The 72089-nt window shown below is 32.5% G+C and overlaps 5 protein-coding genes and 3 long non-coding RNA genes across 12 annotated transcripts; 6 read left to right on the top strand and 2 right to left on the bottom strand.

Annotated features, from left to right (window-relative positions):
* The first annotated feature begins 15184 nt into the window (after positions 1-15184).
* LOC145936041 (uncharacterized) lies at positions 15185-16753 on the top strand. The gene is made up of 4 exons (XR_014425318.1): positions 15185-15686; positions 15774-15910; positions 16054-16220; positions 16304-16753. It is a non-coding gene; the product is annotated as an uncharacterized LOC145936041 (long non-coding RNA).
* Positions 16754-23426: 6673 nt separating this feature from the next.
* LOC145936112 (uncharacterized) lies at positions 23427-24458 on the bottom strand. Its single transcript, XM_083038007.1, has 4 exons — positions 24447-24458; positions 24149-24358; positions 23786-24034; positions 23427-23462 (listed from the first exon to the last, which is right to left on the bottom strand). Exons 1-4 carry the CDS (start codon positions 24450-24452, stop codon positions 23427-23429), a joined length of 501 nt encoding a protein of 166 aa, XP_082894133.1. The 5' UTR covers positions 24453-24458.
* Positions 24459-24559: 101 nt separating this feature from the next.
* LOC145936151 (uncharacterized) lies at positions 24560-45635 on the bottom strand. Its single transcript, XR_014425332.1, has 3 exons — positions 45227-45635; positions 43152-43266; positions 24560-24607 (listed from the first exon to the last, which is right to left on the bottom strand). It is a non-coding gene; the product is annotated as an uncharacterized LOC145936151 (long non-coding RNA).
* Positions 28645-36169, top strand: LOC145936337 (luciferin 4-monooxygenase-like). Of its 2 annotated transcripts, none has more exons than XM_083038438.1 (8): positions 28645-28797; positions 29298-29455; positions 29585-29792; positions 30175-30662; positions 31366-31467; positions 31739-32010; positions 34742-35888; positions 36140-36169. In XM_083038438.1, exons 3-4 carry the CDS (start codon positions 29624-29626, stop codon positions 30549-30551), a joined length of 546 nt encoding a protein of 181 aa, XP_082894564.1. In that variant the 5' UTR covers positions 28645-28797; positions 29298-29455; positions 29585-29623; the 3' UTR covers positions 30552-30662; positions 31366-31467; positions 31739-32010; positions 34742-35888; positions 36140-36169. The 2 variants fall into 2 exon arrangements, with proteins under 2 accessions (XP_082894564.1, XP_082894563.1); XM_083038437.1 differs by having other exon boundaries at positions 28646-28797; positions 29298-29448.
* On the top strand, positions 36581-37428 carry LOC145936338 (uncharacterized). Of its 2 annotated transcripts, XM_083038439.1 has the most exons (4): positions 36581-36718; positions 36812-36979; positions 37056-37252; positions 37349-37428. In XM_083038439.1, the coding sequence occupies exons 1-4, from the start codon at positions 36666-36668 to the stop codon at positions 37360-37362; spliced, it is 432 nt and encodes a 143-aa protein (XP_082894565.1). In that variant the 5' UTR covers positions 36581-36665; the 3' UTR covers positions 37363-37428. The 2 variants fall into 2 exon arrangements, with proteins under 2 accessions (XP_082894565.1, XP_082894566.1); XM_083038440.1 differs by lacking the exon at positions 37349-37428 and having other exon boundaries at positions 37109-37214.
* On the top strand, positions 40527-70369 carry LOC145936152 (uncharacterized). Its single transcript, XR_014425333.1, has 3 exons — positions 40527-40755; positions 69286-69926; positions 70115-70369. It is a non-coding gene; the product is annotated as an uncharacterized LOC145936152 (long non-coding RNA).
* On the top strand, positions 46147-51359 carry LOC145936150 (uncharacterized). Of its 3 annotated transcripts, XM_083038053.1 has the most exons (6): positions 46147-46474; positions 49216-49362; positions 49697-49877; positions 49957-50391; positions 50502-50627; positions 50760-51107. In XM_083038053.1, the coding sequence occupies exons 1-6, from the start codon at positions 46454-46456 to the stop codon at positions 50921-50923; spliced, it is 1074 nt and encodes a 357-aa protein (XP_082894179.1). In that variant the 5' UTR covers positions 46147-46453; the 3' UTR covers positions 50924-51107. The 3 variants fall into 3 exon arrangements, with proteins under 3 accessions (XP_082894179.1, XP_082894177.1, XP_082894178.1); XM_083038052.1 differs by lacking the exon at positions 46147-46474 and having other exon boundaries at positions 48951-49362; positions 50760-51359; XM_083038051.1 differs by lacking the exons at positions 49957-50391; positions 50502-50627; positions 50760-51107 and having other exon boundaries at positions 47259-49362; positions 49697-49835.
* On the top strand, positions 51936-53486 carry LOC145935985 (uncharacterized). The gene is made up of 5 exons (XM_083037830.1): positions 51936-51965; positions 52283-52328; positions 52410-52642; positions 52787-52955; positions 53254-53486. Exons 1-5 carry the CDS (start codon positions 51936-51938, stop codon positions 53349-53351), a joined length of 576 nt encoding a protein of 191 aa, XP_082893956.1. The 3' UTR covers positions 53352-53486.
* Positions 70370-72089: the final 1720 nt, after the last annotated feature.

Genomic DNA, 72089 nt, shown 5'->3' with positions numbered 1-72089 from the left:
TGTGTGTGTGTGTGTGTGTGTGTGTGTGTGTGTGTGTGTGTGTGTGTGTGTGTGTGTGTGTGTGTGTGTGTGTGTGTGTGTGTGTGTGTGTGTGTGTGTGTGTGTGTGAATTTAAAAAGAATATAAATGTATATAAATGTATATAAATGTGAATATATAAATGTGAATATAAAATGGATATAAAATTATAATATAAAATGGATATGAGTATATAAATGAATGTATATAAATGTGAATATAAATGAATATATAAATGAATATATGAGTATATAAAATTTTAAGGATCGCGAGAGCGCTTAGAAGAGATAGCGCGAGGCGTTTTATGAGAGAGCGAGAGATTGGGAAGGGGAACGCGATTCATTTATCACATTTATAATTCTATTATTAATTTCTTCGACTATCATTACTTGCTCGTCACTATCACTATCGATAATAATGTCTCTATCCATGTCTTATACACACTTTAACTTTCTTCTGTACTATACGAATGTTAAAGACTTTTTGACGCGGAGACAGACCCACTCTCCATTCGGAAGACCGGGTACATTCCATAGCATCGATCGAACGCAGATAAAAATCACACATTTTCTCTTTTATTCTACATATTCGGTAATGAAGGCATGGGTCGTCGAGTGATTCAATCGTACGCTGAAGAAGTAATGCAACACGGTCTTTTACCGCGAAAACACATGTCCCACGATCCCTTCAGATGGATGAGGGGGGGGGGGGAGGTACCGCGAGGGCGGCCGAATGTCGGCAAAATTATCGCAAAAGAATTCTTCCTAAACAGTGAGGAAGAAACGCCGCTGCCTTAAGGGCAGGGGCGGGGGAGGGGCGGAAGTACCCCCAAAGCGCGTCGCCTTATGGGGGCGGGGAGGGAAGGAACCGCGAGGGCGGCCGAATATCGGCGCTCACTTTGCGGTGTTTTGTTTATAATAACATGTTAGATAATTCAAAGTAATAAAATACGCTGTTTTGTTTATGAAAAACAATACGCGATAAGCGTCTCCCGCACAGCGATAAGCGCCCCCGCCCCGCGTGACGTCATCCCCCTCGCCATGGAGAAACCCCCCCCCCCCGCGTGACGTCATACCCCCTCGCCGTGGAGACCGTCCCCCCGCCCCCCTCGGAGCCCAATGGGTTAGAACTCTCCTTGTATTCCTACTATCACGTAAAACATTCGCGTGATTCTGTATCACAATACAGACTTCGTTAATTTAATGAAAGAATTTATTGTTAATAAGCAAGAAGGCAGGATAATTATTAATTAAAATTATTATTGTGTAAGACCATTGATCATTAATTAAGCAAACTTATAGGTAAAATATATTTTTCTTATTGTAAAAAGGCAATAAAACATGTCAAAGTTCTAATAAAATTTACATTTAATACACATTAACGCGCACAATGAGCTTTATAAGAAAATAAATGTCATAATTGCAACCAAAATAAGAAAAATCGAAATCAGTTTGATAATTTTTGTAAGCAATTTAAAAAAAAATTTTTTTTAATAAAAAAGGTATTCTTATTTTAAAACCATTTTAAAAACCATTGAGTCAAAGTGCTGTGCGATAATTGGATTTGAAGAAAAGCACTCTATGCATCTCATTCAAGTGTGTCTGCCTCATAAAATGTACCTTAAGTTTCATTTTTTAAAATTTTGACCAAAAAGCGGCCGTAACGAGAAAAATTATGTAAATGGTTACGTGTTTTGTAAATAGATAAACACTTTTAATAGTGACATCACTTTCATCCCTCATAATGTATTGCGCGTAAAAAAAGGATACGATCTGAATGCTAAATGCGTGCTTTTATATTTTCATAGTTTTTTAAGAAAGGAAGATTCAATTATTCTAGATAGATGTTTATTTGAAAAATTAAGTTAATGCGATAAGCAAAAAAACGATATAACAGATAAAAATTTACAAATAAACAATTACACATAATCACGGGACTTTTACGTAAAACGTAATAAAAATACTTTTATGTAAAACAAACTTACTTTATTTATTAGCAAGATGCTAGAAGCATATTTAGAGCAATTATTTTTCTAATTTAATAAAAATAAAAATTGTATTAATGCATGCAATGTAAATAAGGTTATGATCGACAAAGTAAAGAAAAATTTAATAAATAAATAAATTTGCGTGCGTGCGTGCGTGTGTGTGTGCGTGTGTGTGTGCGTGTGTGTGTGCGTGTGTGTGTGCGTGTGCGTGTGTGTGTGCGTGTGCGTGTGCGTGTGTGTGTGTGTGTGTGTGTGTGTGTGTGTGTGTGTGTGTGTGTGTGTGTGTGTGTGTGTGTGTGTGTGTGTGTGTGTGTGTGTGTGTGTGTGTGTGTGTGTGTGTGTGTGTGTGTGTGTGTGTGTGTGTGTGTGTGTGTGTGTGTGTGTGTGACTACAATGTCACGCGTCAATCACAATTATCTTTTTGATATTCATGAAAGTTACGTCTCGACCTATCGGCGAACAAAGTAAAGGACCTCCCATAATTCTGCTCGTTAATTACTATGCCATTTCGTTTGTTATATATTTAACGTTAAAATAGAATACAAATTAATATAACCTAACCAAACCTAATCTATTTCTAATCAATAGATGTGTTCTTTTTAATTGAAATGGCTTACTCCACATTGAAAGGAAAAAGATAGACTCTAAACTAGTGCAGCCAGTTCAGCTATAAAAAATAGATCTTCTAGTGCATTTTAACACAAGTAATTGAACATTATAGACTTTCCGTAACTACAATGAATCTTAGTCTCCGTAGCAAAATAGATCATTATTTATAGCGGGAACCGATGGAAGGCTAATCACGCTTGTTTGTCCGCGGAAGTCACTCGGAGTCATAGGCAGACATATGTATAATTTTACAGTTTAATTGTTATATAATTATAATTGTTATATATTTAACCCAGACTTACTGTTATAACTTACTTTGCGATTTGTACTTGTTCTTCAATGATTTATTTTATCAGACCAAAATTTTTATACGTTTTGGACTAATATTTCTTGTTATAAAATTGACATTTTCTATTTTCTATTTTCTTTTTATATATTTTTATATTTTTTATATATTTTAATAAATGCTGAAAATGGTCCAAAAATAGAACCAAAATATTCATAATAAAATGTAATTTTTACAAAAAAATATACTTACTTGCGTATCAATTATTACGGCAGGCTCTTAATTAATTAGCACATTTTTACTCGATTGTTTTATTTTATTATTGTTATTATATTAATTAATATTATAAAATTAGAATTAATTTTCGTGCTTGGCTCTATTGGTCGTTTTAAAAAATCATATTTATTTATTTATTAAATACTGAGAGCCGATAAAAATATTTCTTAAATTTATTAATTAATATTGTAAAATATTATATTTCGTAAGTATACTAACAATAAAAGTAAAAACGATAAGATAATTGATTACATTATAAAGTTATAAAAAAATATATATTATGTATATCCTTCATGTAAAGTTTAATTATAATTTAAATTTTTTTAAGATTGTACGTTTTATGCAATAAAGCAAGATATTTTCAGTGATACTTTGAATATTATGCATTTTAAAAAATTTATTATTCTACAACTTTGTTAATGATAAAATAGCACTGCTTATATATAGATATAGTGTGATATTCAAAAGTTTATTAAAACATTTTTTTGTTTCAATTTTAGATGGCCTTCTGCAAAAAAACTTTATGAAGCCAAAAAGAAATATAAACAAAATGAGCAGGAAGAATCTGAAATAAATGAACAGAAGAATAAAGAAAATTTAAGTTTTATAAACATAGGACTTACATGTGCGAAACGTTTAAAAAATTTTGTGTTACACTTAATCAATAAACATTATTATTCTATCAATGGTACAATAGATAATTTAATAGGTTTTAAAAAAGTATTTAATTTTAAATGTATAAATACAATAGATCGTATAACTGGTAATCCTCTAGTCTCTAGTTAATGCTTTCTGCACTGATGAAATTAAAATCTGGTTGACCCCATCTCCACGGTAGGATTTAATATAAATTATAATGCTACGAATATCATAGACTAATACACTTTTGCACAATTAATATGTAATTTTTTTAGAAAAAGTTATTGCCATTTAACAAGAAGATATTGCGTTACAAAAATGTTTCACTATCTGAGGCAACGTTCGGTAGAGAAAAAGTGGATTAGATTTAAACAACAACCTCACAGGAAACAGCTTATAGAACGGATCGCTACTATTGTGGCTCAATGGATTCAACCTGAGAAGGACGCATTTTACTCGTGCATAAATGCATCACTAGATACTATCGCACAAAAAGTATTAAATTGCCTCAGAGAAACACATCCCGATCATTCAATATTCTCGATGCCCGCCGAAAGTTTTTCCTATTGGGAAAACAACAATATTTACGATAATATTTGGAACGAAGCGGAAGGAATCCAGATTCTAGATACACTCCGGGAATATATGTTTGACAAATTAAACTTTCAATTAAAGGAATCGGAAGTCAAAAGATTGGAACACAGTTGCATAGATAATGTAAGTTATTATAGATTATAATACATAATAATGTCCAATTATGCTGTAAATATATTGACATTATTGATATATTGATATGTATTTGTTATATCTCAAAAATACTCTTTCTCTCTCTTTCTCTAATTAATTTTCTAATTTTCTAATTAATTTTTGTAATTTCCAAAACAGGTCTTAGAAAATAAATATGGTCATGAAATAATTTTGTTAATAATATATCACAGTGTAGCCAGAAGACTTGGTTTACGGTGCGATATAAGAAAATATCACGGACGTACGTGTATATTTTGGAAACCAAACTAGTAAGTATAAAAATAATAAGATTTGGAATTATCTGTGTTAAATTTTTCGTTATATTTTTATTCTTTTCATACATACATACACATACACACACGCATAACTTTTCATTGTTTATAGTACTACAGACAGCTTAGAGAATGTAAGGTGTTTTAACATATATGTGTCGACAAATAATCCGTTTGCGACTGTCTTTCATATCAAGAAACACTGTGACACAGAACCTTCTGTAATTACAGCAAACGAGGTTGGTAATTATTTATATATGATTTATATTGTTATTTTAATACTTATTAATTAATACATTTGTAATCTTAACACAAATACAAGTCATTAAATTACACTTTATATAAGAAGAAAGAGTATAGAAAGAGTATAGTAGAAAGAATATATTTCTCACTTTTTCTTTTTCAATCGTAGCTTTATTCACATGTTTATAATCCTTTTTATCTTTCAGTTACTGCTAGAGATCCTAAGAATATTTGAGATTCATCCCCATTATAATAATTCTTTGATGATTGTACCAGATGAAGTAATACGTTATAGAAAATTATATAATAAATTATATATAATGCGTGGCCAAAGGGTATATATTAGTACTATACTATACTACATATTAATATATAATATTAACAATATAAGTTATTTCTGAGTTTTCACTTTCATAACATATACAATTATATACGAATTATAATTATCTATAATTTTAGCTATAATTTAACTTGATAATAAAAAAGCTCATTTAGAAATTACTTAAAAAGAAATATTATTTAAAGTTTAATATTACACTTTCCAGAGAGAGAGTACAGTTCACCCTGATATAGAAAGACAGATATATAGAAGACCTAAATTTGCGGTTGGAATGATCGTAACACATGATGAATGTAAAAATGAATGTAATGATACTATAAATAAACGTCGTAAACTTAAAAATAGTATTGCCGGTGTAATAATCGGATGGTACATAGATAAACACAAAGTTACGTTCGCCGAAAGCGAAGTATGGCAACCTCGTATGCGCTTCAATACTTGTTGTGATTTTGGGGATCCGGAAGACCTAACACATTACATAGTTCTTACGGAAAAGAATGAAATGTGTTGCGTAAATGAAGGTATGAATATCATTAGGAGCATATTGATTTTAAATTATATTTGTTTAGTATTTGAGCTCATTTCTTTGTACACACTGTAAAAAGATATTTTTTTTATTATTATATTCCCTTTATTAATTTATTTTATTTATTTTAGTTATATTTTATTATATTATTTTATGTAATTATTTAATTTAATCTTAGTTATTATTAATTTATTTTTTACTTGCATTTTTTAATTTAGGCGCTCTGACTTTAACATCTGGATGGATCGATAATAGCGAAATAGGTCGATATTTTTGTAACTTTGAAGACACGTATTACGTACCAAATAAAATAATGGCAAAACTTTATCAGCTCGATGCTGCTATAATTGCCAAGAAAGACGATAACAAATACGGTATAAAATTGGCTACATATAAGCGCCAGCGCATTAATTAAAGCGCGTATATTTATTGTAAATTAAATTTATTGCAAATATAAGTTAATATCAAAAGGAAAAGCATACGATTTTGAACCATCTTTACGCAATTAAATAGTAAATTTTGCAAAATAATAACATAAATAAAATCCTAATCAGAATAAAATTGCTAATTAATTATAAATATAAATTTGGGCTGAGTTCTCTTACGTCATCTGAGTATTGAAAGATTTTAAAATGCTAAATCCATAATGTTACGTGTATTTCCAAGATGTATTACATCCTGGTTAATAGATCAAAAAATAAATACCGGAAGAGCTAAGGCTTTATCAGATTACCTGGAAACGTTCCAATTTCAACCTGAACCAGTAATAAAACCGCGAAGCAACAGCTGATTGAAGTTTGGAACGTTCCTGGAGCGAATATTAAAAACGCATATAATTAACAAAATACAATATATATATGTAGAATAGTACAGTACAATATAGCAGAGAATATAATATTTTGATACACCCTGCGGAAGACACCCAAACATTTTTTACATTCAAAAAACTGCTCCTCAGTTAATAAAAAAATTCTACTTTTGTCCAATATCATTTCTTCCACTTGTACTACTACAAACGGCTACTTCTAAGTGCCACGCACAAAATAAAATTAATACCGGTAAAATGCATCCTGCGGAAGGCACCCTTATACTAAAAAAACTGCCCCTCAGATCACAAAAGAAATTCTACTTTCGTCAAATATCACTTCTCGCACTTGTACTACTACAAACGGTAATTATTTTTTTTGTGCGTATTACTTAGAAGTAGTTGTTTGTAGTAATACAAGTGGGAGAAATTATATTTGACGAAAGTAGAACTTTTTTTATTATCTGTGGGGCAGTTTTTTGAGTGTAAAGGTGTCTTCCGCAGGGTGTATCAAAATATTATATTCTCTGCTGTATTATACTGTACTATTCTACGTATATATATCGTATTTTGTTAATTATATGCGTTTTTAAATTCGCTCCAGGAACGTTCCAAACTTCAATCAGCTGAAGCAACATATGATGAAGAATAACATGAGATATAAAGCATTATATTTGAGCGAAATGTAACTTAGAAATCGGTCAAACAAATTCACAGAGCTAATAATATAAATTACATTATGGAATATTTAGAATATACAAAACTTTTACTAAATACTGTATTATAGAAAAAATTTTATCAAATATTATTTAATAATTTTAAATATTATATTATAAAAAATGTGTAAAATATCATAAAAATTCTCAAATTACGGAAAAAAATAAAAAGTAATATAGCTGTATATTATTTCTATTATACATATAGTAAATAGTACAGAGTGTTCTAAAAAGGTACGGCTAAAATTTAGAGAGATATTCCTCATACCTAAAGAGTGAAAAAATGTTATATAAACATGGGTGGAAATACTTTCTTCAGGAGTTATGTTGAAAATACTGTTGACTGTATTAAACAAGAAATAATTTAGGATTAATCATTGTGGACGACAATCGTTTAATCAGTAGGTTTATTTACATTTGTTTTTAAAGTGATCTTGAATACGGTTACAACAAATGTTGAAAATGTCCGCCATTCGCCTGAATAAAAGCATTGACACGTCGACGCATTGATTCACGGACACGTTTAAAAACGCCTGGCGGAAAAACGTCTCGCAGCCTGCAGTGATACGGTCACGAACTTGTCTCGAGGCTTGCTTACGGTCCGAGCCTTGTTTTTAGACGAATTATTTTTTTTCTATCGTAAAAAATACACCAAGATACACCACTATGCTTGTTATTTTTGACACTAAATGCAAAAATGGACGTAATGAATTTTTTAATGGACTTATATGCGCATATGCATAAATATCTTGTTAAACGGAGAAACTCTTCTAGAGCTTATTTTTAAAGAAATTATTTTTTTTTCTATCATAAATAGTCCCAAGACATGCTTGTAATATTTGGAACTAAACGTAGAAATTATAATTAATTTTTGAACGTGTTTATATGCGCCTATGCAGAAATATCGTGATAAATAAAATTCTTCCAGGCCTTGTTTATTAACAAATAAATTTTTTTCTATCGTTAATGATTTCAAGGTATGCGACCATACTCGTATTTTTTGGCACAAAACACAGGGACGGTTGTGATAAATTTTTAAACCAGTATTCACGCGCCTATGCAGAAATATCGTGATAAACGAAATTTTTCCGAGCCTTGTTTCTGGACGAATTATTTTTTTTCTATCATAAATGGTCCCAAGACATGCTACCATGCTTGTAATTTTTTGCACGAAACCCAAAAATAGCCGTAATGAATTTTTAAATGGATTTATTTGCGCATATGCATAAATATCTTGTTAAACAGGAATCTTCCGGAACTTAATTTGGAACATATTTTTTTTTTTTTCTATCGTACGTGGTCCCAAGGCATGCCATCATGCTTGTAATTGGCACCAAACATAGAAACGACCGTGATTAATTTTTATATACTCATATGTATTATACATTATTATTTTTACGTCATCGTAGAAATTAAGAAAGTCGACAAATCTTAAAATTGTCATCTTATCCCCCTTTTACGTCATACATCTCTGCTAAGGATGTATGTATGTAATTAACGAGAGATTTGCATTTGTTTTCTCTTTAAAGAACATGTTCCTTTTATTAGAAACATCTCACACTGGTATATACATTACCCGAAAGACTTTTCGAGGTAATATGTATATCAGTATGAGATGTTTCGAGTTTAAAGAAATTTTACCATTTCTAACAAATAGAAAATTTCAAAAATTCCGAAAGGTCTGACACAAGTACGCATTATCTTAAAGATCTTTTAAGCATGTTAAAACAATAATTAATGATCAAATATTTAATTGCAAAAAAATTACGATTTTTTGATCAAATGTGATGCTTTTAATACAACTATTTTATCAGCATGGTTTATTATGTTTTGTAGAAACTGTACATAAAATGACAATAAAATCAAGTTTTATTTACATTAAATAGAGGATGTTAAAAATGAGTTCAAAATTAATTAAACAGAATTTTTCTAAAAATTATTCAATTTTCTCAAATCGATTGATAAGCATTTCAAATTTGTCAGTGTCTTGTGTAATAATGAGAAAAATAGACACAAGATAATCCTTTGTATCTACAATATACACGATAAGGAGTAAAAGAATGATTTATTTTGGCCAATCTTAACTGCAAAATAATTTTTAACTCTGAGAAAGTTTCAATAATTTCTAAGCATTTTTTTATTCGACATTATAATTAGTTTATATCGAAAGGAATGCTAATCTACAGATAAGTGATTTTGTTGAGAAATTCGATGCTCTATATGAATCCGATAATCGTTTTTGTATATTTTTAAAATTTTTATATTTTTGAAGTGACAAAAATAAAAAACGATGTCCAGAGTAAGTCGACACTAATTTATTTCAATAAAGCGTTTTATGAATAAGTCATTTGCTTTTGACTTGCAGCAAAATGGTTTGTAAGGTAAAAGTATACCAATGCTTGGACATGCCTACCTATATCTGGACATTAGTATTTTTTTTTTTTGGTCTTTAAATGCGAATATTTAAACTTTTAGCCATAAACATATGTACGTATATTTAATATACATATATTGTATATGCAATCCATATTAAAAATTTAGATATCCGTATTTAAAAACCAAAAATATACGAATGTTCAGATATAGGTGTATGTCCAAGCATTGGTACTTTTACCTTACGTACAATAAAAAAAGATTAGCGATAGATAAGGAAATGATGAAAGAAGATGTAATTGCCCTGAAAAAAGAAAAAATGAAGATCAAACATATTGCAGAAATATTTGGAGTGTCAAAATAACCGACGCTGCACGACTGGTCAAAAACACCAGGTTATTAAAATTATTTTATAAGAAAAAAACGCGTCCATATTTATATAGTCATTGCTCTTCTTATTGTGTTTATCGCTAACATTTGAGATATATCTTCTTGATGTATCCCTTTCTAAAAAAGGCATGTTATTCCGCGATGTTGACTGGCGGCCTCAATTCGCGTTGTGAAGATTACTTACGAAAATGTGTTGACGTTATTTATATATATTTTATAAAAATTATACAATTCTCTTAGAATCTTACAAATGTGTTACACGTAAGTTTCACGTAAGCTAAGCGATGTTGAAAGAATAATCAATGATCAACTATTTAATTGCAAAAAAATTACGATTTTTCTTTAAAATGCAACACTTTTTTGCTGTAATGCTATTTTGCAATCGTCTATCTTCTTCTGTCTTAAAACGCATATATAGAACGAAAATATTGTGTTTTCTTTTCCATCTTTGTGTTTCCTTTGTACGCATAATGGTAGGGAAAAGCATAAAAGTTTCTGCTTTCTGTATAGGTTTTACAGGTATACAGTTCAGAGTAAGGATGGACATAGTGTGAAGATCTTCTGTAGTGTATATAAGATCTGCATTTGTGGTTTCTGCAATCGGCAAATGTGTGTAAGAACAGTATTAGAGTAGATTTCACATACGTTCAAACAAGAAATTAATTATACGAAAATAGTAATGGCTACAATAATGTGCTTATCTGAAGAGGTGATAACCATTATTCTTTGTTACTATGATATGAGTATTGAGGATGTTGTCAACTTCAGATGCACGTGCCAGCGATTCCAGTGGGCAGCTGAATCCAAGAAGTTTCGGCAAAAAAAATTTTTGCAAAGGTAACTGCTTGTTTATAAATATTTTTATAAATTAATTTTTTGTAATTAACCTATCGTTTAATGCAATATACTTCTACAAAAAGTATTTTTTATAAAAGTATAATAAATATAAAATATAAAATTATATTATTTATAAAATATAAATATGTATAAAATTGTAATAAAATCCTAACAGCACACGTAGATTTTCATAATATTCAGAGGATATCATAAAAGTATATTGCCTACTTTCTCAAAACACATTATAGATTATATTCTTTTTTATATTTTTTTATATTTTTATATTTTTATATTTATTATGTATTTTGATAGATGCTGAGAATGGTTTAAAAATAGGAGCAAAACATTATAAATAAAATGTAACTTTTACAAAAAAAAACTTGCTCACAAATTAGAAGGTTAGGTTCTTAATTAGCACATTTTTATTCCATTGTTTTATTTTATTATTATATTAATTGTTTTATTATTTTGGTATTTTATTAATTAATTTTGTAAAATATTTTTTTAAAAATATATAATGTAAAAGTGTTAGAGTGAAAGACCGAGCACGTGGTTGAAATACATATAATAATCACTGTTGTAAATTTAAATATAAACCAAACTTTTTATTGCAGTGTACGACACACAAAAAAACGTCCGCGCTACTGATCACAGAAAATAAACTCACGGATTGACAGTAAAATGAAATAATAAAGTTCTGATTAAACGAAAAATTCTAGAAATTTCTACTCGCGAAACTATCTTTTTCTCTGGCTCTCTTTTCGATGCTGTGCTCGCTTTGGAGTTGGCGACATGAATGAGTGCTCCGCGCTTTTTCACCAAAATCGCTATCGCTATCGATAACATTTAACTCATTTCTAGCAAAAAATACTAACAATAAGTAATTGGTCATTGTTAAATAATAAAGTTAAAACATAAAACAATATACATATACTGCTATGTCAACTGTTTTAGTATTATTATGTATATGTATATACTTGATGTAAAATTTAATTACAATCTAAAATTTTTTGAAAATTGTACATTTTCTGCATTAAAGCAACAAGATTGATATTTTAATTGATACTTTAAATTATATATTTAAAAAAATTTATTATTCTAAAATTTATTAACGATACATTATAGCACTGCTTAGTGTGATTTTTAGAAGTGTATTAAAACATTTTATTGTTCCAATTTTAGATGGCCTTATGCGAAAAAACTTTATGACCTTAACGAACAGTCTAAAGAAAATGAGCAGGAAAATTCTGAAATGAATAAACAGAAGAATAAAGAAAGTTATTCAAGCTATATAGAAATGGGAATTAAATCTGCGAAAATTTTAAGATTTCTAAAATCTGAAATAATCGATAAACATTATTCTATCAATGATTCGATAGATAATTTAATAAGTTTTACAGAAGTATTTGCTTTAGGAACAACTGTAAATAATGAAATAGAGTGTTAAACTGACATTGAGACTCTTCTAAAAATTGCTTTCAACTTTGATAATATTAAAAATTGGCTGACCGAATCTCTCCACGGTAGGATTCAATATAAATTAAAGTGTTATGAATATTACAAAGACTAATGTGCTTATTAATTATAATTTATATTGATAATTTTTTAAGAAGAACTGGTTACGATTTAACGGAAAGATATTGCACTAAAAAAATGTTTCACTATCTGAGGCAACGTTTGGTAGAGAAAAAATGGATTAGATTTAAACATTATGATTTATTCATCAATTGTTTCAATTTTCTGCAGCATGAGAAAATTAATCGAGGATTTATTAGAAGCCGTTAAATACGATAGCACGAAGCGCACCTTGTCGGACGGAAGCACGTATTTCCGATTAATATTCCGTTTGTCTGGTACGCATAACGAAATCCACCTACACAGCATGATGATATATCCGCTCCCGTAAAATTGTAATTAGCCGCGATTCCGCGAAACAGAATTGGCTACCGGTATTAGTCATGAGAGGTGCGAATTCGCAATGAGAGATTAGGCAATCTGTGACATGCAAGTGCCACATAAACAAACCCCCTTTCTAAAAAGTGCATGCAAAGTCGATTCTCGCATGTATTGTTGCCGCTTTTCCGCGATGTTGATTGGTTGTCTCGATTCGCGTTGTGCGTTATATTCGTAGCATCGAGAGGCTGTCATCGCGAGGGTTAGCAGTTTGACAGTTTGTTCAAAATAAAATTAAATAAAATAATATAATATGTTTTAAATAATATTTTATAAAACTTTAAACTCGATTAATATTTTTGACAGTTATCAGCTGATTTCTGTCAAAAAATATTAATCGCGGATAAGACATTATAACAATATATTTACAACATATTACTATTTTTATTTTTTACCATATTATTATTTTAAAATTTAATTAGCAAATTAACGCTTTATTAATATTTTTTGACAGAAATCAACTGATAACTATCAAAAATATTAATCGAGTTTAAAGTATACTATAACATATTATTTAAAACATATTATTTTATTTTTTTTATTTTGAACAAACTGTTAAACAACCCTCGCGATGACAGCCTCTCGATGCTACGAATATAACGCACAATGCGAATCGAAACAGTTAATCAGCATCGGAAAAAATGCACCAATACTTGCAAGAATCGACTTAACGTGCCTTTTTTTAGAAAGGGATGTTATAATATTTTATATTCGATTAATATTTTTGACAATTATCAGAGCTAATTTTTGTTAAAAAATATTAATCGCGGATAAGATATTATAACATATTATTTAAAACATATGTTACTATCAAATATAAATCGGTAATAGATAGGCTATTCGAGCCGTACGCGGATGTCGGTGCGTCGATTCCAACGAAAATTAATTTTTCGTTGGAATTAACTAATTGTGCACGGGGCACACATTTTGCTTGGTACACCGCCAAGACTTTATTACGGAACAATCTCAATTCGAGATTTTTAATTCCAAAGATCCCCTCTAACCCCCCTACAGAATTATAGGCGAGAAAAATATAGATCCGAAAGTCGCTGAATCGGGAATCGAACCCGACACCTTTCGCTTGCCGGGCGACTGCTCTCACCATCTGAGCTATTCAGACCCTTCGACTCTATATTTTTCTCTGCCTTGATAAATAACTATTTGTAAATAACGCCTTTTTCAGCCGGCGTGAATTAAACACTAAGAATATAAAGGCTCGATATATATCAAATATAAATCGGTAATAAATAGGCTATTCGAGCCGTACGCGGATGTCGGTGCGTCGATTCCAACGAAAATTAATTTTTCGTTGGAATTAACTAATTGTGCACGGGGCACACATTTTGCTTGGTACACTGCCAAGACTTTATTACGGAACAATCTCAATTCGAGATTTTTAATTCCAAAGAAGAATATTTGATATATATCGAGCCTTTATATTCTTAGTGTATATGTTACTATTTTAATATTTTCAACATATGATACCCCCATTACCGCTATAGAAATATTATAAAATAAACAATTTCTCACTCACCGATACTTCCCAGTGAGAAGTGACAGGTCGGAAAGACGGTTATTAAACGTCTATGTCGTCTATGGTTGAAATTAGTATTAAGTTAAACTAATTTTCAACCAATCGAAAATTTTATTTTTATTGACTATATAGGGATGTTTTCTTCGTAAATTTGTAATTTGTATTATAATATACAACGTTTAAGAACAAATATAATACTTAAATATAACTGGTCGAAAAGACGACTATTAGATGTTTATGTCATCTATCCAATTAAACCACTTTTCAACTATTTAAAAATTTTTTTTCTATTGAATGTAGAAACGCTTTTCTGCAAATTTTCTAGTGAAAAATGATTGGTTGAAAAGACGTCGAAACGACGTATATTCGACGTCTACTTTATATCTAATCTTAAATATAATTAAAAATATAAAACAGTTAATAATAATAAAATGTTATATATATAATTAATATAAATAATTAATGATAATAATTATACAATTAATATTAATAAATAATAATTATATAATTAATATAAATGAAATTGCGCGCACTCTGGTTGCGCACGCATCCCGTGCGCCGTGCTACTTCGCTGACGATTGGACGCTTTAGCGTCAAATGACGCTCGCGTATGCGCAGTGTAACATAGAGCGCATGATATCCGTAGAGCGATTGCAATGACTAAAACGAAGTCACATGTGTCGCTGCGTCGAGAGAGAAGTTCAAGGCTAAAAAGATTATCGTATCCCCGGGATTTTGTCGTAATGGCCAGTGCTTTCTCTTTCATTTCTCTTGTGTATATATGTATAAATAGTTTTTTGTAAATAGTTTGTGTAAATAGTTGTATATATTTATTCTGATCCGCGCATACTACGGATCGCCGGCGGCAGACTGTAAAAGACTTTTCCTTATTGTGTTATTGCGATCGATCAATACTAGCTATTTTTGCCAGTAGTAAGAGTGAGGATACTGCAGTATTTGCCAATACTTGCATTCAATTCTCCGGCATCACGCGGCGGAGAATTAATTTTATAATTCTTTCTTCTTGCAAGTATTGTGTGTTATAACCTCTACAAATCTGTGCGTGTAACGCATGCATCTTGTACGCAAATACTCGTATACAAAGAAAATATATGGCTGACAAAATGATAACACGGTATGTCTTGATTAATTTTATTTTTGCTAATTATTAAATTTTTAAAAATGATATATATGTATATTCTAAAGAAATGTATTTTTTCAGTGCTTTTTTATTATATTGATATTAAAATATTTTCAACGGAGGTGGAAATTATTTTTACAACCAAAACGAAAGAAAACTATATAATTTTTTGAGAAAAAGCGTGCTTTCCAACTTAATCAATGGATACTAATGAAGAGGTAAGATTTTAAATTTAATAAACTTAATTTTTCATGAAAATCAAATCATGCAAATATATATGTCTTTTCTGAATAAACTTATCTTTTTTTGTATTGTCCACAACTTGAATACAATGTATATTTTTGCTTTTACACTTTTACAGATAAAATATATCAGTTGTTATGGCACGGATTTAGTTGAAACTAAGGCAACAATGACAGTAATGAAAAAATTGATGTACAACTGCTTAGCAAAGAACATGAATTTTAAAGGTATTGATCCGAATTCTGCAAAAATTCTTCTAGAACAATGTTATCTGTGGGATACAAGGTAAATTATTTCGATTATTACGTTTTATATATGTATAATATAGTTATAACTTTATATTGCTCAAATTCTGTATTTATTTTTAGGTGCTGTGATGTATAACAAAAAAGAAAACTGTGACATAAATAAAATTAAGAAAACATGTCAAAATTGGCTCAAGCAAGCTCCAAATCGGAAACAGGAAACGATTGACTGATGCACTCTCTAGTAAGCCAGAAATAAAGAGAGAGAGAGAGAGAGAGAGAGAGAGAGAGAGAGAGAGCGAGCGCGCATGGTTAATCCTTTCTAAATTTCAACATGTTTGTTTTTTCAAAAAGTTTAAATTAAACAGATTAGAAATGTATTATTCTTTTTCGTAATCGTTAATGTTCTGAAAAAAATTTTTCATTTATTCGTAATCGTTAATGCTCTGAAAAAATTTTTCATTTATTTTTGTTTACAGTTTTCTGTTCTTTCATTTTCTCGTAAAATATTTTGATAAAATCATTTATATATATATATATATATATATATATATATATAATTAATTGCAATAAGATTCTTTATTATAAGTAATAAAGTTTTTATTTTTTATATAAATATTGAAATTTATGTGTGTAAATTTTAATTTCATTTAGATTTCATAAAAAAATTTTTTTTTTATTTAAAAATAACATGAATTTTTCTTTTGTTTGTAAAAAATATTAAAGAAGACTAATGTAATAATTGTTCCAAATGTATCTTATTTTTTTAAATGTTACGTTAATTATGTCAAAATATACGAGGTATGTATAAGAATAAGAAAATACAATTCTGTTTAAGAAATACAATAATCTATGTATAGTTATGAAGTTTTGTTATATATATAATTTCTGAGATTTATAAAAAATGTAGTTTTAATGTGCAATTAATAACATTCTTATGTAATTAAAAATATTTTATACTCACTGACAACTTCATCACACACATTGACATTAGTTTTTAGAGAGAAAATGGAATTACATATATTATATAATGGAATATTTACAAGTATATGAAATGATTTCTTTGGAATTGCAAGATTGAATTGATTTTATCTGCTCGTCACGGTTGTGTTAAAATCTAAAATAATGTTTAATTTGATAAATTATTGAGAAGTACCTAGTACTTCGAAGAACTTTAGAGATATATAACTTTAGATATATTTGGGTTTGTAATTACTATTAATAGTATATAAATTATAATAATTTTATAAAATATTGTCATTATACAAACCCAAATATATCTAAAGTTATATATCTCTAAAGTTCTTCGAAGTACTAATCTAGTACTTCTCCGTGTGACAATAATTTATCAAATTAAATGATAAAAAATATTGTATATCGATTATTAAAATAAACGTCTAATAAGCCACTAATAATCGTCTTAAAAACGTCTTATCAACGTTTTATATACGGCTAATAGACGTTTAAATAAATGTCTAATAGAGGTCTGATTTGAAGGACACATAAACGTCTAATTAACTAATATATAGACGTCTACATCAACCGGTCTCTTTGGTGGAAAAGACGTTGAATCGACGTCAACTCCCGACACGACGCGTGAATCGCACTGTGTATCGCAATGCTACCTGTAACAAATAAAATACATACATATATTAGAATAATCTTATTATTTCGCATTACAACATACACAATATAAATATGTAAGCTAGAATTAACGATAGATATATCCACAGATCGTAACACATTCGCGCACGCGAAAACAGATTAAGTTGATGGGTTATGTTGGCAAAAGATTTTACATCGAATTTTTCGCGAAATATGCGTTTCGAACAATTACGACTACATATTAACGTTGAAATTATGATATGCGATTGATAAATATTACAATACAAGGGTTAGGTTAGGATGGGAGGGTGGGAGGGTGGGAGGGAGTGAGAGAGGGAGGGAGTGAGAGAGGGCGGGAGAGAGGGAGAGAGGGAGGGAGGCAGAGAGAGGGTGAGAGGGAAAAGGGTGAGGGGGATGGAAGGGTGGGGGAAGAAAAGAGTGGGGGTAGGGGAAGAGTGGCGGGGAGTGGAAGAGGGGGGAGGGGGCGGAAGAGAGGGAGGGGCGGGGAGAGGTGTGGAGAGGAGTGGTGTGGAGAGGAGTGGTGGGGAGAGGAGTGGTGGGGAGAGGAGAGGAGAGGAGAGGAGAGGAGAGGAGAGGAGAGGAGAGGAGAGGAGAGGAGAGGAGAGGAGAGGAGAGGAGAGGAGAGGAGAGGAGAGGAGAGGAGAGGAGAGGAGAGGAGAGGAGAGGAGAGGAGAGGAGAGGAGAGGAGAGGAGAGGAGAGGAGAGGAGAGGAGAGGAGAGGAGAGGAGAGGAGAGGAGAGGAGAGGAGAGGAGAGGAGAGGAGAGGAGAGGAGAGGAGAGGAGAGGAGAGGAGAGGAGAGGAGAGGAGAGGAGAGGAGAGGAGAGGAGAGGAGAGGAGAGGAGAGGAGAGGAGAGGAGAGGAGAGGAGAGGAGAGGAGAGGAGAGGAGAGGAGAGGAGAGGAGAGGAGAGGAGAGGAGAGGAGAGGAGAGGAGAGGAGAGGAGAGGAGAGGAGAGGAGAGGAGAGGAGAGGAGAGGAGAGGAGAGGAGAGGAGAGGAGAGGAGAGGAGAGGAGAGGAGAGGAGAGGAGAGGAGAGGAGAGGAGAGGAGAGGAGAGGAGAGGAGAGGAGAGGAGAGGAGAGGAGAGGAGAGGAGAGGAGAGGAGAGGAGAGGAGAGGAGAGGAGAGGAGAGGAGAGGAGAGGAGAGGAGAGGAGAGGAGAGGAGAGGAGAGGAGAGGAGAGGAGAGGAGAGGAGAGGAGAGGAGAGGAGAGGAGAGGAGAGGAGAGGAGAGGAGAGGAGAGGAGAGGAGAGGAGAGGAGAGGAGAGGAGAGGAGAGGAGAGGAGAGGAGAGGAGAGGAGAGGAGAGGAGAGGAGAGGAGAGGAGAGGAGAGGAGAGGAGAGGAGAGGAGAGGAGAGGAGAGGAGAGGAGAGGAGAGGAGAGGAGAGGAGAGGAGAGGAGAGGAGAGGAGAGGAGAGGAGAGGAGAGGAGAGGAGAGGAGAGGAGAGGAGAGGAGAGGAGAGGAGAGGAGAGGAGAGGAGAGGAGAGGAGAGGAGAGGAGAGGAGAGGAGAGGAGAGGAGAGGAGAGGAGAGGAGAGGAGAGGAGAGGAGAGGAGAGGAGAGGAGAGGAGAGGAGAGGAGAGGAGAGGAGAGAGAGAGAGAGAGAGAGAGAGAGAGAGAGAGAGAGAGAGAGAGAGAGAGAGAGAGAGAGAGAGAGAGAGAGAGAGAGAGAGAGAGAGAGAGAGAGAGAGAGAGAGAGCGTTACCAGAGTTTTCAGTAAATACGGTAAGCTCGCGCGCCGCTTGCTGTGTGCTTGCTACTTCAATATTTAAGGATTGGCGCTCCCGTGTTTGAAAATGCTTACGGGAAATTGTCGGATGCCATGTTGTTCGACCATAGCATGAACATACTTATGGTAAATCATGTAACATATTCTATGCAGACATAATGTATATATCAGGAACTACAATCCATTTCACTATATTATATGCTTTGACTCCTAGATGTTTCTGTACATTCAGATGCGTGTGTCGGAAAGCATACTGTGCGTGTAAGTTACATATTGTATAATCAAGAGACACGGTAGTGTTTCGCGCCTAGTTTGGGCGAAGCCGATCCCTTAGAAGCGAGGCACCGTGTATCTTTACGCGAATCGGACAGTTGAGAGTATTATAGATTTCGGATGCTCAATAACGACTGAAGCGATCGAGTTTTTACTAGGCTTAATCGATAGATTGAGTTCGATTTATATAATGAAAGTGTCTTTATTTTTGTTCTACATGCTTTGTAAGCGGAAATATCATAATGCAAAGTCTAAATATGAAAAATTTCTTTTAAGAAACGTCCACGTCATCATCATCATCGTTCACGCATATATTAATCAATTTCAAAATTAACTTTTAGCATATTGTTTCATTTAGCAGTGCCTAGTTTTTTTAATTAAAATTTTTTAATTTTTATACTATTCTACATAGGTTTGTAACTTTAATTTTTCACTGGTTCATTATACGACTCTATAGGTTTGCAACTTTAATTTTCCACTGGTACAAAAGTTTCTACTTTCACTTGGCGCGCAATTTTTTTTTATATCATTACATTTGTAGTACGATTCTACATGGGTTTGCAATGGATAATTTTTCATATGATTCTACATGGGTTTGCAATGAGTAATTTTTCATACGATTCTACACATGGGTTTACAATGGGTAATTTTTCACTACTGGCGTGCCCATACTAGGCGCCTTTTTTTACCTTTTTTTTAAAGGTAAGTTTTTATAGGGATATCATTCATTTTTGTATATGATTTATATTTACTAGGGTTGCTCAAATAATGCCATTTTTTTCAGAAACTATTTATTAAACAGGTTTGAAATGTTTTTAAACCTTACACATTACATGGATATTTCTTCTTTTTAAATATATATTATTTTTTAATATAATCTCAATCAACTTCTATAACCTTATACCAGCACGATACAAGTATATGTATGCCTTTACTGTATCAACTCTTGTTTTTTCTACATAACCATGTCATCACAGCTTCAATCATCCCCTCATCATCTTCCCAATCTTGTTTCGCAGAGATCTTTAAATTATATGTTTAGCACAGTTTAGCGATAGCTTCCAATATTTAACTTTTTGAACCACTTAATTAAATGCACTTCGCGAAATACGGTTTGGAAGATGAAGAGGGCGTGATTCAAATGTGAAAACATGGTTACGTGGAAAGCACAAAAGTTGGTACAGTAAAGGCAAGTAAATACATATAATGTATCGTACTGGCATAAAGCAATAGAAGTTGATTGAGATTACCATGTATATTGTGTATAAATTGTTGAATAAATATTCTGAAAAAATAATGTAGGGCATTACTTTTTGAGCAACTCTAGTACTATTCCAAAAGATTACAATGTCCTCATTCTGTATCTGTAATGTAAAACATATTTAAATCATTAGAATATGGACATATATGCAAAATATACTGTTTCTTTATTTTATATTAACAATTATATACTTATGAAAGAAATAGTAGCATAGGATGGCAGCGTAACAAGAAAGTAATTATTATTGTGAAAGAAATATAGAACATCACATATAAGTAATATTGCATATCACATGTATGTAGTATACATTGCAAAATGTAGATCCTTCTATTTCTTTCTTGAATACATATTTATATAATGATATTTGCAACTACTTTCTTGTTACGTTATCTGTTGCGGGAGCGTGTCGTGAGGTGCGCGAGGAGCGACACACACAGAGTTCCCGGGGCGCCAAGCAAGTAACGTGCTAACATATATGAGTCTTATTATTCTCATAAGCGATCCCAATACATTATCATTTTACTATTTCTTTCATAATAATAACTACTTTCATGCTACGCTACCATCCTACTATTTCTTTCATAAGTATATAATTATTGATATAAAATAAGGGAGCGAATAATAAAAGCTAATAATAATAAATAACGTAAAGATGTATTTTTGATAACTCATAGCACTCATAATAGTGCTATGAATGCATGCGCAATAAAAAATGTATATAAATTCTTTATAAATATTATTTATTCACTTTCTTATTTTATATTAACAATTATAAATAACAAGATACATTTTGCAATATTATACTACATGTATGTGATATACTAAATTTTTTTCATAATAATATAACTATTTTTTTGTTACGCAACCATCCTATTATTTTTTCATAAGAATATAATTGTTAATATAAAATAAAGAAGTGAATAATTTGGAAATAAGAAGCTGCAAAATAGAATTTTAACAGAGGCACGTTCTGTAAATAAAATACAATCAGCAACACTCTCTATGGAATAATACAATATATAATGTGTCAAAACTTTAAATTTACAAAAGATTGCAAAGAGAGAAATAAAATGTTTGGAACACAATGCTTATTATATTTTGGTAATCACAAAACTGTTAAAGACTTAAAATTGATTCTTTTTACAAGTAATATTAGTTATTATTATTTGTATATGACAAATTAGCAATATTATAATACTACTATGTGATTCATCAATAATTTTCCTATTTATTATATTTATAAGAATGATAAGGGTAATAGAATTATCTTTATCTATTATACTATATCTGATATAAATAAAATATTTCTTTTTAAAACTTTGTAACTTTTTCTTTTGTGTAGAATAAAAAATACTTTTGATCCTCGATAAAAATTACTTCATACCTCTATATTTTATTTCTATGTATATATTTCTATGTATATATTAGATACATAAAATAGAAAGAGAAGTAAAAAAAATATCTTATAGATATTAAAAATTTAAATATATAACTCTAATCAACACATACCTCCAATATCATATATATCATCATTGTCTGATTCATCATCCAATACATTATAGGTTGAAGCATTTGCTTGTAATACGTTTGAGATATCAATTTTAAATTTGTCAGAAGTATTGAAACTTATTTCATTCGTATTATCAGATGCTTCTGAAATAAATTGTTCAAATGTATTTTGCTTACAATTAGTTGTATCATGCATGCTAAATTATAAAATTTCATTAATTTATTTTATAAAGTATTGTATGTTTAATTAAATTAATATTAAATAACCACAAACATACTTTAGTTCTATATTGAGCCAGTCTAAAGAGAGCCATACTCTTAAATCACATGGCAAGCTTTGATTTTTTGAAATCCAAGGTAGACCAACGTGCTCAAAGTTCTTGAAACAATTATATAGGTTATTGTTTATTTACGCCGGCCGAAAAGGCGTTATTTAAAGTATTTACTTAAAAGCAGAGAAAAATATAGAATCGAAAGGATCTAAATAGCTCAGTTGGAAGAGCAGTCGCCCGGCAAGCGAAAGGTCTCGGGTTCGATTCCCGATTCAGCGACTTTCGGATCTATATTTTTCTCTCGCATCTAATTCTTTAGGGGGGTTAGAGGGGATGTATGGAATAAAAATCTCAAGTATGAGATTATTCCATACAAGACTTGGCAGTATACCAAGTAGTAAAATTCGTGCCCTGTGCACAATTAATTTAATTCCAGCGAAAAATTAAATTTCGTTGGAATACGCCAACATCCGCGTTCGGCTCTTAAGGCCGCTTAAAATCACTTATATTTGTATTTAATACGGAAGAGCCTTAATAGTAATTCTTATTGTTTATTAATTATATAGGTTGTTGTACCAGTTACAAGATTTCCTGAGTATTATTCTTGAGCAAAACCTACAAAGAAATGAATATTATTACCATAATATATATAAATATTGGAGTAGTGGAAATGATCGACCAAAACTAGCAAATAATAAATTTATTTAAATTTCACGACGTTTCGACCATATGATTGTGGTCCTTTTCAAGTGAAACACTGAAACAAAATTTTTTACATATCGTCGGTGACACAAAACACTTTTAGTATAACCAAGTCCAATTTACAAGAGATACCCATACTTACAGATAAAATTAGTTAATATTAATTAAGATTTATATATAAATATTATTACCACAAATAAAGAAAACAATGAGTTTACAATTTATAAAAATCGTACCAAATCCTGCTCACAGTTGCATAAGCGACTATATAAAGCAATACTCCACACATGACCTAAATTTATTCGTGCTTTTAAGAAGTGCGCAGAATATCTTGCTATATTTTCTACTTTAGTCATAAGTTTCGCAAAGCCTTGTGTCCTCACGAGTACATATTCCAGCATTTGTTTACTAGGTAATATATGAGTTCCAGAACTGGCAGACACGCAGCAGTGGTGGCTGCGATGGCTGTACAGCAGCAGTGATGGCTGCAAAAAATAAAAATAATAAAAATTATTAATTAAAATTGTAAATAAAAGCGTATTAAAATTGTAAGTTGATTATTTTAATATTTATATTTATAAAATATTTGCTTGACTTACTATAATGCGATGACTGTGAAGCAGACAGTGGTGGCTGCGATGGCTGTACAGCAGGCAGTGGTGGACTGCGATGACTTTGTAGCAGGTAGTGGTGGCTGCGATGGCTGTGCAACAGGCAGTGGTGGCTGTGCTGACTGCTGAATTCTTGCATTGGCAGCAAGGGCAGCTGCCAATTGGCGCTACATGTCTGCCAGTTCTGTCAGTTTTAACCTAAAAAAACAATATATTTATTTATTTATTTTATATTAATAATCCCAGCAAACACAGATATATAATTGTTGTACTACACGTAACTAACCTGCATGTTATATGTAACATACATGTTAAGCCTAGTCTACAATGGCAGTAAGCAGTATAGAGTAAGCAGTAAGCAGTAAACAGTATGAAATGGAAATTGCCCATTTCGTTACTCCCGGTCTTTACATCCACTAAAAACAGTATACTCTCTATTCCTACAGCCTTGTTATTGCCATTGTATACTGTTTTTAGTGGATGTAAAGACCGGGAGTAACGAAATGGGCAATTCCCATTTCATACTGCTTACTGCTTACTGCCATTGTAGACTAGGCTTTAGTTGCAATTATTGATGATATGAAATAAGAAAGCGAATAAAAGCTAATAATGTAAATAATAAATATTACATACGCACTACTGATTTAAAACCATATGTACTAATTAAATCATTAATGCGTACAAAAAATTAATTACCTGATTTAGAAGTACTAATGTCTTCTTCTTCCTCGCTATTCCTCGCTATGGTTGGTTAAGCTTCCGAAGAATACACCATTAATTTATTAATAATCTTCCCGGAACATTTAACCTATAGGCACACATCTGTCTGTGGTAAATATTACGAAGCACTAGCGCCCTTGTACCAAAAGCTGGAACTGTACAAGAATCGCGCATGCGCATTGGGGACTTGCGTGAACGATGATGATAATGAAATGATGACGACGTGGACGTTTCTTACACCAAAAATTTCATATTGAGACTTTGCATCATAATATTTCCGTTTACAAAGCACATAGAGCAAAAATAAAGACACTTTCCTTATATAATTCGACCTCAATCTATCGATTAAGACTAGTAAAAACTCGATCGCTTTAGCTGTTATTGAGCATCCGAAATCTATGATTATCTCAACTGTCCGATTCGCGTAAAGATACACGGTGCCTCGCTTCTAAGGGGTCGACTTCGCCCAAACTAGGCGCGAGACACTACCGTGTCTCTTGATAAGGAAAGTGTCTTTATTTTTGCTCTATGTGCTTTGTAAACGGAAATATTATGATCGTACTACAAAAGTAATAATATAAAAAAAAATTGCGCGCCAAGTGAAAGTAGAAACTTTTGTACCAGTGGAAAATTTAAGTTGCAAACCTATAGAATCGTATAATAAAACAGTGAAAAATTTAAGTTGCAAACCCATGTAGAATAGTATAAAAATTAAAAAATTATTAAAATTAATACAAATAAAAAAAATAAAAAAATTTTAATTTAAAAAACTAGGCACTGCTAAATTAAACAATATGCTAAAGTTAATTTTGAAATTTAGCAGTGCCTAGTTTTTTTAATTAAAATTTTTTAATTTTTTTTATTTGTATTAATTTTAATTTTTTAATTTTTAATGTTTGTATTAATTTTTAATTCTGTATTTTATGTTATTATTTTTTTGTTATGATTCTACATGGGTTTGCAACTTTCAGCGTGAAGAGAGGTCTATAATTATACGATTCTACATGGGTTTGCAATTTCCAGCGTGAGAGGTCTCTATAATTATACTATTCTACATGGGTTTGCAACTTAAATTTTTCACTGGTTTATTATACGACTCTATAGGTTTGCAACTTAAATTTTCCACTGGTACAAAAGTTTCTACTTTCACTTGGCGCGCAATTTTTTTTTATATTATTACTTTTGTAGTACGATTCTACATGGGTTTGCAATGGATAATTTTTCATATGATTCTACATGGGTTTGCAATAGGTAATTTTTATACTACATTTCTACATGGGTTTGCAATGAGTAATTTTTCATACGATTCTACACATGGGTTTGCAATGGGTAATTTTTCACTACTGGCGTGCCCATACTAGGCGCCTTTTTTTACCTTTTATGAATATACACTGCATTCGCAATGATTTTGTGCTTTATATCATAATATAAACATATATGTTTCATAATAGCGAAATGTTTGATAATAACAAAATAGCGAAAAATGAATATTTTCTCTCATTTTATTTTTTAATATTTAAGCAATTATTTTTTTGCTCTCTCTTTCTCTCTCCCTCCTCCCTTTCTCTCTTTCTTACACGCTCATATATACAGATAAAATTAATTGAGTTAATTAATGTAATATTCTTTCTTTTAAAGCTTCTCTTTGAGATGTTTAAGAGTTTAAAGATGTAAAATGGTGGCCGTGCATAACTTAGGAATACGCAGTTTATACTTGTAAATGCCTAAAACACGTGAATAGTTTATCTGCGGAACCATTTCCCGATGTGTAAATGAAACAGCACAGAGAGTGGATCTGAATAATTAAATATGGACATACCGATTCCTCGTGAGATCGCATTGCAATATTCACCTTCATTAGAATAACTACTCATCATGAGCAACGAAAATCATAATATTACGTGATTGCAATCGCTAGTTAAATCTTAAAAATATTCAAAATATTACAATCCACTATAATACAGTCATTATTTTGTGTGTATGAATAGATTAGATAATATATTACGTAAAATTTAAATCTTTGTAAAGAAATTGTTTGTATAAAATATTGTTATCTGCAATAGTAATATAATAACGTTATATGATATAAACTCAAGTTCTTGTTACTCAAGTACACGAAACTTCCTGCGACATACAACGAGAGGAAGATAAAGATCAAGTCAAGTAGAATCTCAGATTGTTTGGCCGAACATGAGCCATGATGAAAGCGTTGTATCGTTGTGAGCATATAATTTCTCGAAGCTTGTTAAATTTTTTCTACGTTGCTTGAACGTTGATGCAAAATTTCAATTCTCCTTATTCGTGAATGAAATAATTCATCATCAATCGAAAATCAACTTCTCAGTAAAACAAAAATACTCGATATAAAAATCGGGAGACTTGAAACGATGTGTTCATTCTGTTTATTTTTATTTAATAGAATAGCCTTCATGATAAAAATTGATATCAATTAATAAGAATTATATTCTGATAAGAAAATCTTTTATTCAATAAATGGATACTTATATGAAACAATTAAATTTCTGCCTTATTCATGTTATTTTCATTTTATTGATGCTTTCATAATTTTACTACATTCTGAACGTACATATAATATCCTGAAATATATAAAAAAAAATTCTTGGTGATAGTTTTGAGATTACCATCAAAGTGCGAATAGAGAGTTTAAAAATTAACAGTAATGCCGCGAATGTGTAGATAGAGAACTGCAGAAAGGACAGAGGCTGGATAAGGTGAGAACATTGAGATTGTCGATACCAAAGGAAAGTTCGAGAAACAGGAACATTGCTGTCACCTTGAGTCGGCGGCGGCATAGTGCACTCTCGTGTCACGTTGCCGCATTCATAAATTGGTTAGAACTTAGGACCGACAACCAACGCTATCCAATTAACTCTTTAACGTTGTTTAATGCAATGATAAACTATGCCAAAATAAAGAGTGAAACGAAAGTATGATATACCATATTTACAAAAATATGTATGTAAAAATATAATATTTATATTCACTATATACACATAATCATGATTTTTGTCAAAATTTTGATTAAATAAATGTGAATTTTAAAACTCTTGTGAGTTTTTTTTTCGATCCAAATTATAAAATGCAAAGAAAAATCGATTCAATAAGAGATAATATTTTTTTAAATATTTATAATTGATATCTTGCAATTAAATTTATAACTTTTGGAGTTACTACTATTGCTATGAACAAATTCAGTTATTCAGACGTATGGTATATAGATATACCCACGTTTAATAGAGAATTTTTTCAAACAATTGTTTATTGCGTGCGCTCCTCTTTTTTATCGATAGTTCAATATTTCTTCGATATAAAAGTGTTTTCTTTTGCGACATTTTGTTAGAATAAAATCGGATCGTTGCATTAAATTAGTGGTTTGTTCAGAGAGAGACTCGGAATTACTAAACAGAATGAGAGTAACGTTCGCAAATGAGACTTGCGCATTCGTGCTTGCATACAAATATTTGTCTTTCCTCGGTGCATCACGACAGCATTGTTTCGCAACGCGCTTGCAAATCGTGGATTTTTTTCCTAATGGATCTCTCCGCTATGATAATTCCCATCGTAAAAACAAATTTCCGAGGAAATATTGATGTATTCACTATTCGCCACGAGACTACTTTCCTTTCATTCGTGTTAAAGTTGTGCAGTTTAATATGTTGTCGCATTTTATAATTGTTTAATGTTATCGCATTTTATAATTGTATAAGTGAATGTTATCATATCAGTAGTCGATAAATACATGAACGATAATAAAAGCCGTGCGCTCAATGCTGTGCGTTTAATCATTTACAAAAGCTTTACACGACTCGTTTTCAGAATATATAAATAGTGTCAAAAGAGAGAGTGTGTATTTTTATACAATGATGAACTTAAAGGATCAAGATATCATCGAAGTGGTATAGATACAATAAAAATTATTAAAAGTCTAGTTAGCGCAATTTGTGTTTTTAAGTTTTTAAGATTTTTCTTTATTTGAGACTTAGAAGGTTTCGTAACTACGTTTCTCTTTCTCTCTCGATCATAATAATTAATTTCTGCATTTAAATACTATAGAAAAATGAATTAAGAGCCTGCTACACTAAAAAAAATTGTTAATTTGACTAAACCGTTCAACTAAATAGTATTTTATTAACTGAACATATAAAAATATTTAAATTAAATATAACATATTAAATCTAACAAAATGTGTATTTGATTTAAATATTAATATATGTTCAATTAACAAAATAGTAATTTAGTTGAACGGTTTAGTCAAGTTAAGAAATTTTTTTTTCAGTGTACATGGCACATGTACATGTACTTTAATGCTGCAATGCGCAATTTGTCATCTCCGGTATTTAACTTTTTTAATTTTATTATCGTCAATTAATTATACTTGTGTCATACAAATTTTCAGGATAATCTAATATTTAGAATAGAGGATACTATATTTAGAATAGAGGATCAACATATTGATCGGCAAAGAAGTATCGATTCGCGATGAATGCATAAATGTCGGAGCGTTGGTGTTGGAAAAGCTGCGGAGCAAAGCGGAATTCATCGCGCAAGTAATTAGTAAAGTCTACTTCTATGGAGAAGGTGTCGATAGAGACACGCCATTGAATCGACTTTAACGTAAATTCCGCTAACGTAGTCGCCTCTTAACCCCCGCTCGTTCGATCCGTAATGCGTATATGTGTGTAGGTGGAGGCGGTTACCGACACAAAGACCACTTTCGCGGAAATGACGGAGAAAAGCGTGAAATGCGCGCTGTGGTTGAGAGAGCAGGCTGTTCAACCGGGCGACATAATCGGCATTTGCACTCACGATCACTTGCAATCATACGTACCGCTGCTAGCGGCATTCTACGTCGGCGCCATTAGCAGCCCGTGGGACGACGAGCTCTCTCCAAGTACGTTACTACTTTTCTCCCGCTTTTCTAGCTTGTTCTCGGTTCTTTTTTCGCGCCGAGCATTAAATCACCAACCGCCGAACGAGATCCGATTTTCCGCACGTACAACGTGGCGATGCCGTTGTTGCAAAGCATTTCATTTCAGTCTTTTCCTCTTTTGATTTTCTACTTTTCTTTCTTTTTTTTTTAATCAGTCGGCGTGACTCAACGCGAAAAAGCATTCAAATTACTCGCATAGTTTCGTTTTTATCTTTGTCACAAATCCGCAACGAGCATGGTAGATAATGCGTACAAATATTATAACAAAAGTAATGCTAACGTCGCGTCGAGACTTTTTCAAATGTGCGGAACAAATTTATATAGAAATTTTTTAATTTTTCAGCGACCGCGCGTTTTTTTCTCTCGCTAACGAGACCGAAAATAGTGTTTGCGAATGTTGATTCGATCGAATGTTTGGCACGGATCATCGAGGAGGATCATCTGGACATTAAACTAGTGGTATTCGGCGAGCTAGCGGGATTCGAAGACGTACCTCTAACACGCATTTTAAGTTCCCAAGATATGGCAAAGATCGACGAATTCGAGTGCTCGAAGCTGACTAGTCCGAATCAAATCGCGACGATCGTTTGTTCATCTGGCACCAGTGGTTTTCCGAAAGGCACTGAGATCAGCCACGCCTCGATGATCAATTACATGACTCACGTGAAAATTCATGATCTCAGAGAGCACGTATCTTTGTGGACGCCTTCCATGCGTTAGTATTGCGGTCTGTTCATCGTCATCAAAGCTATTCTAGATTATTCCAAGAGGATCATAGTCCCGGATTACGATAATGAAGACAAGCTGTGCCACTTCATCGAGAAATATGAGGCAAGTGATGGAAGATTAATATACAGTCGTGTAATTGCATATTAACGGCGAATCAGAATCTCCTCAACATATATATATATATATATTTTTTTTTTGATAACAATAAAAAATTAATAAATAATCGTAAGATGACTTGATAAATAATGTATTATTCTAGCGAACAATTTTAGTAACAACAATTATTTAAAAGGCTTTATAAAATATTTTTTTAGCGACAAACACAGGCTTGTCTATATAATATATATAACATTTTATAAATTAATTGTAAATTTATGCAAATTTACGAGATCAAATTTGGCGATATCACGTGATTTATTATGCACTTCTTGCACACGACCTCTGTTAGCGTTATTATTTCCATTTGGGGATATCCTTGCGTATAGAGGGTATTATTTCACGCGATATTACGCTCGCGCGTTCGCGTTAATTTGTGTTAATTTATGTCGCGTGGCGAATTTGCTAAAGGATAACATGAAGCTCGAATTGAGGCGCATCTACAACTGAGTGTGATAGTTGTGCCGAATGATTTATTGCTTCGTGCAGGTAATATCGCGCGGGAACGTTCGAATTTAACGGCGTCGTTTTGCATTCAGGTATCCATTTTTTTTCTTTATTTTTTTTATATACAAAAAATTATCGTACCTAAATATGCATGTTTTGTATGCATGATAAATGTCTGTGCATGCTTTTCATTTTGTTTCAGATGCTCATTTAGTGTTCACACGCAGTATACTGAAAAAAAATGTGCAAAGAAAATCAACAAATACGTCATTAAATTTGTCACTCTTTCCTGCTAACATTCCATGTAAATTTTCTTTATTTTTCAATTTTTATTCATATTATAAAAAAGATATAAAAATTGTATTTTTGAACTCAAAAAAGAAGCTTAAAGCTCTCTTGTTATACAATTTTCTTTCAAGTTGATGCAATCTTGTAATGCTTATAACTATTTCGTTTTACAACTGCATGATTATTGTAAGACGAAATATTTAAAATATTGGTATTACAAAATTGATGCATCCCCTTAATAAGAACAAAATACAAGCATCTATGATAACTTATCTATTTTATTAAAGGTAATCACGATAAAACAGATGAAATTTCAAATTGCGATAATAGTGCAGAGAATGTTGATGTTGTTAGTACGAGCGAAGAATGCCTTGATGTTGTTAGTACGAGTGACAAGAATATTTCAAATACAACGTCAGATCACAAGGATTGCAATGAACAAATCGAAAAATTGAAAACAATGCTAAAAAGAAGCAATAGAATAATAAAAGCATTGAAAACACAGCATAAAAAATCGAACGCTCAATTAAAAAAACAATTATGTGAGTTACAGCGACAGGTACGTTTTGATAATTTCCAATGTGCACGTATTTCATATTTTCTTAATGAAGATCAAGTTAAAATTGTTAATGCACAGTATAAGAAAATTCCGAAATGGTTGAACAGTACTATAACAAAAGCTTTGAAACTTAAGTTCGCTTGCGGATCTTCTGGTTATAAAGAGTTGTTAAAGCAAGGTCACCCTTTACCCTCATTGCGTACATTAAATAGAAAAATTGAAGATTTAAAATTCGATTCTGGTATATGTGAAGAAAGTTTGAATTTTTACGCATTAAAGTTGAGATTTTCAAAAATGAGTCAGATAAGGATTGCTTACTTGTCTTAGATGAAATAAGTATAACGCCGACTGATAATGTGTACGATCCTTCTACAAATAAATTGTTAGGTGAAGTAACTCTTCCGGAACATGAGGGTCAAGCTGACCAAGCTCTAGTTATTATGTTAGCTGGCTTAAGAAGTCGCTGGAAGCAAATAGTTGGTTATTTTTTTACAAATAAAAAGACAAACGGAACAGTATATAAACCGATAATTGAACAGATAATTTTTAAAAGCGAAAATATAGGGCTACGCGTCCACTGCGTGACTTCTGATATGGGTGCAAGTAATCAAAGCATGTGGAGATCATTCGGAATTGTAGCAGGTAGACATTCAAAAGTTTCAAATTATTATAAACATCCCTGCGGTGAGAAACGAAAACTATGGTTTTTCGGCGACGTCCCGCATGCATTTAAAAATATTAAAGCTGGTTTGTTAAATAATGATTACTTTACAATTCCAGAAAAATTTGTTATTCAATATAATTTGCCAACAAATACTGTAACAATCAAGCAATTTAAAGAATTACTTTATTTTCAAAAAGATTCTCAGCTTTTACTAACACCGAAACTCCGCGAAGATTTCTTAGATAAAAGTAAGCACTTTTTAAAAATGCGAGTGAGCAGTACTACTAATGTTCTCAGTTACGACGTAAGCTCTGCTTTTAAGGCTCCTGGCTCCTTTCTGACCATGTCGAAATCGTGACGTCAGAGGCGAGAAAACACACGCTAAAATTTCTTAGATACCATTTCGAAATAAAAAAATATTTCGATGAAACAGCACTTCAGATGGCTTTAGCACACTCTTAAAAAACCCCGAAAACTATCCTTTCCCCTTTATAATTAATCAACAGCTGTAAAATGTAATATTATGAAGCCCAGTCCGTCTGGTTTTTGCACATGCGCAGTCATTCCGCATGTCAAAGTCTGATATCTCGATCATTTTACAGATGTTGATTGATTATAAAGGGAAAATGATAGTTTTCGGGGGTTTTTAAGAGTGTGCTAAAGTCATCTGAAGTGCTGTTTAATCGAAATATCTTTTCATTAAAAAATGGCATCTAAGAATTTTCAGCGTGTGCTTTCTCGCCTCTGACGTCACAATCCAATATGGCCGCGATGAGCACCCAGGAGCCTTAATTTTCTAGCAGATGAGTATTCTATTCCACAATACAAAACAGTAGCATGGTTTACAAATTTCATGTCTCGTTGGTTTACAATAATGACTTCACGTCATCCGTTATTTGCACTGAGTAAAAAAAATATTGAAAAATATAATGAAACTATATCTTTACTTCAGCAAAGTATTGCATTTTTTTCCTTATTAACAATCGGAAGTGATAAACGTTGGAAACCTTTTCAAACTTCTGCAATAATATCAACGACTTCATTTTTACAAATATCTACATATTTACTCAATGAAAGAGATTTTATATTTGTTTTAGGATCTAGATTCACACAAGATTGTATAGAAAATACATTCAGTATATTAAGAACGAAAAGTCAAATTCCAAATCTTTTACAGTTCAAAAATAGTTTGAAACTTATAAGTATTGCACAATTTACACGAGACATTAGTTCCGGAAACTATGAAGAAGATGATAGACAATTTTTAGCAGGCTTCTTAGATATTTTAGAAGAAAAGAAAATTCAGAAGCATAAGGATGCTAAAGAATCAATTTCAGTACAGACATTACCGATTTCGCCACATGCCTTGAATGCTTGCATTACTTCTACAACGATTGAGCTCAATTGTCTATATTTTATAGCTGGTTATATTATTAGTAATATTAAGAAAAATCAAAAAGCTTGTTCGAAATGCATTGATTGCACAGGCTCAAAAAAGCCGAACATATATTACTATGCTAAATTTACTCGTTTGAAACGTATAAGCGATAAAGAAACCTTATTTTTTGTAAATGTATCCACGTTTACTTTTTTTTTATCGATGAAGCGAATTTTTCGAATGTATTACAAACAACTTTGTGTTAATCCGAATTTGAATCTTCATAAATATCTCGTAGCAGAATTCGAAAAAATTCCTTATAACATTCTTGATTGTCACAGCCTTAAAAAAAATTATTACCAGATTTTGTACATTCAAACTAAGAACTGCTTCACGAAGATTACAAAAAGCGAATTCTAGAGCAAGTAAAACCATGGCTATGCATGCTGTTATAAAATAATGTCTATAAAACTATTGTTATACTCTTCCTACTGTCTAATTCTTCCTAACACTTGTATCAATTATTTTTACATTAAATGTAATTATTTTTTTCAAAACCACTTTATCATTATTTATTTATCATTATATATTAAAATATTTCAATAACTTTTATGTATACTATTTACTATACATTATGACGTGAGTATTCATTTCAGAAGAAATATTTACCACTTATATTGTGCTTTCAGGAAAGTTTATCACGAGTTCGACTTGCACAACATGTACAAAAGTTTTTGGATATAAAGTGAATGCTGAAATAATCATGAATGACAACACATATTTTTTTATTTGTTTTAGAATTAGTTTTTTTTTCATTTTCTTTGCATTATTGACATCTCTACGGACGACATTAATTTAAATATAATCGTACGTGTCCATGTTGACAAATTTGACATATGTCAAATATTTCACGGTTAAGGTGCTTTTAAATTATGTCTATGAACATTTGTGTAAGTTACATATCTTTCTTATGCTTATGCTATGTTATGTCTATGTTCTGTGCATTTTGTGTGCGATAGCCTTTATAGCGCGCGTCAAACGCGTGCGTTATAATAACGTGCCGAATTCAACTGAAATTAGCCGAATTCAACAAAACACAACATAACGCGCGTCTAACGCATGGAAACTAGGGGTTAATTATTAGCGTGTCATTTCTTCATATCGCAGTTGCCACACATATCGCGTCCATAGTGTACAAGGATTTATTGTTAGTTTAGTAGCACATACAATGTAAGCAATAAAATGTAAAGCAGTAAGGCAGTAACGTAAGTAAGAACCAAAGTATAATTTTTAATTTGCTTATTACTTATCAAGAGACACGGTAATGTCTCGCGCCTAGTTTGGGCGAAGCCGACCCCTTAGAACCGAGGCACTGTGTATCTTTACGCGAATCGGACAGTTGAGATAATCATATAGATTTCGGATGCTCAATAACGGCTGAAGCGATCGAGTTTTTACTAGTCTTAATCGATAGATTGAGGTCGAATTATATAAGGAAAGTATCTTTATTTTTGCTCTATGTGCTTTGTAAACGGAAATATTATGATGCAAAGTCTCAATATGAAATTTTTGGTGTAAGAAACGTCCACGTCGTCATCATTTCATTATCATCATCGTTCACGCAAGTCCCCAATGCGCATGCGCGATTCTTGTACAGTTCCAGCTTTTGGTACAAGGGCGCTAGTGCTTCGTAATGTTTACTACAAACAGATGTGTGCTTATAGGTTAAATGTTCCGGGAAGATTATTAATAAATTAATGGTGTATTCTTCGGAAGCTTAACCAACCATAGCGAGGAATAGCGAGGAAGAAGAAGACATTAGTACTTCTAAATCAGGTAATTAATTTTTTGTACGCACTAATGATTTAATTAGTACATATGGTTTTAAATCAGTATTGCGTATGTAATATTTATTATTTACATTATTAGCTTTTATTCGCTTTCTTATTTCATATCATCAATAATTGCAACTAACATGTATGTTACATATAACATGCAGGTTAGTTACGTGTAGTACAACAATTATATATCTGTGTTTGCTGGGATTATTAATATAAAATAAATAATTAAATATATTGTTTTTTTAGGTTAAAACTGACAGAACTGGCAGACATGTAGCGCCAATTGACAGCTGCCCTTGCTGCCAATGCAAGAATTCAGCTGTCAGCACAGCCACCACTGCCTGTTGCACAGCCATCGCAGCCACCACTGCCTGCTACGAAGTCATCGCAGTCCACCACTGCCTGCTGTACAGCCATCGCAGCCACCACTGTCTGCTTCACAGTCATCGCATTATAATAAGTCAAGAAAATATTTTATAAATATAAATATTAAAATAATCAACTTACAATTTTAATACGCTTTTATTTACAATTTTAATTAATAATACTTTATTATTTTTATTTTACAGATTGCAGCCATCACTGCTGCTGTACAGCCATCGCAGCCACCACTGCTGCGTATCTGCCAGTTCTGGAACTCATATATTACCTAGTAAACAAATGCTGGAATATGTACTCGTGAGGACACAAGGCTTTGCGAAACTTATGACTAAAGTAGAAAATATAGCAAGATATTCTGCGCACTTCTTAAAAGCACGAATAAATTTAGGTCATGCGTGGAGTATTGCTTTATATAGTCGCTTATGCAACTGTGAGCAGGATTTGGTACGATTTTTATAAATTGTAAACTCATTGTTTTCTTTATTTGTGGTAATAATATTTATATATAGTATGGTAATAATATTAATTTCTTTGTAGGTTTTGCTCAAGAGTAATACTCAGGAAATCTTGTAACTGGTACAACAACCTATATAATTGTTTCAGGAACTTTGAGCACGTTGGTCTATCTTGGATTCCAAAAAATCAAAGCTTGCCATGTGATTTAAGAGTATGGCTCTCTTTAGACTGGCTCAATATAGAACTAAAGTATGTTTGTGTTTATTTAATATTAATTTAATTAAACATACAATACTTTATAAAATAAATAAATTTTATAATTTAGCATGCATGATACAACTAATTGTAAGCAAAATACGTTTGAAGAATTCATTTCAGAAGCATCTGATAATATGAATGAAATAAGTTTCAATACTTCTGACAAATTTAAAATTGATATCTCAAACGTATTACAAGCAAATGCTTCAACCTATAATGTATTGGATAATGAATCAGACAATGATGATATATATGATATTGGAGGTATGTGTTGATTAGAGTTATATATTTAAATTTTTAATATCTATAAGATATTTTTTTTACTTCTCTTTCTATTTTATGTATCTAATATATACATAGAAATATATACATAGAAATATATACATAGAAATGTATACATAGAAGTAAAATATAGAGGTATGAAGTAATTTTTATCGAGGATCAAAAGTATTTTTTATTCTACACAAAAGAAAAAGTTACAAAGTTTTAAAAAGAAATATTTTATTTATATCAGATAAAATATAATAGATAAAGATAATTCTATTACCCTTATCATTCTTATAAATATAATAAATAGGAAAATTATTGATGAATCACATAGTAGTATTATAATATTGCTAATTTGTCATATACAAATAATAATAACTAATATTACTTGTAAAAAGAATCAATTTTAAGTCTTTAGCAGTTTTGTGATTACCAAAATATAATAAGCATTGTGTTCCAAACATTTTATTTCTCTCTTTGCAATCTTTTGTCAATTTAAAGTTTTGACACATTATATATTGTAATTAATAACTCCTTTTCTCTCGACCAAACTGGCAAATGTATTTATTAATTAATTACTATCACAACGTTTCGACCATTATTTTTTGGTCCTTATCAAGTGATCTGTACAAATATAAAGAATATTACACAGCTATTTATAATATATGGCTAATTGCGATTTCGATAAGACACAATTATAATTAAAGTTACAGGAGAAACTCCTTATGTCAAATTGATATGCGTCAGGCTCATTGGAACAGTATAACGTGACTAAACTATCTTTATTATTTTGTCATATAAATTGTTCAAATTTTCAGTGTCCTTCTGAGAATTTATTGTGTTATTGTTTTTCTTTATGTAGAACATCTCAGCGATTTCTCTTTTCTTAACGTGTTTTTCTTTATGTAAGATATTTGGATGTGCCCAATCAAAATCATGATTGAATTCAATTTTGTGTTTACTGATAACCGATAGATTACTAATATGCATTTTTATGTTTCTGAAATGTTCTTTAACACGGGTGCATAAATGTCTTTTTGTTTGTCCAATGTATGATGCATTGCAATTTTTACAATTCAATTTATACACTACTTCCGTTGAATTTTCAATCGGTAACCTGTCTTTGCCATTTTTAATTAACTTATTAAGTTTATTTGGTATATGATGTACAATATTAAATCCGACTGTTTTGAAAATCTTATCTATGTTATTTAAACTTTCTACATATGGTAAAGTAATAAGATTAGATGTTTCATTTTCCTCTTGGTTGTTATTACTTGAACGAAATTTTAAGATATTTAATCTTTTGTTTATATATCGGTCAATTATATGTTTTGGAAAGCTGTTGTTTGTTAAAATTTGTTTAATTATATTTATATTATTAAAATGGAATTTTTTGTCTGCTAATAAAATTGCATGATCTACTAGATTAAAAATAGTATTAATTTTATATTTGAAAGGATGGTTGGAGTAAAAGTTAATGTATCTATTCGAACATGTCGGTTTCCTATACCAATTGGTTGTTAATTTCCCTTTAAATCTAATGATCATTGTGTTGAGGAAACTTATGCAACCTTTTGATTCTACCTCATGAGTAAACTTCAACCGAACATGATAATTATTAAAAACATTTAAGATTTCGTGGATGTTCATTTTTGGTACGATCGTGAATATGTCATCCACATATCTATAGTAAGTTTGAATGTCGAAGCTCAAATTTGTCAAGCACTGCGTTTCAAGGTCGTCCATCACTAAGTCTGCTAAGATCGGAGAGAGAGGAGAACCCATTGGATTACCGAAAATCTGTTCATAGAAATTTCCGTTAAATGCGAAACTAGTAGAGTCTAAGATAAATTCAACGGCGTACAAGAATTGAGAGAGGCTAAAATCCGTGTTCGGAGAAATTTTATTCCATCGTTTTTCAATGGCATTTAAAGCTAATTCCTTAGGAATGTTAGTGTAAAGAGATGTGGCATCAAGTGAAACCAAAATTTCATCATCATTGATGACTTTATCTTTGATGTTCGAAACAAACGTCCAACCATCCTTTATATGCGATTTAGCTTTTAAATTAGAGTTTTGTAAAATATTGTGTATATACTTTGCCACATTGTAAACAGGACTACCAATAGATGAAATTATGATGCGTAACGGAAACCCTTCCTTATGGACTTTCGGTAGACCATAGCATCGTGGTAAATTGCCATTAGTTGTATTTAAATGTTTGTAAGTGCGATCGTCAATTAACCCGTTTTCACGCCACGATTTAATAAGAGAATTCATTTTGTTGGTAAGTTGTTTAACCGGATTTTTGTTTAATTTTCTATAAGTAGAGCTGTCTAATAACAAAACTTCCATTTTTTCTGTTCCTTTTTTGCATATATGTCCATTGTTTCGAACATCAAAGATAGTCATCAATGATGATGAAATTTTGGTTTCACTTGATGCCACATCTCTTTACACTAACATTCCTAAGGAATTAGCTTTAAATGCCATTGAAAAAGGCTTAATCGATAGATTGAGTTCGATTTATATAATGAAAGTGTCTTTATGTTTGCTCTACATGCTTTGTAAGCGGAAATATCATAATGCAAAGTCTAAATATGAAATATTTCTTTTAAGAAACGTCCACGTCGTCATTATCATCATCGTTCACGCATAGTAGTATCTATCGTGCTACACGTTGTGACGTGGTCGTCACGACGCGCGTCCGCCCCAGCCTAATCGCGGGGCAAAAAGCCAAGCGGTCACGCCAATCGCGAGAGAGCGAGAGAGAGAGAGCGAAACCGAAAATCCCAGAGAGACTGAGCAACACCGTGTCAATTGTTACTAATTCGCGTGTATTTTACTTTATTTTTGGGAGCCTGACCGAGAGAGAATATTGTCGCTGGAGAAAGAGAGAGAGAGGTGTTGTCGTCGCAGGAAAGAGACAGCCGCGGTTGGAGAGATTAGCGAGATAAACATACCGCCGAGAACCGTAAGAACTGCCCTTCCTAACAACAAAGAAGGAAGCAAATACAGAGCGTCACGTAGGAATTCGGCCTTGACAATCTACTGACAGGAGATCCAGTGAGGCGCCCGACAACAGGCGCCGGAAGGGCCCAGACCGGGAAGATAACTTTCCTCCCGCGGGTCACCGCTCCGTCGGATACTGGACACAAGGCCACCGCGGGGAGGCCCGCGGCGCGAGGTCGCGAGGGCCTCGAAACCCTACGCAAATACCGCGCGAATAAATATATTTTGTCACCCTCACGAGGGGTGCTGAGAACCCCCGTACGGCCTTGCTAATCTCGCGCGACGACGGTAGACGGCACGGCGCCGTAATTGGTTATCGCGTACGCACCCCGCGTGCGCAGCATTGATCCAGCTGTCGATTTTCGGGCCGATAGATCCGGCAGATTGGTGCGACCGCTCAACTTAGCGAGACGTGTGACGACCTGAGCTCGATTCTGGCGATAAAGACGAGCTCAAGAGGGACCAAGTCGAAGGGAGAAGTACCGGTGAGGCTACCCTTTCGTAAGCGTATCAACTAATTATCACGTCTGTCACGGTGTTAATCCGAGTCTCGTCCGTTCTGACGCGATTGTCTTATTTAGTGAAGTTTTGTCGCGGGGGCTCTGCCTTATTCGGGAAACTATTTGGTGTAAGAGCGATCGACGTCAAGCGGCGAGTACTTTCGCACCTTCGGGCAAGTGAATAAAATTAACGCGAAATCTTCGTCTCTCTGGGATTCGATCACATATGTCGCGTCTCATATTACCCGGTTGTCGCGTCTTTCTCTAATATTACTTCTGTTAGTGCGTATGTTTGTCGGGTCTCGTTGTTGTATGCGTTATCCGGCTGTGTCCGGACGTCACCTTGTGTTAATCTCATCACGGAGGAATTCGACATAAAGAGAGTGATAACGCAGTTCGCGACCACCGGCGAGCGCGTTAGAGAGAGATTACGAGCGAGAGAGCGAGCGCAGTCGAGCGCGCGAGTGAGAGAGAACGCGCGCGAGTGAGAGAGATTACAAGCGAGAGAGCGAGCGTAGTCGAGCGCGCGAGTGAGAGAGAACGCGCGCGAGTGAGAGAGATTACGAGCGAGAGAGCGAGCGTAGTCGAGCGCGTGAGTGAGAGAGACAGAGCGCGGAAAAAGATTCCGGCGCCCTCGATTCACCGGTGAATTTCGCCCGTCGGATCGCGAAAAATAGATTAATCCAGATATGGTATCACTCTCCAGTCTCGTCGCCGATATGAACTTCCGATTGTTCGCGATCTAAGTCAGTTCGATAATGTCTATTTGTATGGTCGCGGTTATTCTTTCGTATTTGTCTATGCTATCGATGCGCGTATCTCGGACTTAAGCTTGTCGCGGATATAACTCTGTGTTCAATCGTCGAAATATTTTCTTTTGTATAGAATTTTGGATTTACTGTGTCTTGTATATTATCTTCCGTCTTTATAGTCATTTCTTTATTACTTTCCTAGTTTTCCATTATACTTCATTATTAATATCGGTTCCAGTTATAATTTGTTATCTTCAACTTTTATTTATTATCTTTTGTTATAAAATTTATTCTCTGATTATCATCCGCTATTATATTTTTCTTTTATATTTATTTCTATTACATTGGTTTATAATAAACGTCATTATTTTGCTTTGCTTAACTAAATCGCGTACTGCTTTTCTTTAGTACGGTCAACTTAAATGTCTGTGTCGTCATTTCTGTGTTCCTCACATCGCGAAAAGAGTGTAATTTCCTTCCGTTAGAGCAATTTCGGCAACCACACCCTGCCCCTCTGCCGTTAGGCGAGCTAGTTAGCCCGTAGCGGGATTCCCGGCCAAAACTTTGCGTTGGGTTCGCGATTTGTGGTTTGATGCGTGAAAGACCGTGTCTGGCGCCCAAAACTAGTCTCTCGCGAATATCACGGCTGGCGTTCTGCTGCGGCACGCGCGGGACGTCCCCGAGCTTAGTTCCGCCGCGTGAAACATTAAAACCCCTGTGTTTTGACGACGGCCAAGCTCCGTTCTTCCGGCCTTTAATCGAGTCGGGAGAAAAAGACGTCGCAACGTATATATTAATCACACGTATACAACACATGCATACACGTATATCACACGTAAACACATATGCAATAGATGCATGTAGTGGTAATCTTGTAGTTCTCACGTTTCACAACAGACGGCGTTAGTGGCGCTCTGCGATATTAGCAGCGTGCGGGGTTATGTATAATAAACTCCGCGATATTAGCAGCGTGCGAGGTTATGTACACATCGATACGTGTCTTTTGATAAATATATGGGTTAAGTGTGCGATTAGCTCGCTTTTATTTATAATCAGGTAATTATTTCATCATGTCATGTATTTTATAACAATTATTAGATTTTATTATTTATTCACTTCTTTATTTTATATTAACAATTATATTCTTATGAAAAAATAATAGGATGGTTGCGTAACAAAAAAATAGTTATATTATTATGAAAAAAATTTAGTATATCACATACATGTAGTATAATATTGCAAAATGTATCTTGTTATTTATAATTGTTAATATAAAATAAAAAAGTGAATAAATAATATTTATAAAGAATTTATATACATTTTTTATTGCGCATGCATTCATAGCACTATTATGAGTGCTATGAGCTATCAAAAATACATCTTTACGTTATTTATTAATATTAGCTTTTATTATTCGCTTCCTTATTTTATATCAATAATTATATACTTATGAAAGAAATAGTAGGATGGTAGCGTAGCATGAAAGTAGTTATTATTATGAAAGAAATAGTAAAATGGTAACATAACAAGAAAGTAGTTGTAAATATAATTATATAAATATGTATTCAAGAAAGAAATAGAAGGATCTACATTTTGCAATGTATACTACATACATGTGATATGCAATACCACTGACGAGGTACTATTAAAGACCGACAGCCCTGGGTAAATTTTCGTGTCTACCAAGTGGGCTCGGTGGGCCCGGAGGTAATTGGAGGATGATGACATTACCGACCGGTTTGATCTGTACAGAGGATAACAAATAAGAACAGTTTACCCAGTTTACCCTTACCAAATCATATTATACATATTTCATATATACATATATATATATATATATAATATTATACACATTATTTTTGAAATGACATATAGGAAATGTAACAAATTTAACAGCTAAATTTCTCTCTCTCTCTTTCTCTTTTTCTTCTTTTCTTCTTTCATATCTTGTAAACAAGCATTGAAATCTCTCTCGAGGTTTAATATTTCTTATTTTACTTTTCTGGCTTGTTTTATATATGTGACAAATGGCTTTTGTTTGTACTAAATTTTTTATATTTTTTATTTTATATTTTTGAATGTAATTTTATTAGATTAATAAGATTTTTGCGATTAAAATGACCAATTATAACATAAATTGGATAATTTTTCACTGAACAAGTAATTCAAATTACATATTTAATTAAAAATTATCCGATTTATGTCGTGTTTGGTGTCATTTTAATCGCTAAAATTTCATTAATCCATTAAAATTATTTTTAAACCGATAAAATGCAAATTAAAAGTTTTAGTTTTTATTTAAAAGATATTTACATTCGTGAATTTATTGTAGATAAGGAAAAGTTCTCGATGTCGTCGAAGGCAGAGCGAGAACGAATAAAGAGCGAGCGAGATGACGTATCATCAAAGAGTTCCGAAGTCTCTCTCGCGAGGCTCCCTTTATCTATAGTCTTTTATATCATATGACATGTGTTACATATTTAATTAAAAATTATCCGAGAAATTATCCTATAGAAAATAAAATTTGTATAATTCGCAATTTATCGGTTTGAAAATAATTTTAATGGATTATTGAGATTTTTGCGATTAAAATGACACCAAACACGACATAAATCGGTTCATTTTTAATTAGATATGTAATTAAAATTTTAATCGCTTATCTAATTAAAAATGAACCGATTTATGTCGTGTTTGGTGTCATTTTAATCGCAAAAATCTCAATAATCCATTAAAATTATTTTCAAACCGATAAATTGCGAATTATACAAATTTTATTTTCTCTAGTAACATGTCATATGATATGAAAGATTATAGATAAAGGGAGCCTCGCGAGAGAGACTTCGGAACTCTTTGATGATACGTCATTTCGCTCGCTCTTTATTCGTTCTCGCTCTGCCTTCGACGACATCGAGAACCTTTCCTTATCTACAATAAATTCACGAATGTAAATATCTTTTAAAAACTAAAACTTTTAATTTGCATTTTATCGGTTTAAAAATAATTTTAATAGATTAATGAAATTTTAGCGATTAAAATGACACCAAATACGACATAAATCGGATAATTTTTAATTAAATATGTAATTTGAATTACTTGTTCAGTGAAAAATTATCCAATTTATGTTATAATTGATGTCATTTTAATCGCAAAAATCTTATTAATCTAATAAAATTACATTCAAAAATATCAAATAGAAAATATAAAAAATGTATTACAAACAAAAGCCATTTGTCACATAAATAAAACAAACCAGAAAAGTAAAATAAGTAATATTAAACCTCGGGAGAGATTTCAATGCTTGTTTACGAGATATGAAAGAAGAAAAGAAGAAAAAGAGAAAGAGAGAGAGAGAAATTTGGCTTTTAAATTTGTTACATTTCCTATATGTCATTTCCATAATAATGTGTATAATAATATATATATAATATCTGAAATGACGTGGAAAATGTGTGTATATATATTATAAATTTAAGAGCTAAATTTTTCTTTTTAAAAAATACTGTGAATAAATGTTTTTATTATTTAAAAAGAAACATCGTCATTTCGAAATATATGTATACATGTACGATATATTTAAATAATTATATTACATATATAAATATTTCGTATATACTCGTATATACATATATATACTCTAAAATAATTTTTTTTTAAATTGCATTTCTCGTGTTACTATACACATGTATTATTTTATTATCTCTTACAATTAGATTTAGTTACTATTTCTCACTTCGGCCGCAATATTACTGAGAGGGCGCTAGTACACAGCGCTCTTTTTCCAGTCACACTAACTCCCGTAAGACCATCGGTCTTTAATAGTACCTCGTCAGTGGCAATACTATAATACTTATATGTGATGTTCTATATTTCTTTCACAATAATAACTACTTTTTTGTTACGCTGCCATCCTATGCTACTATTTCTTTCATAAGTATATAATTGTTAATATAAAATAAAGAAACAGCATATATGTCCGTATTCTAATGATTTAATTATGTTTTACATTACGGATACAGAATGAGGACATTGTAATCTTTTGAAATAGTACTAGAGTTGCTCAAAAAGTAATGCCCTACATTATTTTTTCAGAATATTTATTCAACAATTTATACACAATATACATACATGGTAATCTCAATCAACTTCTATTGCTTTATGCCAGTACGATACATTATATGTATTTACTTGCCTTTACTGTACCAACCCAAGGAACACACTGAAGTCAAAAAAAAGTCAAAATGACTTAATTTTGATTTGAAATAGTCACGCATTTTTCGTGTGACGAAAATTTGATTTATGACATGTGCTGCTCAATGACGAAAAAATGATCGATTTTACGCTGGCCCTGCAAATTTAGTAAATGTGTGAAAATTTTCTAAAAATGATAAAAAATTCTCAAAATTATACAATTATTATTCATAATGCACTAAAATAAATCATTTTTTTTATAATTTAATAGGCTTTCCATTATCATTTTACTTTTTATATGTAAACGTATTTTTGAGCTTGTAGGAGTTCTATTTATGATGTATTATGTGTATGTAATAATTAATTTCGCAGTGAAACTGTTTTTCGAGTAATGTAGTTGAAAAAATTTTATATAGAAAGTGCAATATTATTGAAAAAGTGCTGTTAACTCATTTGAATTTACCGCGTGTTCATACATTCGCTACAGTAGCCAATCATCTCTTGCTATGTTTTGTTACTTCTGGAAGAGTAGCCGATTGGCCACCGCCGCGCATTTGCAATAGCCCATGTGTGCAACGTGCAAATGCGTGCAACGGCAACAGGCAACAGTATTATTTCCCATTATTCAACGAATGTTTGTGAAGTGAGCCAAAATAGTCCTGTGAAAGCATTGCTATATTAATTACAGTAATAATAATATTAAAAGAATTTTCTACTGTAATTAAAATAATATTCTTTCGAAGATGGAGGATATCGAAAAACCAGTAAGTATTATATAGCCGTGCATTACAATATTTTGCTTATGTTGTGTTTAACTTTTGTTTATATTCTGTATTTAACACTTTGAAGAAAGTTCAAATTAGCATTAAGCTTCTTTTAAGAACAAAAATTATTCATGCATTTTATGGCATACTGACAGCAAACAGATTAGGGTTAGGTTAGGTTATAGGTTAGATTAATCTCTTACATTTAAGATTAATCTTGTCAACATGTCTCTGTGCCATGCATGGAAGGAAATAAATATCAAGTCATGTGCAGGGAATGTGCATATAAATTAGATGTAAAGATTTAAGTATGATAAGAATAAAGATAAGAATATTCTATTATATGTTATAACGTAACATAATTTTAATTAATAAAATTATTATTAGTATGTGGCATATAATAAAAGAATTAAATAATAAAATAGCTTGCCAGTATTAGCAGAAACATTCTGCATGTGTATCACATTTCCAATAAATTTGACAAGTCATTTTATTTGTTATTTAACTCTTCTTATGCTGCGACAATAATAATTCTATCAAAATTATAATGAGTTATAATATATTAATATATATATATATATAGAATATCTTTATTTTTATCATACTTAAGTCTTTATATCTAATTTCTATTTCTAATTCCTCATTTTTCTTATTGTGTCTGAATCTTAATCAGTCTGACAATTGCACATGAAATATTTCAGATTTTTGAAAATTGCTTTCATGTTAAAATTTTTATCAGGTGAAAGCATTCTGTATACTTTATATCTTCTTTGTATTTATACAGGATTGTAAAAGAAAAATTAGTCGTAAAGCCAAAACAAAAGCAGCATCGCGATTGCGTGTCATAAAGTTACAGCAGCGTATTAGAAACATCTTCAATCCCTCGCTTTCTTCAAACAGTAGTACTAATAACAGTAATAGTGAATCCGAACACGAAGAATCCGATTCTGATAGGAATAATGTCGAAGAGTTCAACATTGCCGAGACGCAGGAGAGCAGTGACAGTAATATAACTGAAGTTTCAAACGGCATTCATGAAGATAGTAGTAATCCAGAGTACGATTCCTCAGAATTAGATTTCTCAGAGCTCAGTGATGTTTGTGAAGCAGTTGAGGATCTAAGAACTTTACGCGATAATAATGAAGAAAGAAATGCGTATATTCTACGCGAATTGAAGAAGTGGGCTTTGAAAGGGGTCTCCTGCAAAAAAATTGATGCGGTTCTCCAAGTACTGCAGATAATATTTCCTACTCTACCAAGGACCTATCGAAGTTTATTAAAAACTCCCAGGACTACAAATCTTACGGATATGGGAAATGGCAAATTCTGGTACAAAGGAATTTACTGTAGTATTGTACCGCGGCTATCAGAAAAGTATCTTTTTGACAAAGAAAGTATACGATTTGATGTGAACATTGACGGTCTAGAATTATACTCTAGTTCCCGTCAAGCATTCTGGCCAATATTGGATTGCCTCATGGATGAAAAGGAGCCATTCATAATAACAGTTTTTCATGGGGAAGGTAAACCTCCATTAGAACCCTTCCTACGGCAATTTGTAGACGAACTTTCCATTTTAATGATAAATGGAATTATATTTAATGATATTATGTATCGTGTTGAAATACGGAATTTTATTTTGGATGCCCCTGCAAGAGCATTTGTCAAATGCATTAGAGGACATATGTCAAAGAAAGCTTGTGAGAAGTGTCACGTCACTGGCATACGCTACAAGAACAGACAAGTTTTTTTGGACCATGATGCACCTCTTCGCAATTATGAAGAATTTAGATTAAAGATAGATGCTGGCCATTATATTTTCGGGATTACATCTCCGTTAGAAGAAATTGGGATCGGCATGGTATCTCAGTTTAGATTGGACGAAATGCATCTTCTGTATAGCGGAGTTTTTCAGCGATGGTTGGAGTTTGTTTTGGGGAAAAAAGGACCAAATCGGGGGAAAATTTCAGCGCGCGACAAGGCTGTTGTTTCCACATTTATTGACAAGATTAAACCTCATATTCCGATCGAATTTTGCAGAAGACCTCGCAACTTATCTTATATTGGAAGATACAAAGCATCAGAGTTTAGAAGAATTCTTTTATATGATGGATTAATGGTATTCAGTTTGCTGGATCGAAATCTATACACAAACTATTTATTTTTGCAATGCGGAGTGTACATTCTTTCAAGCCCACTCTTAGTTGAAAAGGACGGGATGATTCAAATAGCAGATCTTCTTCTCCGTTCATTTGTTAGCCATGCTGCGGATATCTTTGGAAAAGAATTTGTCACTTATTACATTCATGCACTCTGCCATTTAGCTATGGAATGCCGCACTTATCTGGCTATCAGTAATTTCAGTGCGTTTAAGTACGAAAGTTACTTAGGTATTATTAAGCGTTGCCTAAGAGGAACATACATGCCTCTTCAGCAACTTTACAATAGAGACTTTGAAAGAGGAGGTCGATTCATGCAGAAAGACATAATTGACGAAAAATGCATTGAATTAAGTCAAAAACATTACGAGGAAAACGATGAAGTAGAAGTTTTTTTCAAATTAACCATGCACGGAATGATACTTTCCACATCAGAAGCTGATTGTTGCTTTAAGTCAAAAAATGGCGAGGTGGTGGTCCTCTCAAAAATTACTTGTTCCTTTCGTGGCACACAAATTTCCTTACATGGACATAGATTTAGAAATATTTGTGACTTCTTTACATTTCCTATTCACTCTACAGACTTGGGCATCTGTAAGGTATCGCAACTTGAAGAAATCGGAAAAGTCTGGCCTCTTCATCAAATTCTCCAAAAATGCATTCTCATTCCTGCTGATAATAGTTATCTATGTATTCCGCTCGTTCATGGTGGGCAAGAGTAAAACAAGGGTAAGATATATTCTGTTAAACTGCAAATAAATATGCAGTTGTCCGAACCCTTCATTGCTCCTTTTACTTAATGTAACAAAAACGTCGATTTTATTGATTATTCTAGTTATCACATATGTATATTTATTATTCTATTGTTAACATTTTAATTTAACCTTTTACATGTTAAATGCTAACAGATGCCAAATTATGTAATCATAGTCTGAATACTGAAGCACGAAAATCTAGATACATAACCCCAACCCAAAAAACTTTAATTAGAAAGGCATTATTGATATTTATTTTTGACAACAAAATGTTTCTTTGTTTTATTTACTTTTTCTGTTTTTGACAGTTTTCAGTTGTTGTTTGGCCGGATGGTGGCATATGCATTGTAGCAACTAAATGGATGAATAAGTGTAAAGAGAATGTTGTGTATCCCACTAAAAACAAATGCCCTACGAAATTAGTTATGTCACTTGCGAATGCACAAGAAGACTGGGAAGAATGTAACGTTGAATTTTTGCATAGTTACAGTAAGTAGCTTAGTCATTTATTTTTATGCACTGTACTCAATTATGGATATTAAAGTACGATCTCCTCACGTGTTTCCAGAAACTTATAACCTGGCTCGTAAAGCCGCTGTACTAGTCGTCGAAGATCAACCTATTGATTCCAACATAGAGACTGATTACGACAAACCGCGAAAGCGTCAACTTCCAACTCAGAGTTCTGATGATGATGACTCAGAACCAGAAACTATGTATACAAAACGTAAACGACAAGTCACAGGAGGATCCCATCGAGAAATGCAACGTACAGAGAACGAAGAGCGTAAAAACTGCCAAAATGTCTCTCAAGTAAATAGCATACCAGCCCCTGCAATAAATATCAGAGAGCAACTCGCTGCATTGAGAGCTCAAGTTTTTGATTTCAAAAAACTGAAGTCTAACGAATCTCATTTAAATCTAAAAAAGAAAGTCCTGTGTGTGAAAAAATATAGTAAAGCAGTAAATAATAAAGTGTCTTCCAGAAAATCACCACCAAAAGGTAAGAAATTAAATTTTTGAGTGACATAACTCGTAACTGTGTTCCTACTCATTTTTATCATATTTGTATAAGTTGTGCGGACGCCTCACAATTGATTTATATTGTTACAGAAATTATCAACTATCAAAAGAATCCTGCAGATACAGAGAATACAAATGCTATTGATCTTCCGTGTACATCTCAACATACAAATCTTCATACCTCCAACCTTCTTCAATCTCCATTGAATAGTGACAGTAAGTTTTTAGCAAAATCATTTATACAATTCAAACTTAAATTTAAAAAGAAAATATACAGCAGTTCAGTCGACTTTGAAATTCCTGCAAGTTAGGCAGTACAAAGTTTCAAATACTCTTTTATTTTTTCAGATATGACTTCTGATTCAGAGATGTCCGCTACGCAAACATCATCAGGATCTAAAGTTTCTCTCGCCCTGCAGCAGCCAGGAGGTCAAAAAGAGCAGGAAAAAGTTTCCCAAAGCCGTGATGAGCGTAGTGACAATGATATGGAGTTTGAGGAACATCCCAGGTAGAACATAAAACTCATAATGACGTCATAATGACATCATCATGATTTTATTCATCACTTAAAAGTTATCTGGACAAAAATGATTCAAAAATGATTTAAAGATGACAAAAGTAATCATTAGATTTAAATCCCCTTAATATAAAATAATTGCATTATATGACTTTTAAAAAGTTTATGTTGCTTGAATAATTGTTAGAATATGTGTGAACAATAAATAAATAACTGTAATATATGTATAAAAATTTTTTTCCAAATTCACTTTTAAATGACGTCATCATGATGTCATTATGAGTTTTATGTTCTACCTGGGATATGTATTAATATTTTGTATAAAAAAGTACATGTGTTCGTAAGAAGTGGAAGAAAAAATGAAAAGTTCTTTTACTCTACTTTTGATGTAAACGATGTAATCAATACATTTTTTAAAATACACATAAAGAAATGACTCAATTATCTAAAGTTTATTCAAACTGTTTACTTTTTGTGATATTAAATAATTAACTTATACATGTGATCGATCCAATGCTACGTGCCAGTGTCGAGCCGACACTGGTTTCCGACATTGACCTGACATTTAAAAAAAAATATTTGTATATCCATTTCGAAATTTTATTACTTTTTTTAAACTGAATTTGTTTCTTAAGATAATTTTTGAAAAATTATATATTTGTGCTGGTTATGACATATGCAGATATAACACTTATATTAAATTAAAAAGTAGTCAACCACGTAAGGCAGTTGGCTCACGATCCAGAGGTCCCGAGTTCGAGTCCCACCAAGGTAAATGTGTTTTTCAAATACGAAAAAACATTTAATCCATTATAAAACGCCTAATTTTCAGATAGAATCATTATATAAGTTGCATGTAGTTAAAAACAAGTTAAAAAATTTCGAAATGGATATATGAATATATCTTTTTTGGCCCAAGCCAAAATTTGTACGCCCATATTGGCCCAAGTTTGGAAAGCAATAAGGGCCCTAGATAAAAGAGCGTGACATCTCGAGATTGGGCCAAGATGGGCGTCCTAACTCGGGCTTCAAATAAAGTTAGGAAACCTTTATAGGGCCCGGTTATAGCCTATATAAAATTTCCATACGGGATATGAAATAAAAAATAAGTCATTAAAACGTTGCTAAAAATGTATTAAATGAGATCATTATGATTTTTTCAAAATGACATTTTAGTGACGTCATAATGACGTCATTATGAGTTTTATGTTCTACCTGGGATAGATCTGCACAAGGTGACAATAAGGAGAGCTCAGAAAAAAATATAAAATCGTCCTCAGAAGGTGAGAATGATATTTTTTCTTATTTCTCAACTATTCAATTTTAATTACACATGATGTATTTTTGGTTTTAGCGTGGTCAGATTTTAGCAACTTCCCGCAAAAAGAAAAAAAGAAATGGTAAATACTTGTAATAGTTTCATTTCATTAATTACAAGGTGAGAGTAGAATCGATTAAGCGATTATGGATAGTATTTTCAGACAGCACAGATATCACATCGGAAAATATTGACAATATTGTCAAAGTTCAAGAAGAAGTACGCATCAAGCTTGACCACTTGGAAGTCAAATTAGACCGTATCTTAAAGAAACTCTTTCCAGAGGAAGTAAAATTAAAACGACCACGCGGAATTCCGGCATTTCCTCTACGCACGGAAAAGGAGTGGGAAAATCTAGAAGAAATTCTCGCAGATGACGATGTATTTACATATGTGGTAAATATCTTAAGAATTTATTCAATTTTTAATTGCCTACAATTTTATATTTTTCCGTTCGTGTCATATTTTCCCATTACTGCGTGTTTCGAAAAAACTAAAATCATTAATAATGTTAATTCATATGTGAAAATTATTGTACAGGTAGATGTCATTGCGGCAAAAATTAAAAACCAGGAATCAGAAACTGCTGCTGTGCAATCTGTACTTCCGAAAATAATTACGAATTCTCTCTCCAGAGTTATTAGTTGGGGAGGCACTCAGAAAACCAAAATTGCTTTCAACAAGAGCAAAACATATGAGGTTATTCAAGGTGATTACTTTTCATTATACATCGTTGCATTCTATTTACAAACAGTAATTGAAATCTACTTTATATTTTGAGAAAATCTAAGTAAGCTTTTTAACAAGAAATAGTTGATATAAATCAACTTCTAGAGCAATTTTTACACAGTCTGATTTCTTATATTTAAATTTATTTTTTATTTAGTAAAGTCATACATAGATTTTCATAATTATTAAAATAAAATGCCACTGAATAATATTTTTTCATTTTATTTCAAAAGAGACAAATTTATTAAATAAAATTTATTAAATAATTTTTTTTGCAGCCACTGTTCTGCAGAAATTTGGGAAAACAATCGATTTAAAAAAACCCGAAGATTATGTGAAACGTTGGTTTAGCACCAGTGCTCAGCGAGTGGTGTAAATGCGCGACATTTTCTATTTTTAAACATTATCAAAAGAATAATTAGTTTTTTTTTTACTTTTTCATTTTTAGTTTGTTTTCAGAATACTTGGTGCACAGCAAAGGCTAGCTTTAATACTTTTGTTTTAGTACAAAAATTTTAATGTGCAATTGAATTCTTTCGCATTCGTTTTTATTTATCGTTCTTATGTCAGAACTATATTTATATGTATGCTTTTTACTATTAGATATAGACAAGTTTCTTTTTTGCATACGAAATTTTGATTTGAGTTTTTTAGTCCGTGCTAAAAATAATCTTTCAAACAGAATATAATTGAAAATGTAAACATTTAATGTAAAAAATTGCAATGTACAAGAAAAGTAAGTTTTATATATATAATATATATAATGTTTAAAATGTTTATTGTTAATTTTATATTATAATTATATAATTAGTCAAATAAGTTTAATATATATATTATATACAATAAATTTGTTTCATGTTTTACTGGATAAATGTGTTATATTTTCAATCTTCTTATAATATTGTAGTAAAGAAATAAACTTGTATATTATTTATAGGATTGGAGCACAGACTGATGCTATATTGTATATAACGCATAAGAGAGAATCAACTATCAATCAGAAGCTTTCATTTTCATCCTGAGGATAGAAATGAAGAATTCTGATTCATTGATTCTCTTATGCATTATACGTTATGCAAAAGTCTGTCCTCCGGCTCTTAGACCGCTTTGGTTCCTATATTAGTACAATAGGATTTCTTTTTGATGTTTTCTTGACGTCAACAAACCGTCAAATTTTCAGACCAAAAAGCATCATATTGACTTTTTCTATCATGATGTAATTATGACGTCAAAATGACGTCATTTTGACTATGATGTGTTCCTTGGGAACTTTTGTCCTTTCTACGTAACCATGTTTTCACATTTGAATCACGCCCTCTTCATCTTCCAAACCTTATTTCGCGAAGTGCATTTGATTAAGTGGTTCAAAAAGTTAAATATTGGAAGCTATCGCTAAACTGTGTTAAACATATAATTTAAAGATCTCTGCGAAACAAGATTGGGAAGATGATGAGGGGATGATTGAAGCTGTGATGACATGGTTACGTAGAAAAAACAAGAGTTGATACAGTAAAGGCATACATATACTGGTATAAGGTTATAGAAGTTGATTGAGATTATATTAAAAAATAATATATATTTAAAAAGAAGAAATATCCATGTATGTTTAAAAACATTTCAAACCTGTTTAATAAATAGTTTCTGATAAAATGGCATTATTTGAGCAACCCTAGTAAATCTAAATCATATACAAAAATGAATGATATCCTTATAAAAACTTACCTTTAAAAAAAGGTTAAAAAAGGCGCCTACTATGGGCACGCCAGCAGTGAAAAATTACCCATTGCAAACCCATGTGTAGAATCGTATGAAAAATTACTCATTGCAAACCCATGTAGAATTGTAGTATAAAAAATTACCTATTGCAAACCCATGTAGAATCGTACTACAAAAGTAATGATATAAAAAAAAATTGCGCGCCAAGTGAAAGTAGAAACTTTTGTACCAGTGGAAAATTTAAGTTGCAAACCTATAGAGTCGTCTAATGAACCAGTGAAAAATTTAAGTTGCAAACCCATGTAGAATAGTATAATTATAGAGACCTCTCACGCTGGAAATTGCAAACCCATGTAGAATCGTATAATTATAGACCTCTCTTCACGCTGAAAGTTGCAAACCCATGTAGAATCATAACAAAAAAATAAGACAAAACACATAAAAAACAGAATAAAAAGTTAATACAAACATTAAAAATTAAAAAATTATTAAAATTAATACAAATAAAAAAAATATTTTAATTAAAAAACTAGGCACTGCTAAATTTCAAAATTAACTGTAGCATATTGTTTAATTTAGCAGTGCCTAGTTTTTTTAATTATAATAAAATTTTTTTATATCACCTATCCTCGCTGATATGGTAATAGATGATCTTGAGACACAATGTTTAGAGTCGTTAAGTTTCACGGTACCTATATATTATAGATATGTAGACGATATATTCGCCATAGTACCGTGTAAAAAATTGAGTGAGATATTAGCGACTTTCAATAATTACCACCAACGCCTGAAGTTCACGTATGAAATTGAGGTTGATTCGTCCATTAGTTTTCTAAATACAACGATCACTCGCGTGGATAATAAACTTATTACTAATTGGTACAGAAAACCTACTTCGTCTGGAAGATATATTAACTTTTTCTCTAACCATCCTCTAAAATATAAGATCAATACTATTTATAATCTTGTAGATCATGCAATTTTATTATCACATGATATATTCCACCATAGTAATATTGATTTAGTATACGATATTTTATACTTAACAATTGTTTCCCCAAACACATTATTAAGCGACACATACAAAAAAGAATCAATTTTTTAAAAAATCGCAATCACAATAACGATATAGATTTGAAACAAGGGAAATTCGATAGGACGTCCTTTCTGTCACTCCCATATGTTAAAGATACTAGTCAAGATTTATGTCGAGTTTTACGTGGAGTTGGTTTGAACGTCGTTTATAAAATTAATAAAAAACTAAATATGTTAATAAAACGTGGCAAAGACACTTTACATAAAGATGAACCGAACAAATGTTGTATAAAAATTAGATTGTAAAGATTGTAATGCATCATATTGTTACGTCCAGACTCAAGGAAGGAAGAGTCGAAGGGAAGGACGTAACTAAATTTATTTTCGAACGACGGCAGACTATCCGTCTGTTCGATCCGAACGAACGTCTGGGCCCAAATAGGTCAACGACCGCAAGGGTCGCTCTTACTTTATTTAAAGGGCCGTTCGCTCGGTGGTCCCTTTTCGACAAGAGAATTTAATCTCTTTTGCGCAGGATGGGACCTTGTGCGATCTCGGTTTACGGGAATGAGTGGGAACGGGCTTACTAATAAATAAAAATCATTTATGTTGAAATTTATAAGTTTATTCCTAATATAGTGACGAAAGAGATTATATACATAATAATATAATCGACGGACTTAGTTGCTAATGAAAGTGTGAGTGTATGTGTATGGGTCGCGGGTGATACATTAGTACGGAGGTCATCAATCGGGGCAGAGAGGAAAATAAGTTATTGTTTGAATTTTAAGGTCTCGATTGGTAATTACAATAGTTGCATTAAATAATTAATAGAAATATAAGAACGTGTTCGTGTGTGTTAGGGTCATATTAGTTCGGTAATTTTGGCGGTGGAGGGGGAATAAGTTCGTAAGAGAAGGTGTGCAGGGACGGCTAAAGGATATCTGCGCCCGGGAACATAACAGGGAACGATGTTATTTCTATCTGTGGTCTCTAAAAATTCTTGTAATGCCTCATGGTCTACAGGGCCTGGACCAATTGTAAAAGCTCCCTCAGGGACTTTTCGTATCCCAGGGAGCTGATTTATTAGCCAAGCTCTAAATTGCTCGTATGTGAGCTTGGCGGGCGATTCCGATTATTCAGAATCGTCGTCGCCGATATGTATTGTCTCAAACTCCTCTGGATGTTCCCGATTTTCAGAGGGCGTTGGGGGAGGAGGGAGGAGAATCTTCAAGGTCGATGGTTGAGGGAGTTGGAGACGGGGATCTAGGTGGATCGGGGCGTTCGGGAGAAACAGGGGGAAGAAGGGGAGAAGGAGAAGGGTTCCGCGGAGAATCGGCGTCTCCTGTGGAAACAGGTGGGTGAGGAGAAGAGGCCCGCTGAGGTATAGCGGGTTCGGGGGAAAAAGGAGAAGGAGTTCGCGGGGAGTCGAGAGGTTCTGCAGAAGCAGGGGAAGCGAGGGAATGGTTCGGCAGAATAGGAGAGGGAACGCGTGGTGGTTCCGGTGTGGAAATAGGAGAGAAACGGGAAGTGTCTGAGGTGGATGTGCCAGGGTTATTATCGACGGTGCACTGATTAATTAGCTTAATATGATCGGCAATTAGTCGCTCTATTAAGTCTCGCGATTGGCTGTTGTCCGGGAACGCGTTGGCCGTAGCCCGAGCCGCTTCTCGCCTCAGCCGTCGGTTCCGACGATTTCGCGAGTGTTTTAGAACCCTTTTAGAAGGCCGCGGGGTTTTCACTAAATAATGATAATAATAATAATAATAATCGAGTCTTCGAAGGAGTTCTTGGATATAATATTTATTTAATATTTGTTTTTTATTAATTCAATATTCATTTAATATATACATATATATATATATTTGAATTGTTAGTACCTCTATAATTGTCTTCGTGAGTATGGTGAGGGAAGTAGGTTTACACGGCAGTTATGCGGGAAATCCAATGGAGAGAAGGAGAGACTGCGGTGCTCTTGCTGCAATTACGCAGGGAACCCGCGAGATCAGGGGCTCTCGCTGCAATTAAGCAGGAAACCAGCGAAATCAGAGGCTCGCACTGCAGTTATGCAGGAACCCGACGGAGATAAGGAGAGACCGTGAGGCGCATGCTGCAATTATGCAGGAACCCGACGAGGACAAGGAGAGACCGTGAGGCGCACGCTGCAATTATGCAGGAAGCCGACGAGGACAAGGAGAGACCGTGAGGCGCACGCTGCAATTATGCAGGAACCCGACGAGGACAAGGAGAGACCGTGAGGCGCACGCTGCAATTATGCAGGAACCCGATGAGGACAAGGAGAGACCGTGAGGCGCACGCTGCAATTATGCAGGAACCTGACGGAGATAAGGAGAGAAGAGGGTTTATGGTAGCTAGCGAGGAAATTTTAAGGGAAGTAGATGCGAACTTGTTAGATAATAAATCCGAAAGTGTGATTTATCCAAGAACTCTTTTAAGCGATCTGATATAAAATACGTTCAGAAGGGACTTACTTCTTATGGGGTGCGCTGATGGAATATTCGAAAAACGGAGTTGCGTTGAGTCAAGCGCCTCAAGGTGGAGATCTGGCTTGTACTGTATTCGGTTTCGTGAACTCACTATTGTTCACTGTCGCTGTCGCACTCACTCTCTGTTTTTATTCACACACAAAACGAGCGTCGAAATCTGCGTTCGAGCGAGGCCGAATTTTTAAATGAATTGTGTTCAGAAAGTCCGAAAAGATCTAAGTATGAGGCTCGGATAAGTCGTGTGCGGAAAATTATGCTCAAGAGTCTGGAGTAAAATCTGCTCTCCCGAGGGATGTCGCGGATATATCAACCTTCTTGCTCTTCCTCTCCATTGGTTTATTAACATTTCCTGACGAATAGGAAATTTTTCAATGACGCCCTTTGGGTCCCGGAGGCGTCTCTTTTAATTTTACAATTACTACGATTGGTTAGGGCTTTTGTTTAGGGCTCTAGGTTTCGACCAATGGAGAATTTGTTGTAGTCAAGTGAGGTTGATATTTTTATTACCCTCTCGAATTTATCTCAGGCAGATATCGCGTAACGACGATCTGTCAGGCGAGAATTATTTAGGTTCGGTTATTGTTGTTAGTCTTTCTTCTAAATTTTTATTAGTTTTCGAGTGTTGGTTTTGTTTAGAGAACTGTCGACTATAGTTTAACTTCTTAGAATATAATGAGTTATAGTTTGAATTTTATGAGTTGATCTGTTTGCTTTTCAAGTTCTGTATTTATTCTTTACTTTTACGATGGAACTGTCTCGGAATATGTTTGTCTCGCCTGTCAGATCGTCGGTTTATCTGTGCGTCTGCGATATTTAAAATATCGCCTTGCGTTTTCAGTAAGAAGAGAATCGTGGATCCACAGAACGTAACGATTCTTTACTATTATTATTAGATTATCTTGGCATATGTTTTCTTCGCCTATCAGATCGTAGTTTATGTGTGCGTCTGCGATATTTCGAATATCGCCTTGCGTTCTCCGAAAGAAAAGAATCGTGGAGTCCACAGGACGTAACAGTTGGAAGAAGCGCAAACGGTTTTGTGCGAAATCGAAGCAGTAATGAACTCGCGACCGTTCACACCGTTGAGCGAAGATCCGAATGATTTTTCATGTATTACACCCGGGCATTTTCTGATTGGCACAGCATTAAACAGTTTTCGCACACCAGATTTGACAGAAGAAAAGGAAGATCGATTGTTGCGATGGCAGCGTGTCGAGCAATTCGTCAACACTTTTGGAGGCGCTGGAGTGCAGAATATTTACACACATTGATGGAGCGTCAGAAGTGGAGGACGAGCAAGGGCGAGAAATGCGAAATCGGAAGGCTCGCCTTGATTCAGCAACCGGGATTGGGCCCTTTACAGTGGCTGCTCGGAAGGATGGAACAAGGCACACCCAGGCGCTGACGGCGTGATCCGTGCAGCAACGATAAAAACAGCGTTAGGAAATCTAACCAGACTCATATCAAAACTGACAATGCTGCCGTTGGAGAAAGACGATCAAGATCGAAGAGAAGCTAACGACGATGGACATTCTCCGGACGATTAGCCGTGACATCCGCAGCGTGCTTGAAAGGGGTCCTTTCAAGGCGGGCGGGATGTTTGGTACAAACGGTCATCGATGTATCACGACCGCACAATAGCGACGATCAAAATAAGGAATCATCGAGAGAATTCGGTATAATTCGGCGATTCTCGGGAATCGGGCAATAGCCGAAATCAGTGAGACGAACAGGCACTTCGCCTCGAGTCTTTGATCGACACAGTCACGTTGTAGTAGCTTCATGCTTATTATATGTATTATACGCAGCTATCTAATTGTAACGACTGCGGGGTTCGTGATTCGAGCTCGATTTTTCCACAATAAATCTTATGAGATCAAGAATCGAGACCTTACTGAGTAAATTATATCCAGTATTCCCAGTTTGTCCTTGAACCAAACGGCCGTTATATATCAGCAAATTTTAAACGAAATTGTGGACGAATAACTGGGACGTCGATAATTTGACGATACAAGGTGTCTACGTACTCATTGGGATGGTAACTCCTGCCCAGCCATAAATTGGAAATGTTTTGCTTGTAATCAAATGCGACACACGGCAAAATCTCCATTATGTAAGAATAATATCCATAAATTAGAGAGAGAAGAGGACGTAAACGTAAACGTTAATACCAACACAGCAATCGAAGAAGAAGATTCGTTAGAATTGGGATTTTTACAAGAGGTCACTGAGGATGAGCAACAGCATAATACAGAAGTCGAGCTATATCATGTGCATACTATCAAGGAAACTAAGGAGAATGGAAGCCTGAAGGTGAAATTGCAGATTGAAGATAAATTAGTCCTTATGGAAATCGACTCAGGAGCATGCAAATCCGTTATTCATATTGAAGACTATAATAAAATATTATCACACCTTAAATTAGAACCCGTGAACTTCAAGTTATAAGTAGTAACAGGTGAAAAGGTATTTATAGTTGGTCAAACCTTGGTTAAAGTCATACATAATGAAACAAAATTTAAATTACCGTTGATTGTATTAAGTAGTAAAACTAAGTTTATTCTATTGTTAGGCCGAAATTGGTTGAATAGTCTTAATCCAAATTGGAAAAACATTATAAATACACAAGTTATGTTTACAAAGGCCAGAAACATTAATGTTAAATCGCTAAATTATGCACAAAATGAAACAAGTCAAATCAATCAAACGAGTGAAGTTAAAACCAAACGTAATAAATTAATTTCATTAATTAAAACAAAATTTGCGATTATATTCTCAGGAGTTTCACATACTAGTATAAAAAATTTCAAAATAGATATAAAATTAAAAAAAGACGTCAATCCTATTTTCCACCAAGCGTATCAAATATTAATTTGCATTAAAGCCAAAAGTCGAGTCAGAATTATCAAAGATGGTGAATGATGGTATTCTAACCAAAGTCAATTTCAGTCGCTGGGCTAGCCCCATTGTAATTGTTCCAAAGAAAAACTGTAATGATATTAGAATATGTGTCGATTTTAAAAAAACGTTAAATACAGTTATTGACAGTGATCATTGCGTACTGCTATTACCTGAGGATATATACACAAATCTCAGTGGAAGTCGATACTTTGTAATTGATCTCAAAGGAGCTTATCAACAATTAGAGATTGGTGAAAACTCGAAAGAACTCTTTACAATAAACACTCACATGGGTCTGTTTAGATATAATAGACTTACATATGGTATAAGCTCAGCGCCCGGGATTTTTCAATCAATAATGGAAAGCATCTTATCAGGTCTTACAAACACTCAGTGCTATTTAGACGATATTTTAATTCATGGATCAACACTAGAAGAGTGTTATCAGAATGTAGTTAGAACACTGGATCGATTAAAAAGTTATAATGTCAAAGTCAACGAAAAGAAATGTAAATTCTTTGAGACAAGTGTCGAGTTTTTAGGTCATATTGTTAATGCTAACGGCATTCATCCAACGCCTGAGAAAATTGAGTGTATTCAAAAGGCACCAGCACCACAAAATATAACACAGCTTAAATCGTATCTTGGATTATTAAAATATTATGGTAAATTTATACCAATGCTATCAGCTAAACTTAAACCATTATATAATTTGTGTAAAGCCGGAGTGGATTTTAATTGGAATAACGAATGTGAAGTTTCATTTCAATTAGTAAAACATTACTTACATCATCAAGTGTTCTAACTCATTTTGACGCAAAATTACCAATTGTGATTACTTGCGATTCTAGTGGTTACGGAGTAGGTGCTGTATTGAGTCATATAGTTCAAAAAACAGAAAAACCTGTTTTGTTTGCTTCAAGTACGTTATCAAAAGCCGAACAGAAATATTCAAATTTAGAAAGAGAAAGTCTTGCTTTAATTTTTAGTCTAAAAAAGTTTCATAAATATATTTATGGTCGTAAGTTTACGTTAATAACTGATCACCAGCCATTGCAGTTTATCTTTGGTAAAAATAAGAGATTTCCTATAACAGCAGCAGCTCGTATCACTCGTTGGGCATTAACATTATCAGCGTATGATTATGACATCAAGTATAAAAAAGGCAAACTTATCGCAAATGCAGATGGATTATCACGAGTCCCAATGCATGCATCTACAGACATATCTTATGAATTGTTTTCTTTCACTTTAATTAATAATATTCCATTATCCGCAACTGACGTGGCAAGAGCTACACAAAAAGATTTAATATTAATAAAAGTAATTGATTTTATACTCTCAGGATGGCCAATGCATGTAACGGATAATACCTTAAAGCCGTTCTTCGCAAGGAGGCATGAATTATCTGTTGAGAATAATTGTTTATTGTTGGGTAATAAAGTAATCATTCCTAAAAGTTTACAAAACGAAGTATTAAACTATTTCACGAGCAACATGTAGGTATTGTTCGAACAAAGATGCTAATAAGATCATATTGCTGGTGGTCAGGAATTAATGAAGACGTTGAAAAATTTATAGTTTCGTGTGAAATTTGTCAACAAAACCAAAATTTCTCAAATAATAATACTCTTTCTTCGTGGCCCGCTGTTCCACATGCGTTTTTTAGAGTAAAAATCGATTTTTTTTATAAATACAATCATACGTTACTAATCATAGTAGATAGTAAGTCTAAATGGATTGATGTTAAATTAATGGAACGAGGATCAAATGATAGCGAGACCATTCTAAAATTGAAAGAAATTTTCTCAATTTATGGGTTGCCTGTTGAAATCGTGTCAGACAACGGACCACCATTTAATTCGTCTGAATTCAACACTTTTTGTCAAGCAAATGGAATAAAACCAATTAAATCACCACCATACCACCCTCAAAGTAATGGCAGCGCCGAAAGAAGTGTTCAAACAGTTAAAAAAGCGTTAGAAAAACTGTTATTTTTTGAAAGAGGGAAAGAAATCAGCAAAAATTTGTTACTTTCGAGACTATTAAACTTTCTATTCACATACCGTAATACACCATCCACGATAACAAAAAAATCTCCTGCAGAAAGTTTATTCAAAATACGACCCAGAACTAAATTTGATTTGATCAAACCATCATCAGTAGAAACATATGTAAGCAATAATAATTCTATTGTAAGGAAAACCCGATTGTATACTGTGAATGAACCGGTTTATGTAAAAAATGTTCAATTGAAAATCTGGGAAAAAGGCAAAATTGTAAAAATTGTGAGTTATTCTATTTATTTAGTTCAGATTAATAATAACATTAAATTCGTTCATGCAAATGACATCAGGATAAATCCATATCAGGAAGTAACTACTGAAAAACACATCTGCGATCCAGGAGAACAAACAAATGTAAACGAAATTGACTAACAACGATACCGTTACTAAATTAGGTGATAACAATGAAAACATGAATAATAATAAGACTAACATAGAACCTATACACACTGAAATACCTACTAGTAAAAATATGTTAGAGGAAACGAACCATATTAATTCAGAGATTATATCAGAAAGCCCATTGAATAAAAAAACAAATACACCCAAGACTTACACCACGCGATCAGGTAGAGTCACAAAACCACACATGAAATTAAATTTATAATCAATTCAAATGTAAGAAGGGAGAGAAATGCTATGTTTGTGACTCTGTCTTATCGACTGTACCTACGATAAAGCATCGAGAGACATCGATATATATATATATATATATATATCGATGTCTCTCGATGCTTTATATATATATATACAATATATGTATATATATATATAAATATTTTTTTTAATTCGGCGTTTATCCCATCACTCCACTGCTTATTTTATTAATATATATTTATCAATATACTGCAAAAAGGAAAAAACTTCACTCGCACAAGCACAGAGCTTAATATAGAAATTATACGGAATTATATTCGTAACACGACGCAATTGTTGCAGATCGCAGGCAATGACTCGGCGATTAATGCCAGAAACAGGTCTCTACGGCTCTGCGCAATACGTTCTGCGCCGGTAATATTTGATCGGATATTATTATATTTGATAGGTTATTATTTTATCGGATATATTTTTGATCGGATATAACATATTAGATCGGATATTGAACTTAATCGGATAAAATACTTTAATTTTATCCGATCAAATGCAATGTCCGATTAAGTTGTATATTAATCCGATCATATTTGAACGGATAAATAAATGACGCTCATTTTCCGTTCACATTTCATCGGAAATAACCTTTCATCGGATATCATCTTATCGGATAGGTTTAGATCCGATCGAAAAGTACTGAAAATCGATCGGATACAGTGCTGAACGGTTTTTTCCGATTAAAATTGCTGGACATTTTTCTCAGTGAAGAATTGAAAATCGTAAGAGTGTAATTGAATAGCGAGGAAGGAGCTGCAAGAGCAATGTCATCAACATATCTGACGTAAAATGGAGGGGTGAATTTCAAGGTTTCGAGAGCCTTAAGTTCTAAATCTTGTAAAACTATATCCGCAATGACGGGAGAGAGCGGAGAGCCCATCGGTGTACCGAAGGTTTGTTGGTATATCACTCCGTTGAACGTGAAAAAAGTCGAGCTCAATACTAATCTTACTGCTATGATGAATTCATATTTCGGACCATTAAAATCACTTGAGATATACTCCCATCTGGATGACACGCTGTCTATAGCCATTTCTATCGGGATGTTAGTGAAAAGAGAGCAACATCCAGTGAAATTAAAGAGTGGTCGCTGTTGATGTCTATGTTTGTGAGCTTCTTAACCAGTTCAAAACTATTGATGACATGGCTCCGTGCTTTAGGAAAATTTTTGAACATTATGCTATGAATGAATGAGGCAAAACGGTATAGAGGGCTATTAAGAGAAGAAACAATCAATCGGAAGGGGCATCTAAGTTTATGAATCTTAGGGAGTCCGTAAGCTCTCGGTAAGACTCCGTCACTACAATTTAAATATCTATATGTTGAAGATGATATATATTCTGAGTCTCTCCACCTTTTTAGCAAATCATGTAAACTCCCGGTGAGTCTCTTTGTAGGATCCTTATTAACTATCTTGTATGTATTATTATCTTTAAGTAAATTTTCGATATTGTTAAAGTATACATCTTTGTTAAGGGCGACCGTGGTATTTCCCTTGTCGACTCGCGTAATTATTAAATCCCTATAAAAACTTACCTTTAAAAAAAAGGTAAAAAAAGGCGCCTAGTATGGGCACGCCAGTAGTGAAAAATTACCCATTGCAAACCCATGTAGAATTGTAGTATAAAAAATTATCTATTGCAAACCCATGTAGAATCATATGAAAAATTATCCATTGCAAACCCATGTAGAATAGTACTACAAAAGTAATGATATAAAAAAAATTGCGCGCCAAGTAAAAGTAGAAACTTTTGTACCAGTGGAAAATTTAAGTTGCAAACCTATAGAGTCGTATAATGAACCAGTGAAAAATTCAAGTTGCAAACCCATGTAGAATAGTATAAAAATTAAAAAATTATTAAAATTAATACAAATAAAAAAAAATAAAAAAATTTTAATTAAAAAAACTAGGCACTGCTAAATTAAACAATATGCTAAAGTTAATTTTGAAATTTAGCAGTGCCTAGTTTTTTTAATTAAAATTTTTTTATTTTTTTTTATTTGTATTAATTTTAATAATTTTTTAATTTTTATACTATTCTACATGGGTTTGCAACTTGAATTTTTCACTGGTTCATTAGACGACTCTATAGGTTTGCAACTTAAATTTTCCACTGGTACAAAAGTTTCTACTTTTACTTGGCGCGCAATTTTTTTTATATCATTACTTTTGTAGTACTATTCTACATGGGTTTGCAATGGATAATTTTTCATATGATTCTACATGGGTTTGCAATAGGTAATTTTTTATACTACAATTCTACATGGGTTTGCAATGGGTAATTTTTCACTACTGGCGTGCCCATACTAGGCGCCTTTTTTTACCTTTTTTTTAAAGGTAAGTTTTTATAGGGATATCATTCATTTTTGTATATGATTTAGATTTACTAGGGTTGCTCAAATAATGCCATTTTTTTCAGAAACTATTTATTAAACAGGTTTGAAATGTTTTTAAACATACATGGATATTTCTTCTTTTTAAATATATATTATTTTTTAATATAATCTCAATCAACTTCTATAACCTTATACCAGCACGATACAAGTATATGTATGCCTTTACTGTATCAACTCTTGTTTTTTCTACGTAACCATGTCATCACAGCTTCAATCATCCCCTCATCATCTTCCCAATCTTGTTTCGCAGAGATCTTTAAATTATATGTTTAACACAGTTTAGCGATAGCTTCCAATATTTAACTTTTTGAACCACTTAATTAAATGCACTTCGCGAAATACGGTTTGGAAGATGAAGAGGGCGTGATTCAAATGTGAAAACATGGTTACGTGGAAAGGACAAAAGTTGGTACAGTAAAGGCAAGTAAATACATATAATGTATCGTACTGGCATAAAGAAATAGAAGTTGATTGAGATTACCATGTATATTGTGTATAAATTGTTGAATAAATATTCTAAAAAAATAATGTAGGGCATTACTTTTTGAGCAATTCTAGTACTATTTCAAAAGATTACAATGTCCTCATTCTGTACCTGTAATGTAAAACATATGTAAATCATTAGAGTACATACATATATACAAAATATACTGTTTCTTTATTTTATATTAACAATTATATACTTATGAAAGAAATAGTAGGATGGCAGCGTAACAAGAAAGTAATTATTATGAAAGAAATATAGTACATCTCACATATAAGTAGTATTTTGCATATCACATGTATGTAGTATATTGCATATCACATGTATCGTTACCATTTTACTATTTCTTTCATAATAATAACTACTTTCATGCTACGCTACCATCTTATTATTTCTTTCATAAGTATATAATTATTGATGTAAAATAAGGAAGCAAATAAAAGCTAATAATAATAAATAATGTAAAGATAATAATGTTATGAATGCTATGTGCTATAAAAATGTATATAAATTCTTTATTATAGCTCATATCATTTATAGCACTATTATCTTTACATTATTTATTATTATTAGCTTTCATTCGCTTCCTTATTTTACATCAATAATTATGTAATTATAAAAGAAATAGTAGGATGGTAGCGTAGCATGAAAGTAGTTATTATTATGAAAGAAATAGTAAAATAAAATGGTAACGATACATGTGATATGCAATATACTACATACATGTGATATGCAATACTACTTATATGTGATATACTATATTTTTTTCATAATAATATAATAATAACTATTTTCTTGTTACGTAACCATCCTATTATTTTTTCATAAGAATATAATTGTTAATATTGTTATAAAAAATATGAATAAGAATATAATTTTTAATATTGTTATAAAAAATATGAAATAATTACTTGATTCTTATAAATCTCTTCTTCTTCTATCAATCAATTATGATCCTGGATAACCGCACACTTAACCTATCATATGTCAAAAGATCTAATACATAACCCCGCACGCTGCTAATATCGCGAAGCGCCACTAACGCCGTCTGTTGTGAAACGTGAGAACAGTACAAGCCTACATGCATCTATTGCATGTGTGTTTACGTGTGGTTACGTGTGATATACGTGTATGCATGTGTTGTATACGTGTGATTAATAATGCGTGTAGCACGATAGATACCACTATGTATGCGTGAACGATGATGACGTGGACGTTTCTTAAACGAAATTTTTCATATTTAGACTTTGCATTATTATATTTCCGCTTACAAAGCACGTAGAGCAAAAATAAAGACACTTTCATTATATAATTCGACCTCAATCTATCGATTAAACCTAGTAAAAACTCGATCGCTTCAGCCGTTATTGAGCATCCGAATCTATGACTATCTCGAACTGTCCGATTCGCGTAAAGATACACGGTGCCTCGCTTCTGAGAGTCGGCTTCGCCCAAACTAGGCGCGAGACACTACCGTGTCTCTTGATTATCATTCTGTTGGAGGAATTTTTTTGTGGTTGAAAATAGGTGTTTTATCCTAGTATGAAAATCACATTCAGGAATCGTATAATTAGGAAGATTATTGATGATACGTGTAGCCCGGTTTCTAATAGTTGTTTGAGTTAAGGGAGGGAGTTTACTAAGATTGCTCTCAAAATTTTTAATAAATTCTGTCGTTAATTTATCTGAATTGGAGATCGGTAGGCTGAAATTACTGCCAAGCTGTAAAAAACTCTGAATATCGTCCGGGATAACAATGGACGACAAATTGATAAACCACTTATCGTTAGTATGTAATACAGGTATGTAGTACATGTGTGTCCTTAAAGAGGTCAGGTCAGGTTCGATTTTAATCTCAAGCCTGTCGCAATCTGTGTTCACCGGATTAATCGGTTCGAATGAGAACCTCTGATGTTGTCGATTATTAAAACTGTGAAAGTAGCGGATAGGTTTAATATCTACCTTTTCATGGTTATGTTTCTTCAGCAAGCGATTGATTCTGTTATTAAATATTTCTTGTTGCTTCAAAAAAACCGACAACAGCGGTGCCTGTTGCCTCGCAAAAAAGAGTTGCAAACGGACGTCGGAATGTCCCGATATAAGTCATTACACAGTTTGTAAATTTGAGTGTGCGCAGATCTAATATATGAATATATATATGTCGCAAAGTTCAATCTGTAATAATTTTTTCATAAAAAGGCGTGTACAATGTTTAAATATATTGATGCATCTGCGATTGATAAGATTATTTTCAAAATTCGATGCCACCTTCGCAATATGTAGAGGAAAGAGATTCATTCTACTGCATTTCCGCAAAAATTCCGTCCTTAATCTACTCTTAATGATGATCTTTTGATATTTGATCCATAATTTAAAAGAATATACTGCGTTATTACCGAAATGAAATCTAATATACTGGAAAAAGGAGTAGAGACGCATTTTTTCAGCCTACGTGTAATAAATAAAGATAATGTAAAGGCTCTCGTGATATTAATCAAAAGGTACTACAAACTGTAATATGTTTCAGTTAATTACAGAAGAATCTTTATTTTACAGTCAATAATAATGTCGACAACGATATTGTTCCTCGTAATGGTACTGATGAATCTGAATGTACTAATGAAACCACAAAGGATTTTGAAACACTTTCTAAAGTTGTAAATACTGAAGAGCTGACGAAACAAAATCAAAATAAGTTAGATGAAAAGATAAGTACTGAATCCCAATAAGCACAAGTACGTCCTATGTACATACAACGGATGTCCATGCTGGACATTGTGTACATCCACCGGACGTCCATTTTAACTGCAACGGACGTACAAAGGATATCCACTGTACGTCCGTTTGTAACTGGGCAGGACATCCATAAGACGTCCATTATTGGGCATTTGTGGACAAATAATGGATCTTAAATGGATAAAATAAGAATGTAATGGGTGAATTTTGGACCTTTAATGGATCAATTATGTACCTAATGGATCAATTTTGGACTTTTTATGGACGAATTATGGATGTTAAAGGGATAAATTATGAATCTACTGGACGAATTTATGGACCTTTTATGGATAAATTATGGATCTGAAATGGATAAATAGTAAATCTAGTGGACAAATTTTGGACCTTTTACGGACGAAATTCAAACATTCACTGGACATATTTTGGCTCATTATATATATGTATAATTTATAATTAATTAGGTAATAATTAATAACAATTTTGTAGAAAACATTTTTATTTTATATGTATATATAATATATATAATTATATATATATATATATATATATATATATATATATATATATTATCACAGTACATAATTATCACTGCAGTATTTATTATATTGCACTACATATTTATTACTACGATTAATTACGAATTTCTCAGGTACGTTGCTGCTAATGGAGGTTTTTTAATTGCTGAGCTTCAGAATCCAGCTGATTTTTAACATTTGATGCAGTTTCTGCACCATTTCTCCCACAGTAACTTGTGTGTATAATTAAAGATTATTTTGTTCCATATCATCAATATTATTCTCTCCACGTTTTTTATTATTATTGCTGCGTTCTTTGGCTCTTCTTAGCCATTTTTGAACTGCTTCTTCACACTCTTTGTTCGTAGAATTCGGGATGCTTCTTTGAACAGAACCTGTAATATAAAAACAAGATAAAAATATTTAAAAAATTGTAAATAGATTGTACATTTATCTAAAATAATATGCACTTTGTTAAAGATTTTTTATATTTATTTCTTTACATCTATTTATTATATTATTTATTATATATTTTTTATATTTATTACATATTATATATTTTTGTTTTATTTTATATTTTATTTTTATATTTTATACTTATTTCTCGATTCTTTATTTTATATATAATTATACCAATGTTTTGATCAATTCTTCGTATAATATTTATTTTATAATTGTAATTAATTCAAATTTAATTATTAAATAAGTTAAATAAAAATTGTTAAATAAGTTACATAAAAATAAAAAGCCTGATATTTTTAAAAATATTAAGATTGAAAAAATGCAAATTTTTTAAAAGTTTTTTTAAATATAATTAAATATATATAAATATACGTAATTATATATAATTAAATTAAATATATACATATATATATACTATTAACTCTCTAATGAATCATTTATTATATTAAAAACCAAATAAAAGTGACCAATCGAAAAAAATCTATTACAAGTGATTTGATAATCTACGAAGGAAGAATATGAATAAGAACGTAAAGTAAAAGATAATCTAAAAAGTTATTTACCAATTATCAAATCCGCTAATTCAAGAGTCCTAGAGGCAACGTATCAGTGTAATCTTGAAGTAGAATAATCTGTACCAGTAACCTTCACCAGTGGATCTTGCGTAACCTTCACCTCTTCCAGAGCTATATAAAATAAAAAATGTTTTAATTTATAGATTTAAGAGCATTTATTCTAAAGAAGATATAAAATAAGAATGAGTTTAAATATTCTATGGAGATTTAGAGTTAATGCGCTAAGTCAAACACATATAATTAAGGCTACGATTAAAGCTATATGGTACACTACGATACAAATGCTTCAAAACATCATTCTATTTTTCTTCTCTATTCCAGGAAAATAAAGATAGAATGTTTTAAAGAATTTGTAGCGTAGCTTATTTGACCGCAGCTTAACAGAGAATTATAGTACATACAATATGTAAAAATCTTAAAATGTGTATTATGCATGGGATATTGTTAACTTTGTTAGTTTATTAAAAAGTTAATTTATTAAAAATATCATCTAAAACTATAAATTAATTTTAAAGCTGTAGCAATAATATATCTATATCTTTTATGAACATATACAGTTTATATTCTAGCTATTTTCGAACAGATTCTCAATATCGACACATTTTCATAACAAAATATATTGATATATTTTATTTTTAAAAAAATTAATAATTGTGATAAGTAAATAAATTAATATATAATGCTTATATATGTTCTATTCTCGCCTAATAATAAAAAAAATGTATCGTTATATAAATGAAATGACTTTTTAGGTTATGAAAATAATATCTGCTAAATTTATATATATTAAATACATATAAAACTATATATATACTTACATTGTCAATTCTCCGTATCCGTATTTTGCAGTTGAGACTGAGTAGCCCAGAAATGGGTTGTTTTATATAAATATTGAGATCACTCGAACGAGAGAACACACGTGTCTTGAGACTTCCAAGGAGAGTCGCCGGTACACGAGTAGGCTCGTGCGCGCTGCTTATCGCTGCACGAACCCGCCAAATCAGATCACGTGATCGCGCTTGACCAATCCGCGTGACTCGTACATAGCAGTCTTTTTTTTTTATCGCGTGAT

This window comes from Prenolepis imparis, unplaced genomic scaffold, assembly GCF_030444845.1.
Source record: "Prenolepis imparis isolate NDT839.2.m4 unplaced genomic scaffold, iyPreImpa1.0 SCAF_5, whole genome shotgun sequence".
Taxonomy (NCBI): domain Eukaryota; kingdom Metazoa; phylum Arthropoda; class Insecta; order Hymenoptera; family Formicidae; genus Prenolepis; species Prenolepis imparis.
This window is presented reverse-complemented; position numbering and strand designations above follow the sequence as displayed.

What these genes read in the sequence shown, in the direction of transcription:
- LOC145936112 (XM_083038007.1), bottom strand. An exon ending in TTCACAGTCATCGCATTATA is followed by an intron (nt 24,035 to 24,148) that starts GTAAGTCAAGCA and finishes TATTTTTTGCAG; the next exon opens with CCATCACTGCTGCTGTACAG. An exon ending in GCAACTGTGAGCAGGATTTG is followed by an intron (nt 23,463 to 23,785) that starts GTACGATTTTTA and finishes ATTTCTTTGTAG; the next exon opens with GTTTTGCTCAAGAATAATAC.
- LOC145936337 (XM_083038438.1), top strand. Translation starts at nt 29,624, where the DNA reads ATGACGGAGAAAAGCGTGAAATGCGCGCTGTGGTTGAGAGAGCAGGCT. An exon ending in GGACGACGAGCTCTCTCCAA is followed by an intron (nt 29,793 to 30,174) that starts GTACGTTACTAC and finishes TTAATTTTTCAG; the next exon opens with CGACCGCGCGTTTTTTTCTC.
- LOC145936338 (XM_083038439.1), top strand. Translation starts at nt 36,666, where the DNA reads ATGCGTGGAGTATTGCTTTATATAGTCGCTTATGCAACTGTGAGCAGG. An exon ending in GCAACTGTGAGCAGGATTTG is followed by an intron (nt 36,719 to 36,811) that starts GTACGATTTTTA and finishes ATTTCTTTGTAG; the next exon opens with GTTTTGCTCAAGAGTAATAC. An exon ending in TGGCTCAATATAGAACTAAA is followed by an intron (nt 36,980 to 37,055) that starts GTATGTTTGTGT and finishes TTTATAATTTAG; the next exon opens with CATGCATGATACAACTAATT.
- LOC145936150 (XM_083038051.1), top strand. Translation starts at nt 46,454, where the DNA reads ATGGAGGATATCGAAAAACCA. An exon ending in TGGAGGATATCGAAAAACCA is followed by an intron (nt 46,475 to 47,258) that starts GTAAGTATTATA and finishes GTATTTATACAG; the next exon opens with GATTGTAAAAGAAAAATTAG.
- LOC145935985 (XM_083037830.1), top strand. Translation starts at nt 51,936, where the DNA reads ATGGGCGTCCTAACTCGGGCTTCAAATAAA. An exon ending in ACGATGTATTTACATATGTG is followed by an intron (nt 52,643 to 52,786) that starts GTAAATATCTTA and finishes ATTATTGTACAG; the next exon opens with GTAGATGTCATTGCGGCAAA. An exon ending in AACATATGAGGTTATTCAAG is followed by an intron (nt 52,956 to 53,253) that starts GTGATTACTTTT and finishes TTTTTTTTGCAG; the next exon opens with CCACTGTTCTGCAGAAATTT.